Genomic DNA, 71,840 nt, shown 5'->3' with positions numbered 1-71,840 from the left:
TATAGCTATAGCAGTTATTAAGGGACAAGCTCTTGTGCTGGTCACAGGTTTGTTGGTTGCGCTGCTTATCTTTATTTTGCTAAGCTCCAGAAGAAATTGGGAACATCATGGGTGGTTTTATTCTGCAGGCTCCCAAGGTGCTTATTCACCCTTATGTCAGCTCTTTGATACTGTTCATTAATGCTGTTCGCCTATTGTGGGCTGTGTGGAGCTCGTTAGGTTTTTGGTGTAAGAGAAGGCAAATTTTGGGTGAGCCAATACCAAAATGTGCCCTGAGGCGGCCTGTCCCTCGGTGGCAGGGGGAGTGGAAGGATTTGGGCAGATTCCTAGGACGGTTATCACCTCCTGTAGCCTGGGATCTTACCCCTGAACAGGCAAGCAACCCCGCAAAACTGACACAACACCTGATAGAAGGGTGCCTTGTCTATCCCAGTGAACATCAGCAACTCCCAGCGCTGTACTGGGGCCTGGCCTGTGCTTATCGAGCTGCAGTTCAGTGCTCTCAAAGGACTGTGGTGGAGATGGGAACTCAAACAACAACAACAGCAGAGATTAAAAAAGAAGCAGTGGACAAGGAGAACAACAGGCCCATACCCTCGATTAATAAGGGAGGAGAAAGAAGAGGAAAACCTTGATCAAGAAGCTGTGTGGCAGAGAGGCAAGTCGACATCGGCCTGTCAGCTCTGCGCAGCCTCTGGGAAGCAGCCAGGCTTTGATGAGAAACAGGCCTTGGGAGAAAGGTAAGAAACTGCCGAGTTGTGCCAAGGTGGCAGGGAAAAACAACCGACAGCTGCAACACTGATCTGTGGGAAAGCGCTGAACTGTGCGAAGTTACCGCTGCGTGAACGAGAAGGTGATTGGTCTGCACAGCGCGTGTTAGAGCGGTCTGATGCTGATAGGAGAAAAGCTGCCTAATTGCTGATTTGCTAATTATGAAGAGCTTTAACGAGAGCATAAGTATGTACTATTGTATTATTGTAAGAAGCGAGAGAGAATAAAGAAAGAAGATGGCTCCTGCCCTGCAGAAAGAAAGAAGAACACTTTGACTCGGTTTTTTTGGCCGCTACACATATGCACATAACATATTGAATTGTGAGCCTTACATTTCCTAAAGAAAAATATGTATTTTTCTTTCTTTTTTTTTTTTGTATTTTTTTTAAAGGCTCTCTGCAAATAAAGTAATTAAGTTTCTTCTACTTTGCAATTCAGAGAAACTAAGCCAGGTTAAAACTGAAAGGATTGGAAAAATACCATGGCCCTCACCAAGAAAGAGGCAGACTGAAGTGACGTGGAACCAGAAGTTAAGGCGCTGAAATGGATTACAAAGGTGTCCTGGTTTCAGCTGGGACAGAATTAGTTTTCTTCCTAGCAGCTGGTGCAGTGCTGCGTTCTGGATCCAGTGTGGGAATAACGTTCATAACACTCCAATGTTTTAGTTGTTGCTAAGTAGTGCTTATCCTACGTTAAGGATTTTTCAGTCTTCCATGCTCCACCAGCGAGCAGGTGCACAAGAAACTGGGAGGGAGCACGGCCAGGACAGCTGTCCTGAACTAGCCCAAGGGCTATTCCATACCATAGGATGTCAGCTCAGTATATAAACTGGGGGGGGTTGGCCGGGAGGGGCGGACCGCCGCTCAGACATCAGTCAGCGGGTGCTGAGCAATTGCATTGGGCATCACTTGTCTTTTCTTGGGTTGTATTTCACTCTGTTATATTCCTTTACTATTATTATTATATTTTAGTTATGAAACCTGTTCTTATCTCAACCCATGAGTTGGGGTTTTGTTCTGATTCTCCTCCCCATCCCACAGGGAGGGTGGAGGAGTGAGTGAGCAGCTGCATGGTGCTTAATTGCTGGTGGTAATGGCTGGTGTACATCTACTTCCTCCTGTCCATACAGATACACTTCTCATTTACGTTTCGAGAGGCTGACTGATCCTTTTCGTAACTCTAAGCTTTTCTGGTCCATTAAGACTTACACATTAGCTAACACCACATGGGTTTATTTCTTCAAGTAAAGCAAATTTATACTCAAGAGGTATAAAATCACAAGCAACCTTCAACATAATATGCTGTATGTTACAAGCAAATAAAACACTTGTTTGGCTCCTCTAGTCAATCTTATCAATACTGTCAGGTTGCAAACATGCACAGAAAATGCCTCGTTTTTGTGAGGGGTAGATATACTTGGAACTGTAACAGAAAATCAATCAGATGGTTTCAACTTCCAGAGTTGACGAAAGCAGATGTCAGCCTCTCTGCACACAGTGACTTGCAGCAGTACAGTTTTCAATTAATTTTTTTCTACAACTGCCCTGCTGGTTGCAGGCCCAAGAAATAAGCGCCCAGCTGTAAGAACAGAGATTGCTCCCCAACCCCAAGTTCCCATATTCTCCAGTGACAAGACAGCAAGTCAGATTCAGCCTGCAGGTAACCCGGACTACACCGCTGTAAGCAGCAACTGGTTTGTTGGTACTCAGCCTTGATGAGCATGACATGCTCTGCTGCCAGTGTGCCTCCGCCTGTTCGACACCGGAGAACGACTACGGCTCCTTCGACGACGGTATTCTGGCGTGTACGATCTGCTTCGAGAACATCTCCTACAGGAATGGGAATGGGATCTGGAACGAGCCTAACGTCTGTGCCAACGTCTTCTGGACCTGGATCTTCAACGGAGAGAAAGCTTTTAGTTAGGTCATATGCACATAACGTATTGAACTGTAAGCCTTACATTTCCTAAAGAAAAATATGTATTTCTTTTTAAAAGACTCTCTGCAAATAAAGTAGTTAAGTTTCTTCTACTTTGCACATCTAAAGATTGCACGGATCTCTAACAACATACTCGGTAGCACCGTTTTTAACTTTGCAGGAGCAGTTCTGGCATACAATGAGGATTATATTCACAGCAGTTTTGGGGAAATTCAACTAACACTTGCACAATGATACAGAAAGCAGATACACCACACTAAAATACTGTCTTGGCTGAAGAAGGGAAAGATCTACCAGCACTACGGTGCTGCAGAATCTACAAATGAAGTTCACCCAGGCTTGAAAATTATTAAAGGCGAAGACAAAACCCAAACCTGCTTAACTCCTCAAGCACTTCTTTGCAGATGTGTAGCCAATGATAAGCTCAGTTTTAAACAGACATCATCCCATCCCATCCCATCTGGGCATTATATCCTAAGGACAGGTAGTTAGTCTGACTAAACGCTGCAAGAAGAGAAGCTACAACATTAGGCTGAACTTTGGGAATTCAGAGCACAGTAACTCTTTTTTGGCTGCCCTGGTACGAAGTGTATAAATAGGGAAGATGGATTATTGATCTCTCCCAAGAACTGCGGAGGAACAACAACATAATACTATGCAATTCCTCTTCCCCCTCCAGAGCTACAAATGCTGTTTTCTGGTTTCTCTCTCATTGGTGCAAGAAGGATTCAGTAGCTCTCCCGATTTTCACCAGTATGATGGTGCAAGGGAAGAGGAAAAAAGGCAGACATTCCTCCTCTGTTCTGAGCAAGCTCTCTCAGAACCAAGAACTATAAAACTTTGCCTCTGCACACACACAGTGGGGGTAAGGGACAGAGGAGGACATGTGTAGCATCAAAAAATTAATTTAAATCTTAAAGCTCCCATAAATCAAGAAGCTATCTGCACCCCTTTTAAGCCATAGTTTTCAGATTTTGTTTTAAAGCCTCCAATGAAAGAATGTCAAGAACTTCCCCAAGTAGCATCTTCCAACATTTCTTACAGTTACAGAGCTTACTCCTTTTGTCTAACCCAGACTACCTTTGCTGCAGTTCTCACTTGATTTTTCTTTTTTTCCCTAAAGGAGAAGTCTACACAAGAGTTCCCCACCAAAAGATTTTGGTGGAAGGAGACAGGAGCTTTTAGAGAACTGAGATGCAATCCCTTCTCTCTCTTCCGGAAGAGATAAACCTACAAATCTGAGTTGTGAATTCTACATTGCTTCCATTTATATTACCTTCTCTATTCATACCCATGCTTTATTACTCAGAGAATCTTTCTCCAACTTTTTCCACCTGTATAACCCCTGACATGCAAATTAATATAGCCCTGTTAATACACCACAGAAGGTTTGTAACTTTTACAGGTGGAAAAGAAATCTCATCTAGGTACCAAAAGAACAGGCATATGTGATAACACTGGATTAACATGACTAACTTCCCGGACATACCTTGATTTTGATCTTCACCTAGAATGCGATTCAGAGTGTTTGGAAGCCCTCGATGGACTGCGAGATCCTGACCTGCTCTCTGATTTTACACAAGCAGGACTCCCAGCTGGAGATTCTGTCTGGGTGCGAGACTCCTAACAAAAAAGACAGTATTAAAAATGGTATTGGTTCTATAAATGCCTAACTCCTAACATTTAAAGTACAGTAATCCTCTCATATTGATTGCTCCTGAAAAACAAATGGCTAGGCAATACCCTCCAAAACAAATCTCATTTTGCTAACCCTCTGTTAATACTCTATGCTTTCCTCAAATAGGTCCCTGCTTGAACCAGACCACCAATTCTCTATTAACTAAGTAATTACGCAAATTCATCTACAACTTGATCATACAGACACTGGAACATAAACAAAACATTTACTTAACTTAGGACCCATTCATTCTTCCAGATTCTTTTAATTCTACTTCACTCTTGCTTTCTACTTTTCTTCATTCTTCACTGAGTTTTTCATTTTTCATACTTCCTGTATTCTTCCCCAATTCAAACAATTCCTTATAGCCTTAAAAAAATATTCAAGTGCTTCTATCTGACCAATCTTGTGTTCAATTTTTTCCCCCATTCAAGTTTAATTTTCTGATCTTTAATACTTCGCACTAGCCTTCTTTTATCTTGATTTATCTTCCACATTGTTGGAAAAAACTCTTCAATTTCTTCACTAACATTAGCCTTAATGGAAAAAGAACATTTAGTATATTTAAGCACATGGAGATTATAAAACTCCGCTGGAGTTCAGATGTTAGCTACCAAATTCAAAAGCCAGCAGGTAAAGTGCAAGAAACTTTTATAAAACAACTTTTTTTTAAAAAAAAAAAATCTTTAAAACTGTAGAAGAGTCTACATTCTAACAACGAGCTTACTGAGTTCTCAGTGTTTTACTGTATTTTCAAAACTACCCTCCTCCCCTTTCAGATTTTAAGATACATACACTGAAAACTAATTAGCGCAAATATATTAAAGTATTGGTATCAATAACTGTGCCTTCCCCCCTAAAATAATAACTATGTACTCCTCAGTATCCAATATCCCCATTTCTACTCCTGCACATTATTACTAAGACACTCTCAGCTGAACAGAATGGCCAAAGATTTCCAGCCCAAACCTATCTATGCACATACTTACTCACACAACACATGCACATAGATATATGCAACAAGTCATTTTTCTTCCTACTTTTTCTTCCTCGCTGTTACCCTGTTTTCCTTGCATACAACTTAATCCATATAAAAGAAGAAGAACAATAGTACAGTTCAAAGCAATCCAGTAAGAGACAAGACAGGAGGGGTTTTTCTTGCATGGTAATGCACACAAGAGAAAAACTAGGAAAACAAGCAAAGAGCAGGTTAGGATTTCCTCACGTTTTATAGCAATACAGCATTTCTAGGGAGCTCAGCTATAAAAAACCCCTACAGAATAGTATGTTATATACGTATGTAACCACCAAAAATGTGCAAAATTCTTAATGAAAAAAATGCACAGCAAGCTCCCCTCCCATAAGCGTTACATTTCATGTTTATTTGCATCATTTCTCCTTCTGCCTGTTCTCATGTGTTTTTCTCAATTTATTTCTTACTCTGCCTACATTCAGATTTGCATTTTCATTTGCTGTTGAAATTCTTCAGTACTTTGCACTGAAGTTCTTCTCAAAGGATGCTGTCCTCAGATTTCAAGACAATAAATCCACCAGAAACAGAGCCCGGGGACTCCTTACCAACAGATATTACAGCTACCCTACCTGTCTGCTTTACCTCAAAAAAAGGGACCAGGGACACATGGAGAATGTCACCTACTGGGATAACAGGCCCGCCAAACTTATCAATGAAGGCCAAATTCGAAGCTTGGCTGTGATGCATGGACCATAATCAGGTCTGCATTACAGGTCACTCTTATCAAAGCTGGCTATCTGCTGGTCTAGCTACAGGACTTTCACTGAAATAAAAAGATGTATGTGCACTTAAATATTAGCAAATTTTATCTGCTGTTTTTATTTTTACATTTGAAATCCACTGTTCACTATAAAAAATACATTTCCTTTTATAATCACTAACATGGTTTTTAATCTATTTTTATACTCTTCACTGCTTGAGAGCCTCCTTAATTCTTCCCCTTACACTTCATCTCCTGCAACAATTCCCAGTTCCTCTGGGAATTATTTCCACTTGCCTCCCTAGTAAGTGATCAGCAATACAGGAAAACATTTAATGTGGCATCATTCAGATTTAGAAAACATCCTTCAACAAAGACACCCTCCTCAGTCACTCCTTCATGAGGATACTGTGTTGTCCATACTTTTTACATTGGGAATATCAATTCTTGAACACCAAGAACTCTGGAAACTTGAACAAAACAAACAAACAAACCCCAGATACTGCTCGACTGAAAAGTTTTGGGAGGTGCCCAAAAATACCAAGGACCCAGTGACTCCCATACAGTGTAAAAATTAGCTTAGTGTCCTTACCTATTCAACTGAAGCATCTTACGACACCACCCACGGAGTTTCTAATAGTATCAGTTATGACAACGAACCTGTATTAAGTTGCCAAAAGCAAACGTTACATCATTTCATGGAGGTCAAGTCCTTCTGGAAATATCTGTTTAAGACCTTTAGGAGCTGCACTCACAAACATACTGCTTTAAATTGGAGTAACAAAGGTGACAGCATAAGCTCTTACACGTTTCAAACTTCCTCAGACACAGTGAGTGTAGATGTAAACTACAGCTAAAGAGAGACTACCTGTTAGCAGTTGCATGCTGTATCTGTCATCGGCAGGCAACTACGTCTCATCTTCTGATGCAACGTAGATCACTTAGTTTTATCTCCCACAGTGCTTCGAAAGGGCAGACTAAGGGAACCACAATAATCTGCAAGAGTTTAAGGATTTAAGGCTGATGATGAAAAAGTACCTAATAAGATTTATATCAGCAAGACTACAGGCAGGGATTAAGAGATTCAGAGTTTCAAGGAGTCACAGAGGGAAATTTTAAAGAATTCTCCTCCTCTACTTCCTACTAGAAGGAAATAATTGGGAAGCTCTATCTTAGTCTATATCACAGACCAACCCAATTGTTCTGCATAAACAGTTTATATCCATTCTACAATCTGAATGAGAAAATTAAATAATTCACACTTTCTCAGTACATCATCTTTAATGAGAGAAAATAGACACCTATTACCCAAAGCATTAAAAATCTCTCAATTCTGTAGCAGTCTTCAAGCAATCTGTGCACTGTGATCTTAGTTTCATTGTTAGCACAGAAATTAAATACTGCCCAAGAGAGAAAAGACTACAATTTCACTCTGGATCCTCAACATTTTCTTATCTGTCTCTTCTAAAGATTCTCAGTCATTTAAGGGCCACAGATAAGACTGCATTTCTTAAATTCAGCTTCTCATCTGTCACGTCCCGCTCAGAGAGGGAGACAAGTGACTCAGATTCGCAAATCCCCAACGGAGCGGACAACAAGTCTCCAAGTCCAAACATTTATGAACTACCCACAATGTACTAACTGAACACACGATAGTTGGCTAGGTACATAGCGAGTTGTGGCAAGCAATACAATATGCCTTGCATGTCTTAATGGGAAAGGGAAAAGAGGGAGACAGAGGGAATGGGGAAATACAGATCACCCATCCGGGTTCCTGCGCTGATCCCGCCGGCAAGGGTTCCAGAAGGCACAGGAGGCAGCCGTCTTCTTCGCTTCCCTGCACTCTCCAGGGCCCCCCCTTCCTTCCCCCCCTTGATTTATACCCGCTTTCCTTGGGTCCGTCCCCCAGGTCGACCCACACACCTACGTATCCCATGTGTGGGAGGGGTAAGGTGTTTCATGGGATGATGTAATTAGCATGATCATGTTAGCCCTCGTTAGCATATTGAGGGGTGCTAACTTTAATATGCATTTCGTGGATAATGAAGCAAAGGTCATTCACCGGACAGATGGCCCTTGAAAATTTGGCCGGGTGCCCCAGAGCAGAGCCGTCCTGTCTCCACAGGGTTCCCTCATCCAGCTGCATCTTGTGTTGTTGGAGCAGCCTTATCAGCTTCGGCCTCCACACCATCCACCCCGTCACTCAGAGTTTTGTCTTGCGAGTGTTTGAGGCATTTCTTCGATCAGCCTCAACTTCTGCTTTCTCAGGCTGCTTTTCTTAGTTCCTCGCAGGCCTGGTTTCTCATCTCTCACATCATCCCACAACTATCTTACAAAACAGTATGTATTTTAATGCCTTCGGCTTCATTATGCTGCTGTCCAATCACTATTTTCACCCTTACAAACTCACAGGCAGATACTCACTGTGACCATGTCAAACTGTCTACATTTGCTGTCACTACAGTCTGTGGGAAGAGCCAGTCCTCCTAATACTTCCTAATATTCTTCAGATCAGTCTTCCCTTTCAAAACAAATGCTTTATCTGTCAATTACACTTTTCCCAGGACAAAATTAAAAAAAAAAAACCAAAACGTAAAACACTTGCAAACAAAAAACACACCAAAAACCCCACCTAAAATAATAATAATTAAAAAATCTCAATCATAACAGCGTGCTTCCTCACAATAAGATGGGGCAGCTTCCTCAAGTGCATACCAGGAAATGGGATTAATGATTCACCGAGAAGTGGAACTTAAGAGCCAAAGAAATCGGTAAACACAAAATCTAAAGACTGCAGCTTCAGTTACTGATTCACTGGATAAGAAGATGCGCAGCTAGAAGCATTTAAAGGGAGCACTGAAGAGTATTTTTTACCTTTTCTACCTTCGCTCTCCCACAAAACAAAGTGGTATGGAAAGGACACCCCCCGCCCCCCCTCAATGGTCACATAAACCCAGTCGCTGAACAGCTGTCAGCAACTTTAGATGATCCAGCTGAGCAAGACGTCAGTCACGTCAGTGCATTTCATCCGCACTGGTACAGCTGTTTAAACCATGGAATTGATGCAAGTTGTATCTGCCATTTACCTTCCTCACATCCTTCAAAAGAAACGCTACTTTCCAATACAATTACTATTTTAAAACCATTCAAAACATTTCTATGCAAAATAGAATTGCAAGAGTCTTTAAGAAGTATTCTTTCAGTTTTCCACCTATCATGAGAGGGTATGATAAAGACCATGAGGGGAAGGGGAAAAAAAACCAGATAAAATTGTTCTCTCTTTTAGACCATTCTGTCCTGAACTTCGGTCACGCCTTACCTCACCTCACACCTTACCAATTCGGAGTATGACAGAAAGGCTATCAAAATTTAAAGTCAATCAATTAAAATCAATAAAAAGAACTGAATAAGCTTAAATTAGGCTTTCTAGAGCAAAACATGGGAAGGGAACTGGGAAGAAAAAGAAAAATCATTAAATCACACAGAAATTTCAGTTGAAATTCATTTAACCTTGTTAAGAAAAAACACACATGGGGTGAAAAAAAGGACAGGACAAGTAGCATAGCAATACCATTAAGCCAGCAAAATGACAGCTCAGACTTTACAAAAATCCTGCTAAAATCTCCTGCCCAAACTCAAAGGTTAAATGAAGTCCAACTTTATAAGGGGACAGAAAAATATAAGCAGTCAGAAAAGAAACAGAAATTTAGCAGCAGCCTACATTCACTGGATAAAACTGTCAATTTAGTTACATCTCATTTATGAGAAAGAACAAGATTACATTTTAACCATTTTTTGACAAGTATTTACCAACTTGCCCTGAAACTCACAGGAGAAGTTAAATAATTTTTGCTTCATACTATGTTCTATCACTCACACTTAAAAATAAAATGGCATATTTGGAATAAAATGGGATATATGGAATAAGCTTCTGTATAAAAAGCAACTCATAAGTTGTGCTATCTTGAAGACAGGTATATTTTTAAAAGTTACCAACATCAGCAAACTTTATACATTTCTCAGTGCTACTCACTGATACTGATTAAAAGAAAAAAAAAAGAAAAAAGGAAGTTTCAGCAATAAACTTTTTCAAATTACAAATTAATCTTCTCACTAAAGCTGGAAAATATGGCTCTACAGGGAGGGTTTTGTAGTCACTTAGTCACAGATAGGAGACAGAATTTGTTTTCAAAAAGAGCAGTCTTCCGAGTCGACATGGCCCAAAACTATCTAGAATTTACTAAGCTTAATTTAAAAAAAAATAAAAATATTGGCTTCCAGAAAAAATCTCCTTTCCCAGCCAGGTCATTGGAAAGCCCAGGGTGATCACAGCACTCTCGGAGCAAATGCTAACTCCCGAGCAGAAGCCTGTATTTCCAAAGGTACGGAAAGCAACGTGCCTCCCTTTCCCCGGAGACAGCAGATTGCCACTACAGGAGAGGTTGAATGCAATAGCTGAACAGACTCCCACCCCCCACTCCCCCTTCTTTTTTGGCCAAAGAAACGATCTCAAAGCTGATCAGCTTTAGGTAACTAACATTAGAACACATATGAAATCAAGTATTTTGCATACAAGCTTCATGAAGCAAATACAAGACACATTCGCAGTTAAGCTAATCCAAAAGCTGCTTGCATACGTGTGAGCTGCGCACACGTCCTTCCACAAGACGGCTCACACGCAAACCCACGTATTCCTTCAAGTGCTTTGTTAGCCTGAGAGCGTTGTGAGAGTGCTCAGAGCAGGAAGAGGTGTCTCCTTAGAATGAAGGAAGACAACCAATGTGGAGTTCTAAAATGGAGTTCTTTGTTCTGCTGAAAAGTTGTATCTATTTAGACAAACAGTTCATTAATATTGGTAGAAAACTGCTAAACTTTACAGCTGCAGAAACCAAACATTCTCAGAAGCTCAAAGAAGTAACCAATCCAAGTTTCAAGTGGAGCCTCTGAAGTGCAGGTTTGTTCAGACTCCAACTCGTTCACTGTTCTGGGAAACATCATAAAGTTGCATCACAAAGTGTGCATCAGATGAACGTGTTATTGAAAATAACAACGAATATGAAAGCAAATAAGAGTTGCCTGTCATCTGACAGCAATAAAAGATCAAAAAGCCTCATTTGCCCAAGCTGCTCACAAAGAACATTCAATGGCGATAAAATCCTATGACTTTTCCAAAAGTCAATCACTGATAAGAAGCATGACTTAAAAACTGCTTTTTTCTTCTTAATGTCCACAAACTTAGCTCTAGCACATCCACTATATTTCTAACTCTTCTGCCAATTTCTTTCCATTAAATCAACGTGCTTGCTGGGGGCGGGGGGGTGTGGGTGTGTGATTTCTTCTGTTCAACCAGCAACATTCTTAATACTGAACTTGCGTAAGTTGAAACACAACGATACAAAAACAGAGCAGACATTTATTAGTCTGAACATATTTGATTAACACTTGCTTAAAAAAAGTCAATAAAGAGTGAGCCCAAGGATAAAATAAAAATATCTAGAGTGATTTTACCCAACTATTTAGAAATGCAAGTTTTTAAACAGTGCAAATTACACATTCTCATTGAAAAGTTATTTCCACAATCATTCTAAATTTCCTGTTCAGATTAACTTTATGATTTTAAAATCATGAACTAGAGGCAAAGCATATACATGGCAAGTATCTTAATGCTGCTAAAAGTAAGGGTTTTTTTAAAAAAGTAGAATTCCTGATAATATTGTGGGTAAATTAAAAAATATTTACTGATTTATACAGGAACGTTTTTTCTTCACACAGTAGCAAAACAGGAAAACACTTTCTAATTAATCTCTAAGATAGAACTTCCTACATATCAATAAGCACCTTCACCTTGGTATCAGTTTCATCGCAATTTGCAAGAACTTTCACTTAAGTGCTTTTGGGACAATATGCATCTACACGGACAGAACATAAAAGGACTTAAACTCCCTTACTCCTGTGGCATTTAGTTTTTTAAAAGCACATCAGACTATTTAGTATTTAAACTGAAGGGGTGTGTGTGTGTGTGTGTGTGTGTCAGAGAAGGCAGCTGGGCTGCCGACAACCTGATTGAAGAAGAGTTTGATCTTGGCAAGATTCCGGTGTACCCTTGAGAAAAGGAAGCTTTGCTTAAAGCAAATAACTTTCCAGGAGCTGGGGACTACACAGCAGGATGAAGCAAGCAGGGAGGAAACTGATAAAGGTTATCCAACCAGAATGTTAAAACGAACTTTTTGACCAGTTATATTGTAACACTCTGGCACCTGAAATAGATAAAACTGCCTGCTTTTAGTAATAACAAAACTAGCCGCTTGTTCACCCGTGTGAGTGCGTGTGTGTCGCTTTGGCCGTCTGTGCAGCGACAGTTCAGGACAACTGCAAACGTGTTGTGAAACCAAAAGGTGAGCGCTGACACGTTGCACGAGGGGAGTCGGACGAGCGCGTTCGAGGGGCACGTCGAGTCCAGCAGAGAGGGTATGGCCAGCGCGGCGGCCTCCCCGCTGCCGCTTCCTTCCCCCGTCAAAACCGGGATCAGCGTGCGCTGATCGCCACCTGCCCGCGTGGTGAGGGATGCGCCGGGCAGCGGGCCTGGGCGGGGAGGAGCAGCCCGGCCCCCGCAAGCTTTAAGAGCACCGGCCTTGCCGCGGCTGGGCCAGGGGTTGCCCACAGGCGGGACCGGCGGTCGTTCCTCTGCGCGGGTGCCGCCGCTGATGCGGCCGCCGATGCCGCCGCCGCCGATGCGGCCGCCGCCGATGCCGCCGTCGATGCCGCCGCTGATGCCGCCGCCGATGCCGCCGCTGATGCTTCCGTCGATGCGGCCGCTGATGCTGCCGCCGATGCCGCCGCTGATGCTGCCGATGCGGCCGCTGCCGATACGGCCGCTGTCGATACGGCTGTCGCCGATGCGGCCGCCGATGCCGCCGATGTTGCCGTCGATGCCGCCGCCGATGCCGCCGCCGATGCCGCCGCTGATGCTGCCGTCGATGCTGCTGATGCTGCCGCCGATGCCGCCGCCGTCGATGCCGCCGCCGCTGATGCAGCCGCCGATGCCGCCGCTGATGCTGCCGTCGATGCTGCTGATGCTGCCGTCGATGCTGCCACCACGGCCGCAGCGGCCTGTGCCGCCGCCGCCGCCCGCCGGTGCTGCCGGTGGTGCCGCCGCCGCCGCCTCACGGCCGCCGCTGAGGGAGGGGAGGCAGCGCCCGGGTGAGCAGCCGCGGGCCGGGGCCGGGGCCGGGGCGCGTACGGCTGTGGCGGGACCGCTCGCGCGGGGAGGAGGCGGCCCCGCTGTCCTGGCGGTGCTCGCGGCCGTGCCAGCCTTAGGGCGCTTCCTTGCGCAAACGCGCGTTTTCCACTACAGGAAGGGGTGCTCTTTCGCTAGAGAAAGGGGTGTCTCCCCGCTGGCGGGGAGCCGGGCGGAGGGGAGAGGCGGCGGGGAGCCGGGCGGAGGGCAGGAGCCCCCGGGGCAGCGAGCCCGCGGCGCGTTCAGGGCAGGGACAAGCGGCGCGGGCGTGCGAGGCGGGTGGGTGCACCCCCCTGCTCCACGGGCCTCTGGAAGAACAGCTTAATTTCCCTTTTAACTGTAGATATCTTGTAATGTTTCAGAATCTGTCGTCACGGATGGAGACACAGAGCACAGCAAAGGAAACGTGGGGCAGTTTTTAAAACAAATAAACGTGATCTTACACTTGAGAATAATTTAATTCTTTTCTTTCTTTCCCCTCCCTCAAGTTGAAGATGTTGTGGGCTGCCACACTGAAGATGCTGTAACGTTTTGGGCACAGGTAAATTCAGAGAATTGTTTTATTTTAACTGAGGTGTTTGATTTTATCACCCTGCCAACCCCCAGCAAGTTTCTGTGGCAGTGAGAATAGATGTTGGCGTTTGATGTTGGGGAAAAATAAAAGTTGATTTAGATTTCAGAATTGCAGGTATTATTGTTCCCTTTTAAACTAAAGTCGGTTACTACTTTCTGAAATGTCAAGAAGAATTGTCCATCCATCCATCTGAATTGTAGTTGGGTTTTCTTGAATATTTGGTAGGCCAAAAAAATAAATAGATGGAGGGTTAAAGTATTTGCTGTTGGCTGCAGAACACTGTAGGAGGCAGTCGGAGTCCTGCTGGGGGCGAACCCCCTGCTCTAGGTGAGCGTTTGGGGCAGCTTCGGTGACGCTTGACATGGTTCCAAGGTGCTGGTAGGTCCTTTCAAGTCTTGTGTAGCCGGGCAGGAGGATGTTGGATGGGGGGAGTGAGAAAAAGTAAAAAAACCCCGAACAATGAGTAGTTTTCATGAATGGGGGGGGGCAGCAGGGAGAGGGAAAAATCCGGGAGTACCAGAGTTTGCCTTTTGTATTTGGTCTGCTGGCAGCTTGGTGTGGGCATATTAGTCAACACCTGTGTAACTGGGAGCCCGTTGGAGGAGGTAATGCTGCTTGTCATCTCCCTAGGGGGAATTTGGGGAGGGGGACCAAACTTACTCATTATGGAATAGCTTCTTCTAATAAAGGGATTTTTGGATGTAACGGGAACAGGTAATTCTCCTTTAGGATCTTACCCTGGCATTCTGCAACTCAGTCACAATGTTTTATTTCATATTGTAAGGTACAAACGTTAGGAGTGTACGTCTAAGGTTAACTAAATGTTTAGTTGTACTAGTGTTTTCTTGCCTGCTCTGAGCTCTGGATCCTTTCCTTTGACTTACAAAGCAGAAAGTTGTCTGATATAATGTCGTGTTACTGGAATTGACCCAGTGTTACAGTGGTTCAGATCCCGAGTTGTAACTGGAAAGACACGGCTTCTCTCAGCCAAACCAAAACCCAAGTCCTGCATGTGAAAAGAGCAAGGGGTGTGCCAGAGCTGTTGCCTCCTTGTATTAAGGAGAGAAAGAAAAAGAACACCAAATGCATACTAAAATTTGTGAGGAATGATTGATAAGAAAGATCTGCATGCTGCTCACAGAAGCTGGGAATTAAACTGTTAAAAGTGTCCGTTGCAAACTATTTCTCTGGGGTATGTCACCTGCCCCTGATCCGTTTCATGAATTTTTGGAAGAAAATGAGAGCAGGCTTACCAACGCAACCGAAATCATGAGGATTGAAAGCTTAAGGTGGGGCATTACTTGCCTCAACAGCAGTGCAACTGTTTTGGTTTAATTTTTGGATGTTACAAGCCATCATCTATTAAAAGTGACAGTTAATAACTTGTACCTTCTCTCCACACTTCTTAGAATGTCAGTAGACGTGAGGACCTCTTGGAAATGAGTCGTGTGCTGGCAGAAGCTTGTCCTCGGGCTGATGCAGTTTCTAGCAGACCTGATCTTTGTCAGGTAAGTAGGTGGTGTGTAAATGGGGATTGTTTTTACCTGGATGTAAAAGCCTTAATTCTATGCAACCGTGTTCTTAGGTGTTTTCTTGATGTTTGATTATGCTGTGGGTTGTATTCTCTTAAGATCTCTTTAAAAACTGCTGGCTTTCCTAAAGAAAACGCTTATTTTGTGTGAGCAAGTTTAAATCTTTCTGCACTTCAGACTTCAGTTAAATTATGCAGCCATAGGGGTTTTTTAACACTCGGGGAAATACTACAGGAAGGTAATACACAGAATGCTGAATTCTCTGTCGTTGTCCAGTGCACATTATGAGTTATCTTTAACAAGAGAGCACTGCTTTTTCTGAGAAGTGATTCTTTGCTCCATCTCAAGAAGTGCAGAAGATCTTACAAAGACCTGTCCTGTTCAATGCGCTGCACAGAGTGCTCTTAGGAAGATAACAAGGGCATATTTAATGGCAGTTCGATGACAGGCATACAGAGAGGGATGGCAGCTTTTGGTTTTGCGTGTGAACTACTGATGGCTTATTGCAAAGTAAGGTTGACCTAAAGTGATTGTCTGAACCGTTTGTGTGTGCAGGTAAATGACCTTCTGTGTTCTGCTTGAAAAAGAAGAAAACGCACCAACAGCAAACCCAGCGTGTTTGTGGTGTGACTGGCTTGTTCCTTTGTCAGGCTTAATAAGCCGTCAGTGTCAATAAAATGTTGTGGCAGCACATTAACAGAAAAGCCATGGAAAAAGCTGTGTAAGATGGTGGTGGTTTTCTACTTGCAAAATTTTCTTTGAGCTATTGTTGTTGGAGTAGAGGATTATGTTTCTGAGGCATTAGCATATATTGTTAGGAGATGAGGTATCAAATGCATTACTTTGTTTTTATACTGCTGTTGGGATAATTGTAGGAGAGTGTGAAAATAAGATTTGTAATGTATTACAAATACCATTTTGAGGTGTGCTTATATTTTCAAAATGCTATTTTTATCTCTTTTTCCTGATTTCCAGATTTATGGTGGCCATTCTGAAGGTGGATGTTGGTACAGATGTGTGGCACAGGAAGTGATCAGCGAGGAAGAGGCAGGAAACATTTTTTAAAGTCTTTAATCATCTATCAGTTCTACATGTAGGATGACAGGAATAAATGCAACTCCTCTTTTTGAAACTTGCTGTGTGAATGTGTTTAGGAACGGTGAATATATACGTGGGACACAAATTCAAGTGACCTAGAATTTTGGAAAATGCTGATGAAAAGACTGGCAAACCATGACATACTTGCAAAATGCTGTTTGTATCTCTTTATCAGGAGATTCACGAGTGAGTGGTAGTTAATGTTGTTAAGTAGTGTAATTTAACTTCAAAACTTCGGAGTGGTGAAAATAGCAGCCTTTGTGTGACATGTTAGCACTGGTGGGGATGACCTGAAAGAGTTGTTAATCAGCATTAGGTGACTGATACAGGAGGCTGGTAGTTCCTACTGAAAATGCTGGTTTCTAGACAGGTTGGTTGGCATGCAAACATTAGATCACATATCTGTCCATTACAGAAAGTCTTCTATCTTGCTTCTTGATTGTAGCCCTTGGAGAAAGAAAAAATTGCCAGCAAAGATCTGTTTTGTTACTTAAAGTTTTGTCGCTAAGCTTTTAGACAGGTGCCAACACAAGAGATTTCTCTGACTTGGTTCCTCCCTTGGAAGGGTGTCTAGGCTTAGTAGAGAAGACTCTGATCTCTGCACATGCCTGTGTGTTAAAATGCTTCTATTCTAGTAGCTGTCAGTGCATATTCCTGTGTGAGGTTTGTGTAACCTCTGCTGACTTATATTTTATATTATTGTTGCAGTGTGAAGTATTGTACATTGACTATGGAAATTCTGAGGTTCTGAATACATCAGACATAGTTGAAATTCCACCCGACTTGCAGTGTCCGAGTGTTGCCGAGGAGTACAGACTCTGGGGACGGCAGATACCAAATGATCAGAACTTCAACATATTTAACTGGGTGAGTAACAGATTTTGAAACATCTAGATGATGGGATCTGATGCTGCCAAATATCAGCAGTTTCACCAGGAGGAGCCTCCTAAGAGCTGGATGTTTCACTGTGAAGGCAGGGCATGCTGGGAAGAACTGTCTGACCTCTTGTCCTGAACATATGTATTAAATAGTATTAAGTTGCATTAAACTGTAATAAGTTGTAGCAGCCAAAATAACTCACACGTCACAATGTTCTTCTTTCTTTCTTCAGGGCAGGGGCTGTTTATTTTCTTTATTCTCTCTTTTTCTTCTTACATTAATACATACTCATGCAATAACACATACTTATACTCTCATCCCAGCTCTTACTTCATAATAAGCAAATCAGCGACTAGAGAGTCATCAACCCTCTCTCCCAGAAACAGTTCCACACTTTCCCTGAGCTGATTTATCTTTCTTCCAAGGCCTGCTTCTCCTCCAAACCTTGCTGCTTCTCCAGGCCTGTGCAGAGCAGAGCTGGCGCTTCTCCAAGTCACCGCAGGACTAACCAGCGCTTCTCCAAGCCTGAGCAAAACAGAGCTCACTGAGCAGAGCTCCCCACCTTCGCCGAGCTCCCCAAACAGAGCTCCTTTGCTGATGTCCATTTGGCTCTTAAGTATTGAATCTCCCACAGCTGTGCAGGGCTGGCAGGCCAATGCTGACTTGCCTCTTAACCATTTACCAGTAACACATGATTTGACTCTTAACATACTGACTCTCCCACAGCTGTGCAGAGCTGACACTCCCACATCTCCCCCTTCTTTGTTTTACAACTGCACCTGCAAAGGCTTTATCAATTAAGGTTTAGACAAACTTCAGACACAATATACATAGAATAATTACAAAATAAGGAAGATAACTCCTTGAGGGGCTCATTACTCCAGTCATACAAGCAGTCTCCCTGCTGATTACACACTTTATTGACATCACTCCAGTCACACAAGCCTTAAGCTTAACAAATACTCCAATCTACACTATTTTTAACTTAATACTACAATCTGCATTATCTTATTATTTTTCTTAAGCTTAACAAATACTACAATCTACATTATTTTTAACTTAATACTACAATCTGCTACATTATTTCCTTAAACTTAACAAATACTACAATCTACATTATCAATCTGCATTATTTTTAACTTAACTTCCTTAAGCTTCAAGACTTTTAAACATCAAAACACCATTAAAAATACACAAAGCCATTGCTTGTTGACCATGTGGTGTATCCAGAGAATTCCCCCTTCTTTGTTTTTAAATCAAGGCCTTTAGTATACAAATTAGTCCTTTTAGAATAGACAAGGGACACTGCATCACAGTGTCAACACCTTCTGTAAAATCCAGTATACTTGTTGTGAGTTCTTAAGTCCATCCGCATTACTACTTTTCTCTGTAGTTCTTCCCTCATTACTGCTTTTCTCTGTAGTTCTTCCCTCATTACTGCTTTTCTCTGTAGTTCTTCAATAACAGAAAAATAAAGTCCTTCCCAATGTGGCTGACGTCCTAGTTCATCCATTACAGCAGCAACTTCTGGGGGTGTCTCAACCACAACTATAGGATCCATTGGAGACTTGGATCCATGAGGTGACCTGGCCTCTGTTGCAACTACCGCAACAGCCCAATCATGTTTTTCTCTCTCTCTGACCTGCGCAGCAGCCCGATCACTATTTAACTGTTTCAGGGAATCGTTTACCAGTTGCCATGTAGTTAAGGATGATGCAGTAGGGACCCCATTCCTTTTGCACCAAATAATCAAGGTACATATCACCTTTTCCTCATATTTGATTCTCAGCTTCTCCAGAGTCTTATCAAAATATATGAAGTAGGCTTTTTCTCTGCAGAAATTTTTGCCCCCATCTTTAGTTCCCAGCTGCTCACCTTCTCTCCAGGTGCCTTCAGTTACTTTTCCGGACTAGTCGGCTCACCTCCACTGATCGCCAAGTTCAGCTGGGCTCCACTACCACCGCTTGGCTTCCGTGGTCCTCGCTCTGTCCCAAACCAAGATGGGATTCGCACATCGGGGTCACCAGTTGTATTAAATTTTAATAAATTATACTAAGTTGTACTAAATTGTACTAGGTTGTAGTAAGGTGTAATTAATTGTATTAAGTTGTAAGTTGTATTAAATTGTACTAAGTTGTAATCAAGTTGTATTAAATTGTAGTAAGTTGTAGCAGCCAAAATAACTCACACATCACAATGTTCTTCTTTCTTTCCACAGGGGCTGTTTATTTTCTTTATTCTCTCTTTTTCTTCTTACATTAATACGTACTCATGCAATAACACATACTTATACTCTCATCCCAGCTCTTACTTCATAATAAGCAAATCAGCGACTAGAGAGTCATCAACCCTCTCTCCCAGAAACAGTTCCATGCTTTTCCTGAGCTGATTTATCTTTCTTCCAAGGCCTGCTTCTCCTCCAAACCTTGCTGCTTCTCCAGGCCTGTGCAGAGCAGAGCTGGCGCTTCTCCAAGTCACCGCAGGACTAACCAGCGCTTCTCCAAGCCTGAGCAAAACAGAGCTTCTGACCAGAGCGCTCCACGTTCGTCGAGCTCCCCAAACAGAGCTCCTTTGCTGATGTCCATTTGGCTCTTAAGTATTGAATCTCCCACAGCTGTGCAGGGCTGACGCTCCCACAAACATACTCTAGAAACTAAAATGGCTTTGTCAAAAATGGTTCAGGTCGTGCAGGGGGGTGTTTTTTAGAGCACGCTTTTGCCATCTTCAGAGCCTAAGGTCTATTTCTGACTGACCCAAGTTCTTTCTGGTGGTGAGGAACCAAAGTGCCTCTGTTTCTTCCCCTTCAGAGGGAAAAATACCTCCCTTGGCCACAGAACCTGACATAAATTCACAGCTGGAGTGCTGCTCGAATGAGCAGCTTGAATGCTGTGTGCCTGGTACCGTACAGACTTTTGGTTAGAATAGCAGGTGAATGTGAGTGGCGGTAGGAACTCTGTCGCTCCTGGCCAGCAGCGAACGTGAAAGGCTCAGGAGCTGATGCCAACAGGACTGGTAAAAGCTTTGAGCCCCTCTGAGTGGCACTGGTGACCCTTGGTCGAGATTTCCCAGTGGCAGTCTCCCTTTCCGGGACACCATTTACAGCCTTAGTGGCTGCAGGGCTCTCACTGGCACTGCCCGTCCTTCACCAGCCGGCTGCTTGGGAGCAGCAGTTGCGGGAGGAGGAGGAGGAGGCAGGAGGCGGCTGCCCCGGCTGCCTAGTGTACCCCTCTGCCCTTTGGAGGAGATCCCGAGACCCCCTGTGTATGCTCTCACCCCTGTGGTCCTATTGACACTGCTTGGTGTGAGCACTTGAGACAGGTGAAAATCTCAGTTCTCAACTCCCTGGGGTTTGTTTTGTTTGTGCGATGGTGGTGTGTCTTTTGGTTTTTGTTGGTGGGTTTTTTTTGTTTTTTAAACAGTTCTTGTTGCTTGAGCTAAAACTTTATTTGCTTGCTCCGTGTAGCTTTCCTGCCCCCACTGCTATCCTTCTTAATTCTCAGCAAAACCAGCTTGTTTTCAGAAGTGGTGGGGCAAAAAGAAAAACAACCTCGTTAATAAAAGATAACTTTCTCCCAGATGTCTTGTGAAGGTCTGGAGTGTATTCCCCAGTCTTTCAAAGCTGTTTTTCTTTGATAGTACAGATGAAGCTGATTGCTGCCAATTCTGGTATTTTCCAAGTTCCAAGTGAGTAGTTTCAGTAAGGTAGATACACATAAGAATTCATTTGTTGCTATGTTCTATTTCAGCTTCTAGACCACATACTGAAAGGCTGTTAATGTAATAATTCAAATATTTTTTCATATTATTTTGATTAATACTGTTAAACAGTTGGTCTAGTATCCTCTAAAAGAATTGGATAATCTGGTTGCCAACTTCCATTGAGAGTTGATGGGACTTTGGACTTCTGTCACTTATAAATGATACTGAATTCACAGAATCACAGAATCATCTCAGTTGGAAAAGCCCTTGAAGATCACCTAGTCCAACCCTTAACCTAACATTGACCGTTCCCAACTCCACCAGATCCCTCAGCGCTGGGTCAACCTGACTCTTCAACCCCTCCAGGGATGGGGACTCCCCCCCTGCCCTGGGCAGCCCATTCCAACGCCCAACAACCCCTTCTGCAAAGAAATCCTTCCTAAGAGCCAGTCTGACCCTGCCCTGGCGCAGCTTGAGGCCATTCCCTCTTGGCCTGGCGCTGGTTAATTCTTCAAAGCTGAACACTGAGGGAGAGCTACTGGTGTTGAAGCCCAGTCTGGCATTGACAGTGATTAGATCAGGTACAGTTGTAGTTGTACAGATACAGCATTGTTTCAGAAAAAAATGTTTTAAACATAAGCTTTACCTGTGCAGCTCTCTGGGTTTTGGTCTTAAATGTGTCCTCTCTTTCTTAGAAGAAAGACGGCTGATTTCAGCTAAAAGCATTCAGAGTATCCAGTGCACAACTTCACTGTATTTTTATTTTACAGGGGAGGAAGTTCTTGAGCAGCCTAGTTCTTGAAAACCAAATTAAAATACGTCACAAAGCCAAGCATGAAGATAGTACCATTATTGCCCAGGCAGTATATGAAAAAATAGGTATTGGACAAGAGGTGGCCAGGGCAGGGTTTGCTGAAAAATGCACATCTGCAGGGAACACTAGAGATGCAGAAGAGAGAAAAGTATATGTCACGCAACACCAACATCAGGAGATAAAACTTTCAGTTCCACTGTGGATAAAGAGATCTGATCAGATGCTGAACGGCACCCCAGGAGGGTTCTTTGACCAAGTAGTTGCCAGTGCAAGGAATCGGAATTTTACTGGAAAAATGTTTGCATCAAAGTAAGGCAGTGGGATGTCACAGAAAACTTTGTATGAGTGATCTGGTTAGCTCAGTTGCTGGGATTTGTCCATATGAGAAGATGGAGAGGGAAGTGGGCACCTAAAATACAATTTCTGCCTTTCCAGTGTCAAGTAATACTGGTACTCCGTGGAAGGGAGTTTGTGTGTGTGCGCATGCTGCGGTGGTGGGAATTAGGGCACTGATCTGTACAAAGCTGTTCATCAGTGTTGTTGCTGGTTGGATAGCTTCCTCATCTGATTTGCAGAGACAGGCTGTTCTTACCTATCAATGCAAGATTTTGAAAAAGGAGGAAGGGGTAGCAGCTAGTAAGAAGAGGAGAAGATACTGGACAGCTTAGTTGAAAGTGCAGGTTGCAGGACATCAGGCCTCCAGCACATTTTGCAGTGATCAGCAATGCAATGAATGATACTTGTTTTAGCATCTGTGTAATTTCTATAAGCTTGTCCTTGAGACTTTTGGTATCTATCCCCTATTTATTTACCTCAAGAAAAACTCACTGGACACAAATGTGGAATGTGAAAGTACGCTCACCTAGCAGGACAAATGTGTTTTGGTGATTTATTTGTGTAGGAATGTTGAAACAAAGAGCTTCACTCCACAGGCAGGAGTGAGTACAACTGGTCACAGGGATTGTTTATTTGCAGCGCTGGGCATCGCTCCACCACAAGTGTGGCGCTTACTGACAAAACTCTCTGACTAATATACACAAAAAACAACCTCTGCATTAGATTGCTTAGAAAAGGCAGTCTTATGCTAATGGGTTCTTAGAACTCATTTACATAGTCTGAGCGTGCATAGTAACAATAGAGTGAGGGTCTTCTCCCCTCCGGAGGGGTCCCCACAGCCTTTCTCACACTGTCCCCCAGGGCACTGGAGGGCTCTCGTGTCCCTCTCTGCTCACAGAGTCACTGCATCCGTCCTTCACCCCTCTTTGTTCCAGCTCTCAGGCACTTCTCTCCACACCGGCGTCTTCTCGGGCCCTTGTTTCCTTCAGGTTCCTGCTCTCAGGGCTGGACTCGGGGAGTTCTTCAGAGTGTCCCAGCTCTGTCGGACCTTTCCTAGGCGAGGAGTTCAAGGTTCTCAAGCCTCTCGCAAGTGGGCAACTGGGTAATGACTCCAGAGGGTAGTCAGGGAAAAGCAGAAATGAAATTATATACATTACAGCAAAATACAGGAAAAATACAGGAAAAAAAGCTGGTAAAATACCAGTGATGTCTAACGTTAAAACTAAATGTCTTATATTACAGGTCCCTGTACATTAGCAATTTCAAGTACACTTGTAGCAGCTTCCCTTCAATGTAACAATGTGTGCTTCTAAGAAATAAAGCCAGCAATCACAGTTTGAAGCAAGCTTTTTGGGGATAACCATGTCTCTGCAACTTGTAGTTACATTGACAGGAGGTGGTGGTAAGTTGGCAGTTACAGTTGTTGTCAGAAATCTTTTTAAACAGACTTATCCTACAGTTGCCATGGCAACAGGCTGCTGAGACAAATGTTTGTGGGTGGGAAGGATGGTACTTGGCATTTAGAAAGTTCAGACAGCGTAGGAAGTAATGTTCTTCAAAAAAACTTGTTTAGAATTCACTAATGTTCCATAATTTGAGTTTCTAGAAAGTTTTAATGAACCGCCCGAGGGCACACCCTTCCACATACCAGAAAAGTATCCAAATCTTTTTTACAATTAGACCATTTAGGCAAGTCTATGCTGTTAACAAACACGAATATGAAACGAGGTGCTCTTCAGAAAGTCTACATGTATAGTGAAGTGCCTCATCCTGAGTTATTTTGATTGATCTACCCTGTTCTCTGAGTAATGGATATGCTCTGAATCTGATTTTAAAAAAGAAATAGCTTTTTTTTTTTGGCATGCAGTGTTGAGATGGCTTTGTAGACAGAAGTATGCTGACTGGCCTGAGCAGCTGACAGCCAGCAGGTTCTCTGTTCCATTTCTGTATGCTCTGGTGTCCTTTAAGTTTTTGCATGTCGCAGGCATTTTTGAGATGGTATGCCTGCGAAGGAAATTGAGAAAGAAAGAAGCTAGGATGTAACCAAAGCCATGCGGGTGAGGATGAAGTGGATGCGGGGTCTAGTAGAGCTTTGGGACTTTGTCACAGTACTCTGAGACAGATGGCTTCACATCACTCTTCTTCGTTATAAAAATGGCTTTTAGGGTACAGATCCAAACCACTAACCTTAAAGTACTTTGGCTTCCTTAGTAGAGAGAAGATTTGAATTACAATGGACCTTGACTTTTCTGGATCTGCAGTGTGGTATTGTATGATGTTTTTTGGATGGGAAAGACTTTTGAGCCAGTGACTGTGAAAACATATGAAGGGTTGTCTTCAAATGATGTATTTTTTTCTGTGACGGTGTGTAACAGTCTTTGTAAGGACTGGTGTGGAGAGGAATAGAAATTCTGGAGAAGTAAAGCACAATTGTGCAGGTGCTTCTGTCGTCTTTTTGATGTGGTGTTCTGTAGTCATTATTGAAATTACAATAGCACAAAAGAATGCACTTTTGTTTGTTTTTTGTTTGTTTTGTTGTGGGTTTTTTTTTCTTTTAATTGAATTCCTCTTAATTCACTTTTAAAAGGGCAAAAATGCCAGCTTTTACCTCAGCGTCAGACACCAGCTTGGCACAAAAAAGTCTAGATCAGAAGCTGTCCGGAGAGAAAGAAGTTCTCAGAGGGCAGATTGTAAATCTCTTGCAGAGGCAGAAGGAACTAGAACTGACGGTTCAAGAGCTGAAATGTGAACTTCAGGTGTGTGGGAATGCAAGGAGGATGCTTCTCTCCTCGCTGCCAGTGTGTCTGGCAATGCTTCTGTCTTATGCTTTCATTGTAGTGCAGTTCAGCTCTTTCCTTTTTCCTCTTTGTGGAATAAAACTACTCATAACCAGCTGTACTTGGTTACCTCTACCTAGAACACCTGTGTTTCTGCATATACTGACCTGTCATTGCACAGATCCTCCATCCGCCGAAGATACGATGTTTGTGCGCTTCTGTGCAAACTAAATTAACAAGCAACAGAATTACATGTCTTCAGCTAAGAAAAAATACTTGAATGCAAGGACTTCTTAGAAGCATTTCTTCTATATAGTCTGATGATTTTTTTAAAAACCCCCTGTTTTCTGCAAATTTTTATTACTATTTTGTGTTGAGTGCAAGGAAACAGTTTTAAAAGAAAAGGTTGTGGATAGTTCTTCTAAATAGGAAAATACTTGCTCCCTGCTAAAAACACTATGGTAGGCAGTGATTGTTTTAGAAGGGTGATGTGTGGTGGTGGCTTTGAGGGGTACTTAAAAAACCCACCCTGAGTCATGAGACTTTGGATGCCCATCTGCAAATACGAGACTATATCAATCCTTCTATGTTTGTGCTTTTTTTGTTGGTGGTTTTGGGTCTTTTAATATAATATGTAGTGAGTCTGAAAGGCTAACAGTGTTTAAAGACTCTGTTTCATTTCTTCAAGTGGAGTTTATAAAAGCATCTCTGTGAGCAAGAACTTTTAAATTTAGGTTGTCCCTTGAGGAATATAGCCTGGTGTGGTGTGTGGACTGTTTTTGGGTTAAGAATATTCCTTATTTCGTCTTAAGAATATTCCTTGTAGGAAGGTCAGGATGGTTGTACATACAGCAGAAGTTCTTGTTTTGCTGCACCAATCTGAGGTGTGGTAGTGATGGGAGTAAGGAGTTTAATGAGGTCCTGGACTTGAGTTCCCTGAAATGGGAATTTTGGGTGGGAATTTTTCAGCAAGGGAAGAAAAAATTCCACGTTGACGGAAGAGTTGCTAGCAAATGGGGAGTAATTGAAGAAATACACTTGAACACATCACTGCTGAAATGAGAGGAAGGAAATGAACCGTTAACCTTGAAGGAGCTATTAAGGAAAATAAAACTACTCTCATTGGTGTGTACGTCTTTCTAGGCATTTTGTTAGTGTTTTGCAGAGGGGCAGTTCTGTGTGTATGTGTGTGTTGCTCTTGTTTTCAAAAGTCTGAATTGTGCTCTGCATGTCAGTAATCCTGACTGACTGCCGTGACTGTTGATCTATCTTCACCTGTCTTTGCTGAAACACTGCCCCGAAAATGATAAATAATTCAGAGAGAGAAGGAAGCATCCAGGAAGTCTTCTGCAAGTTTTGAGGAAACCCTACGTACATACATTGGATGACAGTGGGAAGTTTGGCTGCTAAGGTGAAGGCATCGAAAGAAATGAGGTATGTGGGTGTTTTCTGAAATAGTAGTATTTATCATTGCCCTGCTTATCTCTTGAAGTCATACGTGCTTTTTTGTTTCCCAGAAGTTTTGTTAACTTTCTAAGAAAAAATTGTTGCGTATGGAGGGGAATATTTCCCAAAAGCAAGGCTGAAACCTGAGGTTTTTGGAAGCTCACATTGCAATTTGTGTTGCCTTCTTCTCGATCTTTGTCAGATGACTTTTGTCCACTTCTGCTCCTTTACCATAGCTGTTGCAAGAAGAGCTTTCCATTCTGTCTTCAAAGAAAATGCTGATTAGTAAATGCAGCTAATTGTTAAAAGTATCTGGGTAGTCAGAGTTCCTTGGGTATCTGTACTGCTGTGAGAGGTGTATCTTTGGGTAGCCCAGATTACCCTTCTGGCTTTAAAAGAAGGGACAAAACTGCAGTGAGAAGGCTTGAAATAGAAATGACCATCAGCTCTTTTAAGAAGGTGTGTGTATATATATTGGTGTATGTGTTCGTGGAAGATGAGTGGGGAAAAAAAATACCAAGAGAGGAAATGGGACAAAGGGGAAATTAAGGGCAGGAGAGAATTTCCACATACAGCATTATGAATGCTGAGGTATAATGAATGTCTTCTTGGTCCTTCCTCAGAAGAAGATTAACAGCTGAATGAGATTGCTGCTGCTGCCTTTTGAAAGAAAGTAGGTTATTAACATGGCAGGTGCTATCTCAAAATTCGTATGGTCGAGGGGTCTGACTAGCATTGATTTTTAAACTGCTTGAGTTCCGGAAGAAAAAAGTCCTGGTAAAACCTTGCTGCCTCCTTACAACTTAGGCACACAAGTGGGAGGAGTCGCTTTGAGGATCAGCTCTCACAAGCCTTAGAAGTTGTTACAGAAGGATGTCTCACTGTTCCGTGTTCCTTGGAAGAATTGCAGAAGATCTGGACAGAGCATGACTTGGCTCAAGAGAGGATTCAGTTATGCAGAAACGTGGTAGGTTGGAGTTATTTTTTTCTCAAGAGCTATAATTTAACAGCTATGGACAGAGTATTTTAGTCTTATGAGTGTAGCTGGCTAGCATGAGCACAGCATGGAAACATCTTGCTTTGCTAGGTAACACTGGGGGCTCTGCTGCCGTAGCCACAACTGGTGTATTTGTGGAGTGGGGTTTTTCTGTGTGTTAAACCCAGACTTTTTGACACCCTTGATTTTTGTAGTGAAATACAAGGAAATCAGAACATGGCAGCTAAAGGGTTTCTGTTCTGTACTAGTTCGAGCCTCTTCGGCTGTGCAGCTGCAGTGTCTGTCTTCAAAACCTTCTGTTGAAGCCGCGGGGCGCTGCCCAGTACACGCTTCCCTCCTGCGGGGAGAGCGGTGCGCAAATGCGGGTGTCCGAGGAGAGGGACTCGCGTGGGGGAAAGCTGCCACCCAGGGCAACTTCTCTGCAACCAGGGGTCTGCAGGAGCCTGCCGGGGTGTGCGGGCACGGCTGTGCTGCTCGGGATGCTCCTGGGCTGCGGCCGGCGTGCGGCGCTGCTCTGGGAACGGGGAGGTTCCCCGCTCTGGGGCCGGCGGGGAGGGGGTGGCGGTTGTGCGCCTGGGGGAACCACAGCAAATGGGATGTGACTGGCTTGAGTAGAACCGAAGACGTTGGCGATGGGTGTGCTTAAGAAGTGGGGCTGTATTACCCTGCATTTAATGGCTCGTGGAACGGACTAGAAAATAATGAGCCGTGAGGAGAACCCGAGTAAGTTCTGGTTTTGCTGCTTGTGCTGGGAAGAGTATTAACACACCTATAGCATGGCATACATTTAATTGGTTTAATAAACAACATTTCAACCTACAGCAAAGTCAAATGTTTAAATTTGACAACACTAAGTGTTAATAAGCAGATGACATTTTGGTGTTGCATCTTGCGTAGGGGAGTAATACGTAGAAGAACAGCTAGGTTGTGAGGTACCCAGGAGCCAGGGCTGCTTAGGGATTCACTTGCACAAGCTTTCCCTGGGTGAATTCCTGACCCCTTGTGAAAGAGTAGAAGTTACAGTTTTCTGGAGATGACATGGGAGGGTTGAGCTCAAGTGTGCTGGTAAACCTTGCTGAGCAACAGCAGACAAGTAAAGCAAGGCTGTCTTAGAACTTGTTTTTGCCCCGTTGTCCAGTTTTGCTTTGACATGGTCGGGCTGGGGATAGGGGGAAAGAAAACTCCTAACGCGGACAGGAGTTAGGACAGGTGCAGGGGCAGACTCTGGGGAGCCTCAAAGCGTTTGATCAACAGAGGAGATGGTTGCTTTGGTGCCATTCAGGTGGCAGGGCAGTGTGTCTGAGGTTTTTGGGAGGGGGGGGGGTTGACTTGCGAACCCCAGCAAGCAGTATTCTTCCACGACAAACATCATGAAAAGAAGTTTCATTCTTGAAGAGTGCTTGAGGTTTTTCTGATGGGCTAATTTGTTGGAATATGTTAGACAATCTGGACATCGTCACCCGTTTCAGTTGTGAATGGCTAACACTGAAGTCACGTCTGCATGATGCAGTGTAGTGTGTTACACTGCCAAAATAGTTGAAATAGTGCTGAAATGAGCTTAGAGCACTGTCTGTGTGTCTGTCTCCGTGCCCGTGTGTGTCCGTGTGTGTGTGTGTGCCCCCTCTTTTGCGTTGGCAAGGGGTGGCCTCACACATGGCTTGAAAACTCCTTTTGTTCAGAAATCAACAACACTGCCTGGGGGTGGGGGGGTGGGGGGTGGGGTGTCTGCGTGTGTGTGTGTCTGTGTGTGTGTGTGTGTGTGTGTGTGTCTGTGTCTCTGTGTGTGTGTGTGTGTGTGTGTGTCTCTCTGTGTGTCTGTGTCTGTGTGTGTCTGTGGTGTGTGTGTGTGTCTGTGTGTGTGTCTGTGTGTGTGTCTGTGTGTGTCTGTGTGTGTGTGTGTGTGTCTGTGTCTCTGTGTGTGTGTGTGTCTGTGTCTGTGTGTGTGTGTGTGTCTGTGTCTGTGTCTCCCTGCCGAGGACATTGTTCCTGATTGCCTAAACCAGGATGTACATGAAAGCTGGCATGGAATCTTGTGACTTGCAAGAGTACGCAGCTGTAAAAAAAATCCTGCTATCTGAAGAGAGGAACTTGTCATAGTAGTGTCACAAATGCTTGAAATGGGGGAAAAATGAAAAAGACGGAAGCTCTGTGAGATGTTGGGTATCCCCCAGAGTGCCTGGATGCTGCAAAGGGTGTGCACGTGGAAACGTGTGTGGAAGTGTAGAGCTCCCTGAAGACTTAATTTAGTTTTCAAGATGAGCTGGTAGCAGCTGGAAGCAGGACATGGCAAAGCTCTTGTGGAATTTGGCTTGAGTATCTTGAAGACTGTGGTAGGTCGGTGAAGGGAACAGAACAAGAGCTTTGGTGGCATCATGCTAGAGCCATGGTACTGCAAAGGTTGTCCTGTTTTAATGTGCAGTGTAGTGACTTAACGTTTTTTCCCTGGTAATAATTTAGATTTTTTTGAAGATCTATTTTATGTGCTGTAACATGCCACAGAATCTTGGCTACTTGTTTTCAAATATAAGAAGTGTCCAGGATGCACACAGTAAACGGGCGTGCTTGCCCTTATTCTGCCTGTTATCCCTACTAAAATGATACTGACTGTAGATGGGCTAACAAGTATTTTTGATGGTGCAACCGAGTATGTTAACGTCACTAACTTTGTTTCCTGCTCAGTTAAAATGAGGTACATGTCAGTGCAGGGTACAGGAAGCCCAGTGGACCCCAACGCATGAAATAGCTGGCTGTTATACCATAGCAGGCTGTTGAACTCTGTTTGCTTAAGCTGTCGGCCGAGCTGCCAAGATTGGTTTTACTGAGTTAATTCTTGTCCAAGCAATGTGCTTTAACCTCCCTGGAGTGCTAATGCCCTCTTTCACTGGTACAAGCCTCATTTGTTTGTAAGCTCTTGGGAGTGAACATCTTGTCTTGCTTTGGGGGAAACCTCATGCATCTTAAATGTCACAGGTGTGAGTAAACCCAGTGAAGTTTGAGTAAATGGCATTATTTCAGCTTTCATTGTCTGTGCTTTCTTAGTTGGTTTATGCTGGTTTAACTGGATCTCTCCTGGATAGTGTCCCAAAAATGAAGATGGGTGACTGGAGCGTTTGCTCTTAATAAGGTATTTATGTTCTACATGTCTTAGTGTCCTGGTTTAACCAGGATAGGGTTAAGTTTCCCCAGCAGTGGGGGGGGGAGCTCTAGCCGGGTTATTCAGATACCATGCGGAAGTCACATCCTGGCAGGTCACATTTTTCCTGGCGCGGAGCGCGGTGCACGCGTGGTTTTGTACATCGTGCTTCAAACTGCTGTATTTGGTAGCTATTTTGCTCTGTTCATTGCTATCACTATTACTGTTATTGTTATTGTTGTTGTTGGTTGTGTTGCTATTGCATTGTTGTATTAAACCTTTCCTTATTTCAGTCTTGGGGCTTTGTATTTCACTCCCTTTGTGGGGGAGGGGTAGCGGCCACGTGGTCTCAGACCCCGGCAGGGGCTAAACCACTACACTTAGAAACATGTTTTGCTGATTAGGGATACCAGTTACACTCAGACACCAGAGTGAAAAGAGCAGGCGTATTTTACTGGGGATAACGAAATAATGTAACAGAGTAATACAGACAGCGTGCAGTAAGAAAAGGCAGAACAGTGCCCTCAAACAGGAAAACACAGGGTAACGCATCAAACCATTACTACAGGAGAGAGAACAGTGATTAAGGAAGATCCGTCCCCACTCGCACCCGTTCCCATCACCCAGACCCGCAGGCGCTGGGCAGCCCCGGGTGCAGCGAGGATTTGGGGAGCCTGTCCCGGCGAGTGGGAAATCCTACACGGGGCGTCCACCCGTAGCTGAGGCACCCAAAGTGGCTGTGAGCGGGTCCGGCCTTATGTACCCAAAAACCAGCAAGGCACAATAGCTGGCACCTCTGTTTTGAGTGGAAACATCTGGTTTCAGTCTCACATTAGGTTCCCCCAGAGCCTGGCCAGGGCTCAGGGGAGAAGCTCAGGGAGTTTCCCTGCTGGTCTAGTTAATTTATGAGCAAGGTCACAAGGCCAGACAACTGTTTCTGTGGCCTTGTTGTCTTGCTCACACATAAAGAAAGATAAGGATACATTCAAGATAGACATGTCTTATGATGTTTAAGCTACATCTATGCATATTTCACTAATGACTAAATACTGAGTTAGCAGTTTCAGTTCAGGGCCTGTGGCTCAGGCTTCAACACTCCCACCTTTTCCAGCAGAATAGTTGGTTTGTTATAACTCAGTGTAATACCAGTTAGCACAATGGTTATCAGTTATAAAATGTACAGGATTCATCTACAGGCCAGCTCTGGCTTGGGCCTGTTGTCCAAGCCTTAGCACTTCAAAACATAAGAAGATAATCAGTGAACTGACGTGGTACTGGGGCATGGTGTGCATGAAAATAACAAAGCTGGTTCTTCTGGAGTGGAAATGCTTAAAAATGTATTCAAAACAAAACACAGAATTTGATGTAAATTCTGTACCCAGATAGGAAGGTAGTGGTGCTGGTCACTTAACCAGCTCTCTGATGAAACGTTACTGAGAGGATGCCGGCTCTACAGGTGAAAAAACCAGGGATGGGTAGAAGTTCCCATGATGGCAATGTAGACAGATACTCATAGCAATACAGTGTAATACAACTGACTTGTCAGACATTGTAGATAGCGTTTTATGGATGTGTTGTTTAATTTATGATTTTGATTTAGAAACATATTCAAGATTTACTTTATTGGAGACTGTAGTGTACATACTCAGCATTTTTTTGTGGGAAGGATGAAATAAAAATCATGCTGATTGTTTAAAAAAGGGGGACCATTCAGTTGCTCATTTAAAAAAAAAAAGAAGTGGGGGAGGGTGGATAAATAGAGTTGTTTAATGAGGACGTTGATGCTAGAGTTAGTTTTAGCTATTCCATGCGCTGCAAAGTAGTAACTTGCACTAAAGGGACTCAAAAACTGGGGCCAAAAGTAGAAGTAGGCTCTACAAATGGATTAGAATTTACACATGGAGGGGGATTAATTTCTTTTTTTTTTTTTCCCTCTTACTTATGAGGTCACTAAATCACAGTTAAGCAAGAATGCATTGATGGGGTGATTGCATTATCCTGCTCTGATGGACTTTCCTAAGCATTGCTATAGTTATCAGAAACAAGATAGTAAGCGAGCTTGGTGTTTGGTATGACTGAGTCTGGTGGTTGTTCGTGTGGGCTTGTTTGGGGGGTGGTTTGTTTCTTGGTTTTTTGTTTGTTTCTTTCTTTCTTTCTTTGGGAGGTATAAGGTAGACCAGACACAAAATAAACCAACTTTTGTAGTTTGGGAAGCCTTTAGCCCATTTTAAAGGAATGGAATTCTGCTGTTTGCTTTTGTGATGAGCTTACATCTTTGTAAAGCAGGCTATTAAAATACTGCCTGTGTACTTAGTGCTCTCTGAAGTGGTTGTGGTTTAACAGGCATTGTCTGAGCCGTGAACTGTCCATGTACCCAGTTAAATGGCAGACGCTGGAAGGAGACTTGTTCTGTGGCTCTGTAGTGGTTTAGCCTCTGCCGGGGTCTGAGACCACGCGGCCGCTGCCCCTCCCCCACAAAGGGAGTGAAATACAAAGCCCCAAGACTGAAATAAGGAAAGGTTTAATACAACAATGCAATAGCAACACAACAAACAATAACAATAACAGTAATAGTGATAGCAATGAACAGAGCAAAATAGCTACCAAATACAGCAGTGAGAGGAGCAGATGTACAAAACCACGCGTGCACCGCGCTCCCGCGCCAGGAAAAATGTGACCTGCCAGGATGTGACTTCCGCATGGTATCTGAATAACCCGGCTAGAGCTCCCCCCCCACTGCTGGGGAAACTTAACCCTATCCTGGCTAAACCAGGACAGGCTCCCGAGCTGTCCGAGTTCCTGGGCTGTCATTTAGTCACGTGTAGACTGCTAAACTTACTCTAGTGCTTGAACTGGTGTTAATGGGAGTTTGGTTGCCTGACTGAATCTTCTCCTCCATGAAGTCTCTAATGCTCTAGTTTTTGAAGTAATATTCTGCAGAAATCTCATCTTGAAAAGTGTTCTTTATGACAAGGGGTCCTTACTCCTTTTTATGCCGTGCATTACAGTATTCTCTTACAAACTAGCTCCTGTCTTACACAGGAAAACCAGCAGGAAGTCTGTAAAAATTGTGTGTGCTTTTGGTCACCAGAGGTACCCAACAAGTGCAGAAGTGCCTGTTCAATCTCTTTTTGTGCTGTTGTTTCATGGTTTTCAGTGCTGAAGCACCATGTTGTGTTCAGCTTCTACAGTAGAACTTAATCCACTAATTTTTATTATCCAGCCCACTAATGTCTGGCTGCATTGCAACATCTGTTCAATTGCTAATCGAAGTTTTAAAGCAGTGTGTGCTGCAATGTGGGGTTTTATTTTTAGGTGGAGTTTGTCCATCTCTTTCTGCCGTCTGTTACAGGCAAAAGGTTTCTATTCTGTCTTCCGTGGATGCTTACGCACTCCTGATTAAGTCAACTTCTAAGCTTTCACTGGATAAACTAGATTTAAATACTCTGAGAACCTGTGTTTGTGTGTACATATGAGTTATATTTATATTATAATTGCTTGTTAGTAGGAAGTGTTCATTTGACTTAATGTGAAACTGGCATTATTGCCGTGTTGTTTCCTGTTTCTTTACTAATTGCCTTCCGTGCTAGACTTTCCAAGATTTTTTATTTTTTTTTTTTTCCAGGGAGGGGAAGGGAATGCGTGTCAAGACAGTATGTTATAGCTACTTGAGTCATTTTATTTTTGGAGATGGATGTAGGAGGGAATAGCAAATCTTTACAGCAGGTCTGTAAAACTGTAGCACGGTCTTCCATGTTCATATATATTTTCATATTTTTGTGGGCACGTTGGGTTAAATCACTGAAAAGAACACTGCAAACATGCTTCTGAGTAGCTTTGCTTCATCCATTTCGGAAGGTTTGGTTTTGGCGAGTCTGGTAGGTACCTTGTGTGATATGAATGTGGGGTTTTTCTCTCGCTAGCAGAACCAATCCTGCCAGTCATCCAAGGGAAACTGGTTTTGTTTCTAGAAAATTATCTTTAGTTTAATGATCTTATCACTGATGATCAGCAGGGAGTTTACAGGTCACCTCTCTTTCCTGCTAGAAGGCAAGGAAAAAATTGGTAAAAGGATTTTTTTGATTCTAAAGTATTCTTTTCCAGCAAGAAATGTGTTGCAGTCTGATTTTGTGGATGTGATTTGGCATGTCTATGTGTGGATAATCCAAATTCTAATTTCTGTAATACAGTCAAAAACTGCAGAACCACTATGACACTTTAAATTTACAGTGGCGATAGGACTCCCACCGTTATCAACAGTCATGCAGTGTTTCTTCAGTTGTCTGATAATGTGGGCATATTCTTATACTGTAAAGGGTGCTGTATTTGTGCACGGTGGTCATGTCATAGGAGTAGAGGTTAAAACCAAAATTTGCTTTTTCACTGGTTCCTAGTCAGGCATGTATTGTGCTATTCACACTTTGCAGGGATTAACACTTTTTTGTATCACTTTCCACATTGTGTATGTGGTGTTTTGGTGTGAGCTGCTGTTTTGCTGATTAAGGGATCTGGGAGCGCTCCAACAACAGCCTCTCTTTACTCTAGTGTTGTTTTCTATATGCAGTTAACAAAGTCCATCCTCATTTACTTGAATTTGTAATCTCTTTTCCTTTTCCAATAGGTATCCTTTTCATATAATTTAGAACATCTAATGGTTTGGCTTCTTGCAGCCAGCTCTCCCATTGCTCACACAGTCCTCCGACCTGAGCCCACTGCTGGGCCCAGGAACTACACGGAGGATTTTTCAAACCGGGAGTATCTGGTGGACTTGACAAATTTCCTTTGAACTTAAATAATGGCATTTTTTTTGTCGGATCCCACTTCTGACACCAATTTATCTTTTGCTGATTAAGGATACCAATTAAACTCGGACACCAGAGTGAAAAGAGCAGGCGTGCTTTACTGGTGATAACCAAGTAATGTAACAGCGTAATACAGAGAACGTGCAGTAAGAAGAAGCAGAACAGTGCACTTAAAGCAACAAACAGGAAAATACAGGGTAATCATTAAATCATTACTACACGAGAGAGAGAGAGAATAGTAATTAAGAGCAATACATCACCCCTTGCATGTATAATCATCATCATCCAGATCCGCAGGCGCTGGGCAGCCCCGGTTACAGCAAGGATTTGGAGAGCCAGTCCCGGCAAGTGGGAAATCCTACGCGGGGCGTCCACCCATAGGTGAGGCATCCAAAGTCGCTGTGAGTGGGTCCGGCCTTATATACCAGAGATCGGCAAGCCAGAATAGCTGGCACCTTTGTTTTGAGCGGAAAATATCTGGTTTCATTCTCCTGTTGGATTCCACCCAAAGCCTGGCCAGGGCTCGGGGGGGGAACCAAGGGAGTTTCTAACAAGGCCAAATACTTGGGTTCTCAGCATTGAACAAGGCTGCGAAAGGAAAGTGGGATACATTCTCTCCTCTCTACTGATTATATTTTGTCTTTCACTAATGAATTTACATATTTCACTAATGACTACATGCTAAGTTAGCAGCTCCAGCTTGGGGCCTATTGTTCAGGCTGCAGTATTTCAATGCTTTAGCACTTTTTACACCAGCATAAATAGCTTGTTATAACTTAATACAATACCTACTAACACGATGGTTATCAGTTATAAAATATACAGGATTCATCTATAGGTCAACTCAGGCTTGGGCCTGTTGTCCAAGCCTTAGCACTTCAGCTGCTGACTTGCTTTTCTTTCTGCGTAGGATGAAAGAGATGAGTTGATTATCAAGAGAGAGGAGGTGCAGCAGAACTTGTGTTCGGCAGTGAAAGAATTCATTTTGGAAGTGGATCAACTGCCCCCCTCTGAGCGCTCGAGAACGTCACAAGTAAGGAGGTTGCTTTTATCAGGTTTGCTTCTGGAGCACTGGGAACTTGTGGAGGGTGTTTCTTAAATGTTAAATGTTTTATAGTTGGAGACCTCGACAGCAGCAAATGGAGCTTTAGATAACACTTCTGAGTTAAGTTGTACATCTGACACCTGTAGTTCTCAGTGCTACTTGTGATCTTGGTCTCCTAGATGTTTTGTTACTAGAGGCAAATCATTATCTAGATCCTGGATTTGAGCAGCTGCTTTCTGAGCCCTTTCTGTTAAGGTGGCTGTGTAGTTTGGACTAGAGTAGCAAAGTGTAAAATGTTTAAAACATTTTTTTTTTTAAGGTGAGAGTTAAACACTACAGAAGCATGTGTTTATCCCAAGGGTGTCTTTCCCTCACAGCCAACCCAGTAACAGGAAGTAGGGAAGTAGACAGGGAAACAGGCTCTGTAGAGGCAGTAAGAACTTCTGAAGAGGACTTTACCAATAGAAACACCAAGTTGGTGCTTCTGGGCTTTGCTATTAGAAATAATTTCTTTTCATCTTTTTAGCTTTAGAAGTATTACTTCCTTTTATTTTGTCTGTGCAAGTGTGTGTGGAGAGGGGAAGAAGGTTGACAATAGTTTGGCAGCTTGTCTGCGCCAATTCCAGAGATGTATTTGTCCACAAGTGTATGAGATTGGGTTTGTAGGAAAAGTCACCACGACTACAGGCTGCACTTACATTTGTATCAGGTTGGAGCAACATTAATAAATGGAAGCATTCAAATTTTTATGGAATTACTTACTCCATTTCTAATGGAATTATTTTTCAAAAAATGTTTTGATACACTTATATTTTGATTCTAGTCTGATATACAGATTGGTGTCTAATTGGAAAAGATACTGGATGGCTAGCATTTCGTGGCTCTCTGTCACTGGAGGCCCTGTGTGGATCCTGTTCCTCCTGACAGAGGAAAGCTGTACTGTATCGTACGGGGTTTTTCTGTTTTGTGGTTGTGGGGTTTTTTGGTATGTGTTTAAAGGTTAGGCCGTGCTAATCCACTAGGTGGTAGGCATTAAGCATCTTCTAGATAATCATACTGCAGGGATATTTTAATAGTTTTTTGAAAATACTTGAAGGAGTACTGGAATGCTCCTAGGTGTGTTGCGTGAATGTTGTGCTTTAGCTTAACTGTGTTGATGATTGTCTCTTGTATCAGCAGCTAGAAGATCAAAATAGTTTTCCCAAGTAGGGAAATAAACAAGTTTTTACCAAGTATCAGTGAGAACCTTGACTGCAATTTCATAGAGCTGAAAAGGTCACACTGTGCTGTCCTAGAGAAACAAGAGTTTTTCCCAATATCTCTCAGAAGAGTGGGAGCTTAGACGCTAATGGCCGTCTCACTGAGGCTGTGTGTTGCAAACCTCTCTTCTGCATCACACATCTCTTCTGACTTACATCTTATACCTTCCAGTGAGAACGGTTGTTGGCCTGAGCTACAAATTCCAACAGCTTCAGCTGCAGCTGTTTAGCTGGTTAGGACCAAAGTAAACAGATGGTGAACTCCGTGCTTTCCAAGTGATAGTACTGCATTGGTCAAGAGGAAGGCTGAGAGTGTGGTCATACGCATCAGTTACTCTGAGGCAAGCTAGGGTGGGAGCTGAGCGGCTGTCAGTGGGTCTGTCTTAGCTGTCTGTGAGCATGTTCCCTCTGCCCCATGGGTAGCGTGTTCTGCTCCTTTTGACTTACTGCGCTTACAGATAGCGTCTGGGACGAGTGCATGTGGGCCACTGAGCTGTCCTCAGATGGTCACTTGTTACCCTTCTGGAGCCGACTTCTGTATCCGTGCGCTGGTGAAGTTGCTAATGCTCTAGGGAAGTGTGTTTATAGTAAGAAAAATAAATGGGAAGAAATGGGATGTAACTTACAGGATTCTTTCCTTGAGGACAGCCTGATGGAATGCATGCAGATACTCTTCTGGTGTGACTAGTGCTATTATTTTTGTAAACGAGGTGTGATACTGGATGTGAACCTGCTGCTGAGCACTTTTCTCAGTTCTGTTACCCACCTCTGGCGGCTGTTTAATGGGCTGATTGATTGTTTTTTTTTTTTCTCCCGCCTTCAGACTCTTCTTTTGAACCTGGCTTCTCCCTTGCTGTGCCGTTTTCTATCCATGTGTATTAATATCCAGCTGTTCAGAAAAGAATGTGAGAAAAATCTGTTGTGGGCTTGAATGATTTAAATAGCCTCCATAAATTTAGCACAAACCTCCTCCTCGTATTAGCTTATAGCCAAGTGTATTTGTACAAAGCTCATGTCACCTGGTGCAGTTGGAAACTGATGTTTTAAAGGATTGATTGTACTGAATATGCTGTTCAGTGTAGTACCTATTGCCTTGAAGGTGGTTTTATAATTTTTATAAAATACTGTTTGGTGGTGGTTGTTTGGTTTTCTGGGTTTTTTTGTCACCGTAGTTAGTTAGTCACAATGCCCGGAAATTTTTATGCTTTTGGCCCCAATCTGAACCTTCGCTGTGCTGTATCTGTAGAGCTGGGGCCTGGCTGTGGCATCATCACATGTAGTTCTACAGAAGTGGTCAAGGCTCGCTTCCTGACCTCCGCAGTACCTGCAGTCCTCAGCGAGGGGAGGGCGTTGCTGCTACGTTCTGGCCTGTGGTGGTAGCGTCAGCCTGTTCTGCTTCAAGTTATATTTGGTTGCTCATCTGTGTTTCAAGTGCCTAAAAGGCTCCTGACAGGTGACTTTAAGTTCTGTCATACTGCTTTTTCCACAGCATTGGCGGTTGAGTCTGAACGGATGCACAGATGAAAACCTCTCTTGAGAGGAGAGAGGTGTTTTGGTGTTTTCCTTCATTTGCATGACCTAGGTGTTTTTTGGAAAGGTCTGTGGTATTTAGCTCATATTTTAGGATCTGAGAGAAGGAAAAAAAAAAAAGTGAAGCGCTCTATATAAGTAAACTGTCAGCAGCCTTTCTCAGGGTTTCTTCAGTCACCTTGTTGGGAATGATGTGGGCAAGGAAAATGATGGATTTTTGAAAGCTCAAGTATGCTATTTATTACAAAAGCACAGGTTCCTCCTGTCAAATGAAGGGGGAAGGGGATACCAACAGGATTGTAGTACCTAAGCCAAGTGTTGGCATGGTGTTGCCCGGGGGTGGCAGTCCTCATGAGAACATTTACACCGCTCCCGGGAGCGTATCTGAAATGCTTGTACACCAGTATACACAGTATGAGAAGCAAACAGGGTGAACTGGAAGTGTTGGTCAGCTCCCAGAGCTACGGTCTCATTGGTGTTAGTGAGACTTGGTAGAATGAGTTCCATGCTGGGAGTGCTGGAATGGAGGGCTGCAGGCTGTTCAGGGGGGTTAGAGCAGGCAGGCGAGGTGGAGGTGTCACACTAACGTAAGGGAGAGGTTTGATTGCACAGGGCTTGCGGTTTGTGATGATGTGGTTGAGAGCTTCTGGGTAAGGGTTAGGGGGATGGAAAACAAAGGAGGTGTTGGAGTGGGTGTCTACTACCGATCACCCAGCCAGGATGTAAGCACTGCTGAGTTATTCTATAGGCAATTAGGAGAAATTTCTGGATCGGTAGCCCTTGTCCTTATGGGAGATTTCAACTTCCCAGAGATCATCTGGGAATATCATACTGCTGTGATGAGCAGCTCTTGGAAATTATTGAAGTTTGTAGGTGATAACATCTTGTCACAGGTACTCAGTGAGCCAGCTAGGAAAGATGCCCTCTTAGACTTGCTGTTAGTGAATAGAGAAGGACTCGTGGGTGATGTGATGGTAGGTGGCTGTCTTGGCCACAGTGATCATGAAATGTTTCTGTTTAAAATTTTCAGTGTAAGGAGAAAAAAGGACAGCAGAGTTGCTACCCTGCACTTCAGGAGAGCAAACTAAGCTATTCGGGGACCTACCTGGCAGAGTACCCTGGGAATCTGCTTTTGAGGGCTTAGTCTGTGAGTGTTAGTTTTTAAGAACAACCTTTTAGAAGCACAGGAGCAGGCGATTCCACTGTGTCCTAAGTTGAGCAAGCGGGGCAGAAGACCAGCTTGGCTGAACAGGGAACTCTCCCTGGAGCTCAGGAGGAAAAAGAAACTTTTTTATGATCTCTGGAAGCGAGGTCAGGCTTCACAAGGAAGAGTACAGAGCTGTGGTTCCTTTATGCAGGGAGAACACAAAAGGCCAAAGCTCAATTAGAGTCGGGACTGGCCAGGGTTGTTCCAGACTTTCCATTTGTGGACACTGAAACTGTAAGGGACCAGCTGTATCAGCTGAATGTTCCCAGGTCCATGGGACCTGATGGGATTCATCCCAGAGCACTGAAGGAGGTAGCGGATGTTATGGCAGGACCCTTCTTGATCATCTGCCAAAAGGTCTGTCCGGTGAATGTGGGGGAGTCCCTGCTGGCTGGAAGCTGGCCAGTGTTACTCCAATCTATAAAAAGGGCGTGAGGGAACTACAGCCTAACTACAGCCCTGTTAGTCTAACTTCAGTCCCTGGAAAAATTATGGAGAAGATTATACTGGGTACTACTGAAAGGCATTTAAAGAGTAATGCAATCAGGCACAGTCAGGGAAAGTCCTGTTTAACTAATTTGATACCCTTCTATGATGGGGTCACCCACCTAGTGGATGAAAGGGATGTGGTGGATGTAATTTTTTTCTGGATTTGAGCAAGGCTTTTGATACTGTCCCTCACAGTATCCTTCTGGACAAGTCCAGCCGTTGGATGAGCGGGTTGATGGTGCACTGGGTGAAGAACTGGCTGAAGGGCGGAGCTCAAAGGGTTGTAGTGAATGGCTGGCAACTGGTCAGCAGCAGTGCTCCACAGGGTTTAATTCTAGGACCAGTTCTGTTCAGTATATTTCTTAATGATCTGGATGCAGGAGTTCAATGCACCCATTAGCAAGTTTGCTGTTGACTCCTGAGGGACAGGAGGCCTTGCAGAGGGATCTAGATAGGTTGCTGCATTGGGCTGTGGTTAACGGGAGGAAATTTAACAAGTCAAAATGCTGGGTTCTGCACCAGAGTAATGGAGTAACAGCAGGCAGAAGTACAGATTGGGAAAGGAGTGGCTGGAGAGCAGCCCTGCAAGGGGACCCGGGTGCCGGCTGACAGCAGGCTCAACATGAGTCAGCAGTGCCCCGGCAGCCAGCAGGGCAAACCCCGTCCCGGGGTGCATCGGACACAGCATAACCAGCTAGTCAAAAGAGGGGATTATCCCCCTGCATTCAGCGTTGCTGCAGCCTCACCCTGGGTACTATGTGCAGTGCTGGGCCCCACAGTTTCAGAAGGATGTGAAGGTACTAGAGTGCATCCAGAGGAGGGAAACAAAGCTGGTGACAGGGCTGGAAGGAATGTCCTGAGAGGAATGTCTAAGGACTTGGGGCTTGTCTAGTTTGAAGAAAAGGAGGCTGAGGGGTGACCTCACTGCTCTCTACAGCTTCCTGAGGAGGGGAAGTGGAGGGGGAGGTGCTGAGCTCTTCTCCCTGGAATCCAGCGATCAGATGCATGGGAATGGTTCAGAGCTGCACCAGGGAAGGTTTAGACTGGACATCAGGAAGCATTTCTTTACTGAGAGGGTGGTTGAACATTGGAACAGGCTTCCTAGAGGGTCAGTTGGTGCCTTTCAGTGTTTGAGGCATTTGGACATGCCTCAATGCCCTTAATAACATGCTTTGACTTTTGGTGAGCCCTGAACTGGTCAGGCAGTTGGGCTCATATGATTGTTGTAGGTCCCTTTCAACTGAAATAGTCTAGTCTATTCTAAATCCCACTGTTTAGGGAGAATTTTCTCTTTCAAACTACAGCAAATTGCAGGCAAAGACCAATGTAGTGCTCAAGTATTTTTCAGCATGTGACTTTCCACCCAGGCGCAAGGAAGGCAGCTTTCTGTCAGGACACTGTCTCCACTGGTAACTGATAGATTCTTCCCTGAGCTCGCTTGTTCTTCAGGTCGTTTGACAGACTGCCCTTTGTTTAAAAGTGATTTCTGTTTGCCCTGAGCTTTAGCCTCGATGCCTTTCCCTTATGTGTAGCATTTCAGTTTCTTCTCCAATACAAGTCAAAAGGAGGTGGACCCTTTGCTTCATACACCTGCGGAATAATTAGCTTTTAGACGGAAATACAAGTTTGCAGACTGTAAAACTTGTTTGAAAGGGCCTTCAGGTGTCAGAGACGTAGGTAATTGTTTCATCTAGGGATCAGCGTGATGATGAGGTGCACCAGAAGAGATTTGACTTCTGAAGGGAGGGATCAGTCCAGAAGCATTTCTTGGGTGTCTGGCTGCTCACCTTGTTTCTTAGTACAAGTTCACTTTGTTTTCTGAATTTGAGCAGTTCTATGAGGAGCATTATAAATTGAACCCCATTTTGCTCTTTGTCCTGATGGGTATGACTTTGAAGTCCAATCCATAGGGAACAAGAAACTAGAATACAAATGACTTCTTATGAGCTGTTAAACTTTTAGTGGTGTCTTTTCCTTCCGTTTTCAGTTTTCTGATTTCTGTGTGAGATCCTTTTCGGCGTTGTGTTTTCTGGTAGCTATACTGCAACTAGATCTGAGAGGGAAGTGGACTATAGAAGGAGGCTTTTGTAGTAGAAATAATTTTATGCTAACAGGTAGTGCTAACTTTTTCTGTGTTAAATGTCTTGTTTTTTATAGCTAGTATACTGTCACAAATTTATTCCGGTTTGCAAACTTGTTTTTGTTTGATTCACTTGACACACAGGAACTGTCTGCTTCTCTGGAGGCTGTGTGTGGTCAAGTTTCTGAAGCAGATGACTCCGAGGAGGCATTTCAACAGTTCTTGAAGAGCAAGAGCGTTAAAATGAAGAAATTAATTTATGTCAGAAATGCTACAGACACAGCTCTGCAAGTTCTCGCTGACTGGTTCAGCGGTATCTTAAAGGTAAGGCAAACAGTCAGTCTTTCCTGTTGGTGTAGAAGATGAAGTATGACACTGTCTAACTGAGCTTGTGAGGAGTAGGCGTCAGTAGGGACAACTACCTATGGCAGCAGGGAGATTGTGTAGATGAGCTGTGGCACTAAATGACAGTGGCTCAATACAGAGGGAAAGGTAATGTGTTGCAGAACAGAGTGTAATTTACCTTTATCCTTAGTGTACCTTTGCAGTGAGCCAGGGCTTACGCTTTCTTAGGAAAGGACATCTTCTGTATAAAGATCAGGACTTATGCAAGTGTAACTTTTGTATGGGTGTGCCATATCTCTTCATTGTGTGACTGAAATGCTTTAATTAGTCCTTTCAAGTGGCCTTTGGATACAAAGACTTCAGATTTTAAAAGTTTCTAGTTCATAAACACTGCTGAAAGAGGTGATGAAAGATCACTACAAAGAAGCTGCCAATCTGACTTGACGTGATCTAGGTACAGGCTGCAGAGAAATACATAATAGATTTTCCTTTTCCTCATTGAAATACCGAGTGTGGAGAATTTATTGTCCCCTTCTATTTGCATGTCCTGCAGTATTTTCTGGAATACCATTCTGATGCTGTGTCTCTTCAGTCGTGAGTTGAGTGCATGTTACTTGTCTTAAAAGGAGATGGATGGTGGAAGTGGCTTACCATCCATTGAGTTCTGCTTGTAAAGAAAGTGTAAAGCAGGGAGGTAACTTTGTGGCTTTCCTGTCTCTGTGCTTAACATCTATGTTCTCTCTCAGTTTGGGACTCTTGATCTTCCTGGGAAGACTGGGAGCTGCTCTCCCTCCATTCCTGCAGGCCCAGCTTCCTTGATCTCCTTGTTGCACTTGGGTATAAATGTTCTCAGTTTGTGTCAGCGTAACCTTCCTGCCCATGTGAACTGTACATAATCCACAAGGGTCGTGCCCTTTCACAGCGAATAGTTTCTCTGCCCTTGCATTTCACTGTACCCAGCGCATTTACTGTGGCCAGACGCTGTCATGAGTGACTGTTCCTTGACCTGATGATGAATGCTGCTCGGCAGCAGTGTAGCCTTGTGCATGTCATGTGCAGTATCGTGTTAATGAATATAATTACTTGCAAATGTTTATAATCATGTCAGTTATTAGAGAGAGTGAGCAAACCTGCAGATGGGTTTCTGTGACTGCTGGGTGCAATTCAGCATGCTATTCTGCAGGTGTGAAAGTGAGTAAAGGTGGTTAGTGTGGTGATGAACTTGGCTTTACCTGTTTCAAATCTGAACTTCTCCACAGAGAGCTCAGAGACACAGGAAATGTGCAGACTTTTGGCATGGGTTGGTAAAGCACTGCTAGGTAGACCAAGGAAGACATTTTCATTTTTGTATCTTAATAATTTCAGCTTTTGATATTCAATTATTCTGTTGCAATTTAACTTCTAGCTCCTTTTTAAAAAAGTGTGAGCAGTCATGTAGAGGAAATGCTTCTTTGAGAGTTTCCCCTCCATGTGTTTTAAATAGATACTCCTCTTCCTCTCTTTCTGAATCCAGATTAGTCTCACATAGGATCAGTCAGAACCTACAATATGAAGTGGGTCAATGACAGACAAGGAAGTTTTTGGACACTGGATGGCTCCTTTCCAGTCTGCAACTCCAGGCTTTGGGGAGCAACATACTGTTTGAACTTGCACTGTTAAAGTTTTTATTTTTAGTTCCTTTAAGGTTAAGGCAATAAAATATTTTCACAATTTTCAGTGGAATACACGTGCTTGATAGGTAAATGAACAAGGTGGAGTTTGCAGGTTTCTGTTATGACTGTGTATCTTGCATGTTAAATACAGGACCGTGTTTTCATTTCAGTTCTGGTTGCCAGTGTAACATCTCTTCTGCAGATATGAGTAACAGAACTGCTGGCAACATTCAGTGTAATTATAATATCATCTTACTGATTTTTCTGTGGCACCCTCTGTATCTTGTATCTTGAAGCTAAAGTTGCTTCTGACTTCTATGAAAACACAGAGGGTTTCCTGGTGAAATCTTTAACCTTGTTTCACAGTTGATAAACTGTGAAATAGATCCCAGGATATGTCTTTATCTCAGGTAGTACTACACGGGAATGGAAAGCCCACTCGCTAGTGAAACTGCCATCTTGTGTGTCACTGTATGGACAGCACGCATGTTGATTTTTGACATGAAACTCAATAGGACAAGGATTGGGATTCTTCTACTGTTTCGTTTTTGGTAAAAATCAAAATGAGACTAGGAGAATAAAACCTGATCAAGGCAAGAATTGACTTTCTTCCTGCCTGGTAGACTAACTCTGTTCTAGAAGTCGTCACTCAAGTGTGAGGCAGTTAAAAGTGAGATCTGACACAAATCCTGGCTAGCTTCCCAGTAGTGCTGACTCTTTGTATTTCTTGCTTGGTTTTGATGTCTGCTTGCTAACTTCTTCCTTTCAATTGCAAGGCTGGGTTGTTTGGTTTGGTTTGGTTGGTTGTTTTTGTTCTTTTTTTTTTTAATCTATTTGAAGTGTTTTGATCTGATGTCAGAAGCATCTTCAAATTCAGAGGAACTGATTGGCAGTGCGGATGAAATTCTCAGAAAGGTTGAGTTGGCTATTTGTGAAGAACTGAATACCGACTTAAATGTAAGTTCTAATCATGCCTGCTGTGTCGTGACTTCTATATATTTTATACATCTTTGATTTCAGTTTAAAGCTTTTCTTAATGTATCGGGTGAGTTTATTTCACAGAATCACAGAATCATCTAGGTTGGAAAGGACCTTGAAGATCATCTAGTCCAACCTTTAACCTAGCATTGGCAGTTTCCAACTACACCACATCCCTCAGCGCTATGTCGACCCTACTCTTAAACCCCTTCAGGGATGGGGACTCCACCACCTCCCTGGGCAGCCCATTCCAACGCCCAACAACCCGTTCTGTGAAGAAATGCTTCCTAATATCTAGTCTAAACCTTCCCTGGCACAACTTGAGGCCATTCCCTCTTGTCCTATCAGTCATTACTTGGTTAAAGAGGCTCATCCCCCCTCTCTGCACCCTCCTTTCAGGGAGTTGTAGAGGGCTATGAGGTCTCCCCTCAGCCTCCTCTTCTCCAGACTAAACCCCCCCAGTTCCCTCAGCTGCTCCCCATCAGACCTGTGCTCCAGACCCTGCACCAGCTTCGCCTTATTCGCTACAAGGCGGCATCTTTTTTTGTGGCAATGTGATAGAAACTCACTCAGGCTGCTCCCCAGAGAGAAGAGAATGTGGCAGCAAAGAGCTTTGGGTTACAGGAACTTAGCTGTATGTATGACTTAACTAAGCTGTATGTATGGCTTAGCTAAGAAACTGGGGAAACTCGTTCTTCCCTTTCTATGTGCAGAGAAGCTTTCTTTGAACTGTACTGAGTTTGGTATTTGTGTTGAAAACACACGTGATGAAAAGTAAGTTTCTATTTAAAATAATGGGATTGCTTCTCTGGGTGAATGTGTATGGATAATTTTTTTTTTTTCCCCAGTCCTGTGAGATGAATGGTTTTTAACTGCTTTCATTTCACATGGGACAAGTGTTCTTGCCTTACTGATGGTAATTTTCTATGCTTCTGTTAGTCTTTTTCCCAGTTATTTACCTTTTCTGATAAGCATTTCCTCCGTTTTCTTTTGCTAACTCTGAGATACTTCCATTGTCTCTGCAGTGAGAGTCCCTGCTGTGCCAGAGAATAGCCACGTCAGCAGAAGTTGAACTTGTCCTTTGATGTAGCATCATACTAACAGCAAACCATTAGTTTAGTCTGCTTGTGACTGCTTTCTGTGATAGAACCAGTGACTCTCACTTAGAAGAATGGTTGCATGCTTTAATATTTCATATCTATTTAACTGTGCTATCCTAAAAAAAAATCTGTCACAGCATGTGGAGTAAGAAATTGGACTTCTGCATGGAAGTGCCAATCAGTTTTATTCTGTTGAAACCATTGGATGACCTCTTAGACTTGCGAACTTCCCTTTTAGGATCTCTTTAAGAAGAGAGAGAAAAATCTGGTAACTGATTTTTTTTTCCATTAACAATGGAATTTCTCAGTAAAGGTTTTACATCATAAATGTTGGTGTGTATGAATGAAGAACAACTCTCATTCTTTAATTTCTCTCTGCGTAATTAAATCCAGGAGCATGATGAAGCAGAGAAGGGAATAATTATGAGCGCTTACAATAAAGTTATACGTAAAGTTCATCAGGAGCAAAATATGATCACTGTCATACAGAACAGATACTTGGCCAGCGTTGAGGTGAGTTTATGCCTTATTTCTGCCACACTAATCTATACCAGTAACCATTTCTGACATAATTTATTTTTGAAAGATGTTCTCTTATCTCTTTAGAAGGAAATTCTAGGAGTACGTTGGTGATGAGAGATTGGTTGGGTTAAACCTTAACAATTGCAGTTGTGCATTACCTCAGCCAATGCTTCATTTGATTGAAATCCAAAGATACTTTTTTAAAAAATAAAGCAGTAGAAGCTGGAGTCTCTGGATTCATTACAAATCAGTACAATGTAATTTAAGGGGATTGAGCTTTAAGTAGAATGTTGGTTTTCCAGAAGATTGTTAATGTAATTAAAATGAAACACAATAAAACCCCTCTTCTGCGGGGAAGGGCCCTGGAAAGCTGAATTCAGGTAGGCTTCAGGCAGTTTCTCTAACGCATTGGACTAAAGCATATTAAAATAGAATGCTTGAACACTTTCTGATGTATTTTTTTTTTTTAAATTTTCCTCCTAGTTCAAAAAACATGCTGAGGAATGGCTGAATAGAAAACCCGATATTAAAAACTTATTATCAATTAAGGAAACTGTGAAGAGCTTAAAGTCCCAGTTAAGGCGGAAGCTGTTTGAAAAGAACAACTTTGAGGAAGTGTGAAAATGTTACAGTGTTGGTGGCTTTGTCTGTTGTTTTTTAAATTGGTTTGGAAACTTTAATTTTGTCTATTCCGTGTAAGTGGTAATTATATAGAACAGTTTGTGTTTTCTGGCCTGAATTTTGCCTTTAACTGTGGAGGTTTTACAGGCCCCTGAGACGAAGCCTGAATGGCTTAAAAAGGAAAAAAAAAGGTCAGTACATAGCCACTTTTCAGTCCCCAGTCACGGCACTGTGCTTTTAACCAAGTCCCTGTGGTGACGGTTGAACAGTTTTGTCCATCTCTCTTTACTGTGCTGGTTGTGTGATTACTTTTAAGTTTTTACTTTGTTGACAATGCGTGTACCTCCACTTTGATGACAGAAGTCAGTGTCTGTTCTAGTTTCCAGGGTTCTCCACTACCCTTCAGAGAAGTCCAAAGAATGTAAATATTACCCCTGCTTCAGTGCTGTTTGTTTGATTGCACATTAATCAGTCTGGTCATGCTTAAGGAAAAAAAGAACCTGCATCTGTCTCTCTGTAAGCATTGTAAAGGGGCAGTAAACTTCCAGGAGGAATTTGAAATGGGACATGCTAATGAAACCCCTTGAGAAAAGGGTTCTTGAATAATGAGGTGACATGAGGAAAAGGCCTGCTTATGGGAGAAAAAAGTGAATGAATTATGGAACCTGGCATTGCTGGCAGATGAATGATGTTGCTGTTACTATATGTGATCAGCTAATTAAAAAAAAAAAAAAGCTCTGTGACTTAGGAAACAAGCAGGCAAATGGCTAGAACATTTGGTGTGTCACATAAATAAAGAGAACAACTTTCTCAGAGATTAGGTTTTAAGAGAATCTCTTGGGTTTCCAGGAAGGAGACTGAGTAAAATACGCATCTGAGAATATGTTCAACTCCAGAACTGTGATGTGGAAGCTGTTTTTTAATCCTGATGTAGTAGGTTACTGTTTGGTATGATAGCAGAATGAGAGTTATACACTGTAACTTTGTTATTCCTAATGCAGTCTGATGATTACAATGAGTTTGAAATGAAAAGAATGAAAGAGGAAATTGCTGATCTGCAAAATAGGGTTCTTCAGGAAATATCCAAGGAATAAGAAGAATATGTAAGTATTAAACTACTTAGGCAACTAAAAGAAACCTGTATGAAGCACATCTGCATTTCAATTGTTTTAATGTGCACTCTGGGTAAAACAAAAAATGTGATTTTTATGTTGTTGAATGTTAATATGGCCCTTTTTTTGGTGAAACCTATGGGAGAAGGCATGGAGGTCAATCACTTTTATCTCTGTGTGAACATGGTTTCTTAAACCTTTCCGCCCTTCCCTACGACGTAAGGGGGTGAGGTGAGAAAAAAGATGTGAGCTGTAGTTCTCAAGCCAGAAGAGCTACAGATAAAATTGTAAGCTCAGTTGCTGAAGAAAGACTGTATTTCTTGCAGGAAGGGGAACGTTTCCTTATGACTAGGTTAAAACAGGCTTTTATCCTGAAGTGAAGGAGATCACCCTTCCTTTAAGTCCTTTATATGGAGGGAAGAATTGGAAACCATTGCCTTGTGAGCGAGCAGAAGGGCGCCAGAATTTGTGGTGGCGATATGTCTATCTCCGCAGAGACAACATTTGTGTGTCATAGTTCCCTTGCAGCATTACAGCTCTGTGAGGTCTGGAGATGCATGAGATGCTGGCCTGGTCTGTGTTACTACTTGATTTCTATCTTTCCCCACTTACCCGTGATGAAGTTGTTTTCCTTTGCTTAGGTCTAGTAAAGCCTCTTCTAGAAAAGATGAAATCTTTTCCATGATAGTGCATGAGCTGTTTGGGGCCTTAAGACTACTCACCTTCGAGAGATTTCAAAAATCTGTCTGTATTGAACTGCTGTATTCTTGTTGTGTGTTGGTTTTTTTTTTTTTTTTTGTTACTTTGAATAATGTTGTTGAAGGAGGTACAGTCATGGTCAATGTACATTTGAATGTCCTGGGTATACATTGCAAATGTCAGTGTAAGTTTATATATGTCAGAAACTAGTGACCTGAAGCTGTGGGCCTTGTTTCCTTCATTTAGGAGAAGCTTACGTATTTGGTACAGAACTGGTTGCCTGAGTTACCGCTTCTTTATCCAGAAGTAGGAATTCTAAACTCTATGGTAAGCAGCGACTGTTTGAGTGCAGTCGGTTATTATTCGGGACACTCTCAAGGCTCTGCACCAGCGATGCTCTGCACAGTCTCTGTTCATTTGGGGGACAAACACCCTGAACATTGTTTGCTGTGTCTTCCTCCTTCTCCCCTTCTTCTGGGAGATGTTCGAGGAATGTATTTCATTAGCTGCCTCATCATGGCCAGCCTCTTGGCAACAGATGCTTTTTAACATGTGCCTGCTGGTTTTGTGCTTTGCTAAGTTGATTGAGGAAGAGGAGAGGTAGTCAAGGCCTCTGAATCTTACCTGCTGTTACATGCCCCGTGCTTACCCTGGATCTGTGTGTGCATGTGCTTCAGGGTTCTGGTGGACTGCTGACATGCAGCCTGGAGCGAGACCTCTTGGGTCTTGAGCCCATGAAGGAACTGAGCACGAAGCGACCTTTAATGTGTTCAGAAATTCAGGGCCAGAAGGTTCTTTTAAAGGTAATGCTGGTGCTGGTTTCAGTTGGCGCTGCAGGTGAGGCCTTGGCTTATTAACGTGCTGGTTCCGAATGAACTCTGCTGTTCCTTTCGTATCCCTGTATTTAACAGCCCTTTTCTGATGGCAGAGTTTTTTGTCGGGGCCTGTAGAACATGAAGCATTGTTTTCCTTCTGAATTGCTTCCAGATGTTTTTTTTAACTTCTTTTGAGGACTGTTGTAGTGAACAGTGCTTCCCCTCTACTGTCTGTTCTTTCTGGTACCTGGTGGATGTTTAATCCTGTTCCTTACTCCTGTCTCTTTGGAGAGGCTGGTTTGTCTTCCTGATGATTTCACTGAGATATTTCAGGAACTGCTGCTTTTCCCTTGCTCTGCTTTTCTACCAATCTGCTAGCAATTGGGAAGCCAGGGGATTTAGTATTATGGGAAGCATAGTTGTAAATATTCTTCTTCTTGCTTTTGACTTGTTTCATTTAAATCTCAGATTAGAGACATGCTCCCTGTTTTGTTGGTACAGACTTTCTAAGAGTTAATAAGAAAATATGGGAACAGTCTATGACCGTTAGAATTGAGTTCTGTGTTCAGAGAAAGTTATTTGATGGCACCTAACAATATGCATTTCTTTAAAAACAGAAAAAGTTCAGTAATGTTACAGGCATTAGGAGTAATAGCTTGGGTCTCTGTTTTGTTTTTAAGGGCTACTTTATATGTGTAAGCTCAGAAGCCAGAGTGATAGAGGGAGTTACCAAGTATCACAGAGCTTGGAATCAGCAGGAGAAATCTAGACTATTGCAAGTGTTGTTCCTTCTTTTCTGCAAGGCAAGATTCAAACTGATGATCTTGATTTCTGGTTTAAGCTGAAAGACTTGCAGTTGGACCTTAAAGCTTTAACATATTTCAAGGTGGAGCATTGAATCGGAAAAATATTTCCTTTCTGAGTAAAACTTAGTAAACATAATGAATTGGTTTATTGCACTAGTGCATGTTAAACTTCCCAGTATTCCTGATATTTGAAACATTTATCCTTTTTTTCTGGTTTGGTTTTTTTTTTGTTGTTAAAGTCTGGTCCTTTGGTGTATATATAATGGTCCCATACTACCCAGGAGCAAGTCTGAGAGCTTTACAAGCTGATACACCGTTAACTTTAGAAGTAAGTATAACAACTCAAACTATCAACATTTTATTTTGTATGTTTGTGAACTGAACTCTTACTGTTTTGCTTTATCTTATGGTGCTGGTGCTGTTCCAGAAGTGTATTTCCTGTGGTGGCTGACAGTGACTGACAAAGTTGCACAGGATAGCTTGACTGGCATTCTTAGCATCTGGTCAGGCAGTAGTTTATAACTTCCTAAAAGAGATTTTGCTTGGATACACTTTTTTTTTAATTGAAATTAATGCCTCAGCTGTATTTCTAGTACATCTTACAAGTACTGAAGTTGAACATGTCAGATGTTCAGGGACAGGCATTCTGTATTGAAGTTTTAGAGCATGCTGTGTGTGCAAATTTTTATTTTTTTTCCCTCTCCTCCCTCACTTGCTCCCCCTCCTTTTCCTTTCCCTCTTCCCCACACAGTGTAGGCAGTTTGGGTAGTCATCCCTTCTCAAAGAAGCAGTAGCTAGAAGTCTTTTCTCTAGTTCTGTTTGACTTGGGCCTACTTGTAAAAGTCCAAGTTGTGTGTGGAGAGATGTGGGGGTTTTTTTGTTTGTTTTCCCCCCCTATTTTTTCAAGTTAGTGATATGTTAATCACTGACTGCATTTTTTTTTTTCCCTGCCTGACTGTGCAAGTCATCATCTTACTGGGAATGAATCCATACTTCATAAAACAGAATTGGCATGAACTTTGAATGTGTACAGACCTTAAAAAAAAAAAAAAAAGTTTTAGTTCTGGGTAGAAACTTACTTGATACTGTGCTTTGTTTTTTCCATGTCAATCTTTTAATAAACATACAAATTAAATCATGAGGAGGCATTAAAAGTGATGAAAGGAGTGGCGCGAGGTCTGCAAAGGTTGCATGGAGCTAATGTAGTACATGGATCTTTGCATGACAATAATGTTTTTGCTGTGAATCGAAAACGAGGAGTCCTCGGAGACTTTGATTTCACAAAATCAGAGGTAAAAAACCCCCATCCTTTAGTGACTTTTTAGTCAGAGCTACGTATCAAAACAGACAACTGTGCGATTCAAAGGGTTTATTGATAAACATTGTGCTTAGCAGGGAGACTCCTGTTTCATGTTTCGGGTAGGGTTGGGCAGTTTGAGTCTTGTTGAAGTTTTTGTAAACTTAATCTAATCTTGGAGGGGAAGAAAAGAATTACTGAGTGTGGGCTCTGGTTAAGCAAACCAGTGGAACAAAAAAGAGAAGCTGCAGTAGTTGTTTGCTGGCTGTCTGTCTTGTGGATTTAACGGTAATCAGCATCATCAGAGGCGAGAGTCAGAACTCGTGTTTGAAGAAGGGCTGGCCGAGCTCGTATGAAGTCTTTGCCTCTCTGTTTCATAGGTAATGGGGTTCTCGTCTGTGTTTTAATCTGTTGCGGTATTTGGGAAATTAACAGGATTTTACATGTTGCCTCCATATACCTGTATTTATATGTGCTTCTGATTTAGTCCTCAGTTTCTGTAGTAAAGACTTTCATAGTTGTTCTTGGGAAAAATCTAATATTCTTTAAGAACACAAGCTATTTTCTTGCTATTCATTGTGTTTACATAGCAAAGTCTCCAATAATGGTGTCTGCTGTAGTCACCTTTTTGACTTTCTAAACTCAAGTTGTTTGAGCTAAACCATTTTTGTGTTAGAGGTCTGCTTCATGACTATTTAATTTTTAAAATATTAATATGTATTATGTCCTATTAATATAATAAACCTAATAGACATTAATTTTCATTGAGAACCCTTATTTCTGCTTTGGAAATGCATTATCTGTTAATCTCATGAAGAGTGTCAAATGTTTGGACAGCAAAGTGTGCTTCCCTTGAAATAAATTTCAGTTTTTTGACAGAGACATGCTTTAAAAATTTTTGACAGCTGAATTTTCTGAAAGGTCGTGTTCAGTACAGATGGTGTCATTGTGAAAATTGCAAGAGTCTCTCTCTTTACTCCTCCCTGCAGGTATGGGCTGTGCTGAAGTGAGCAGCTCATGTGTGATAGAGCAGGAAAGTTCCACCAGTGGTTCACAGCCTGGATCCAGTTTGTGCCTTGGCTATAGGGGTGTCAGTACTGCTCAGTGCTTGTACTTTCTGCGTGATCACAAATGCATGAGTGGAGCTGGTAACTGGTGTGTTACCAAGTACTCTTGGCAGTCTGGAGACTAGTCTTCTTCGGTCTGGCTATAGCTGGTACTGGCTGCTGTCATGGAAGAGGATAGAAACTCAGGGTCTAGCTTTTATTTTGACAGTAGGCAGTCCTAAAATATGCTGGAAACCAGGAGGGAGGAAGCAGCTAGTTTCAGGTAAAGACCGGAAAGGCAGAGAAGAAAAAATAGGAAAGCTGACAGAACTGAACTTTAGAGCTGAAGTTCTCTAAAATAGTGCTAAATGTCTTTTAATACCTTTTTTTTTTTTTTTCTAATTTGAGAAGTTTTGCAATCTATACCACCTTATGAGCTTAAATAGTTCTACTAAGGAATAGGATCTGCCGTCCCTATTCTTCTGTTACTGTTACAGATGGTAGATGTGTGACGTTACCTCTTTTTTTCCTTTACACACCACTTTTTTGTGATCAGTAAAGGAGGATTTTACATTTCAGTCTGGGTCAGCACAGAACTCTATGGTAAAGTTGACGCATGTGCTGTTGGTCTTGCTTGAAATCACGGGTACAATTTTTCTCCCCATAGAAAGAACGTGCTGCTGCAAACACTCTGGTTGTCGGTACCCTGAGCTTAGTTTCTCCTGAGCTGAAAATGGGACAGCCAGCTTCTCCAGCCTCTGACACGTACGCTTACGGCTGCCTTCTGTTTTGGGTATGTCATGGCTTGTGCGAGAGTTTCTAGAAATACTACGGAACTGTAGCAGGCTTATAAAGAGCAACAAATGTTATCTCCAACTTCTGCTTTGAACTATTTTGGCTAAATAAGTGTTCATATTTCCAACTGAGAGGTAAGTGTGGAATGAATGGGAGTTACCATTGTGGGCAGAAGACAGTGCATTTTTTCTGTAAATTTTCCTCAAGAGAGGAAAGATGAAAGCAGGGATGGGACCGTCACGTGTTTTGTTGCTGGCAGCAGTGCTTAGACGGGTGTTTTGTTTCTTAGTGTGTGTTATGCTGGGGAGGAGAAAGCAATCTCCTTTCCTGTGTTTGATGGCATGTTGCACAGCATCTCTTCCATCTCCTTTTTGTCTTCTGGCACTCTATGGCTGCCTCCACAAACCAGGGTGTCAGTGCCCCGTGTTCTGAATGGGAAAACTTGAAATCTCCCAGACATGAAAAGCCACAGGCTGCCCGGCAAGTGCTGACGTTCCCAGGCAGTGATTTCACACGAGCGCTTGATATACGGGAGCAGCTTTGCTGGGTACTGGTTGGAGCTCCAGGTACATGGGGGTCTTCCTGGGAAACACTGGTGGTTCTGCCAGCTGCACAGTGATGGCTTCAGTAATCCCTTCTGTGCCACAGCATCTTGGAAACGCTTCGTAACAGAGGTGTCAACTGCAAGTTGATAGGGAGCTGCTGTCAGTTACCGTGCTGAGAACATGAAGCCAGTTCATATAAAAGTCATTCTTCATTATGTTTTATTCCCAATTTAGGAAGCAGTTGCTTCAAATCAAGTAATTTTTCTACTGAAATAGATGAACTAAAGTGTAGCTTAATATCACAGATCCTTATAATTTATTAACGTGGTATGGTTCAGTCAGAACACTTCCAGTACCACTATCCAGATCTTCATCTGTTCTAGAAAAAAGGTTTTTACGAGCAGAAGAGAGGTTAAAAAAAAAAAAAAGTAAAAAACCCCAAAAAACAAAGGCAGTTTTACAAATGGCTGGCTCTTCTTGAAGAGAATATCTGGGATGTGACAAGATCGGCATTATTCTGAAACCTCATCCCAGTTTGCCAGCTGAATTTCAGGTTAATCCACGTGTGACTCATCTGCAGCGTGGACTTGGTGTTGTATTGATCATTTGACAGAAAACTTTAGCTCAAGTGTTAGTATCATGTTCAACAGTTGCCAGTTTCATGTTGGGCAGCTGAAATTATGTTCTCCCTCATTAAACAACAGTGCCACTTCTAAAATCGAGACAGTGGTTTTCCAAGTTCTCTGCTGCTCTGTCACAAGCGCCCAGCACTGACTAAACACGTTTCCTTGTGCTGTCTCTGTAATTGTTCAGAATAGAGGCATTTTCAGATTAACCTGCAGGCCGGGTTTTGAAAAATGCTGTACTTGGGCATGGTTCTAGGCTATAGTAAAGACTGGGGAAATTTTACTTTGTACGGGTACAGGGTTCACATTTGTCTGTCAGAGTGCGCTTACTCCTCAGCATTTCTTAAAGAGGATTATATAATTAAAGGTACAGCTTGGGCATGGACTTTGAGTCATATTTTTAAAAGTCTATTTCTTTTGACCTCAAAGTTTCTTCTGATGCTAACTTTTTTCCCCATTGTTTCTGTGTAAGGGGAACTTGAGCCCCTTGCATGTTTTACCCTACTGTGAAATTGGGGAAGAAAGCATTTCCCTGCCATTTGCCTATAACAATCCATTTTCACTTGAAACCTGGAATCTCCTTGACTGATGTTTGGCTTTGTTAAACTAAAGGGGAAAAACCCCACCAGTGTTATGCATTATGTATCTTTTCATTTACAGCTTTGTGTTCAAAACCCGGAGTTTGGCATAAAAGGAGATGGAACGCCTGAGGTCGATGTGGTTGTCATGGTATGTTAATTGTCAGATGAGGAAGATTAGAGTGCTCTTGGTGGTTAATTGATTATTTTTTTTTAAAGTCAAACATTGCATTGGAAGTGCTGGGTTGATAAAATGTTCTTAATTGACTGCTTGGATAATTCTAAATAGCATGCACAAATAAAATGATGTTTGAGAAGGTAGAAAACCCCCGACTTTTCTTAATATTTAACTCCAGTCTCAGGAGGAGCAGCTTCCTCACAGATAACTATTAATTGAATGACACCCAAGTTATAGACTCAAAGGAGGTATTTGAATTAGGAACCTGTCTCTTCAGAAGTCAGGGAATTTGATTTCGTACTTGCAACTAGTAAAATTTTTGTTGTCTTCAGCAAATGTAAAATTGCCCCAGGAAAATAACATTAAGCTTTAAAATGGGGATATTAATGTTAGGTAACTGTTGAGGAAAAGGAAAGTTTAGAGACAAGCTCTTGTAGCCACTCATTTTGCCATGCCAAGCTTCAGTGTTCAGTGTGTTTCAGCATCCAGTTTTACAGATTTTTATTTTTAAAAAAAAGTAAGAGCAAGCACAACGGAATGGAGTAGACACGGTGAAATGTTGTCCTACAGCAGTATTCCTTGTGAAATCAATCTTCAGTTTCCTTAGTGCAAAAAGATGGTGAGAAGGGGATATTTGTTGTTGACAGACATTTGATAATATAATGAAATGCAAATACACAAGTACAAAGCTTATCAAGCTCTTTAAATGCTCAGGCTTTCTTTACTTTTTGCAGAGGAAGTGTGTAGTCGTGGTTCACTCCTGTATTTCATTGCACATGTTTGGATCTTCTTAACTAGAGATTTTCCTTTAAGTATTTTAGATGTTTTCTAAACATTTAACAATCTCTTATGTCTGTAACAGCAACAGTTTTCAGATCTCATCTTTTCAGCTAGATTTCAGATTGTTTGGGGAGTGGCTGATTCTCCAGAGTCACTCTGATAATTAGTGGAAGAGTTGGAAATTGTCTGCTTGTTTCTGTCTTCCAGTTTTGACTACATGTGTGCATTTCTTCGCATCACAGTGATTCTTCGGTCTGGGTGAAATGGGGATAGGTGAGAGGTGTACAGGTATCTTGTGCTTGGCTGGTTTATTGACCCTGGGCAGAGGTGTTGCTGTGTTGGGAGACCCTGAACAAGCCAGACTTCCTATGGAAGGATTTTGGTCCCATTGAGTTTTGGTAGTCTACATCTTGAGATCAGTCTTGGAGATTGTGTCTCTTGCAGTCCCCTGCTCCAAATCCAGTGTGTGCTCTTCCTCCCTCAACAGGTGATGTTTATGCATAAGCGTAGCAGCCGTGGTTTTATGTTCTGTGTATGGAGTCTGGCACTGTTCATGCACTAAGCATTTAGGTATGTAATCCCTTCTGATAAATCCAAAGAGCCTAAGCATAAGTGATGGGTGAACAGCAAAACAGCTGCTGTTGATTTAGGGCCCATTACTTTAGTTTGTTTTCCTTTCTTGTGCTCTTGTAGAGAGATAAAGCAATATGACAGAACTTAAAAGATGAAGTTGTAGAAGGTGAATGATACCTGTTCTGTTCCTTCTCAGTAGAAAGACCAGCGTCAGTATTTCTATAACTCATGGTATTTCAGTGAATTGATATTTTAAAACATAACAACTCACGCTCTTCTGTGAAGTCTGCTGGCGCCAGGTTGACAGACCTGGTGCTGAACACTTGCTTTTATTTTGTTGTTAATGAGCAAAGTGTCAAGTGTTGCTGACCATTGGGAATACTGTGGTACAACCTTTTGTGAGGGCTTTGGGCCCTAAGCACTTACAAGATGTGTTCATCAAATAGTTAGTTGTTATTTGTAGTTGAGCTTGGTTTACTTACTGATGAAATCCTTCTCCCTCTGTTTGCAGGATGATAAAGTTAAATCTCTTCTCCTGGATTTGTTCTGCCGTAACAAACCGATGGCTGAGCAGGTGCTGAGGGATGATTGCTTCCTTGAGGTGGATACGATTCCAGTTTCACCACAACCAGGTGAAGAACCGGAGCCGTGTAAAGACCATGATTCTGAGAAGACAGATGGGGAAAAAAAAGTGATTAACTGAGGAGAATGGAGCAAACCCTACTCAATAGATGTGAAACTTTTTCATCAGTTGTTTGATGGAGACTTCTATTTTTGTTTGGTTGTGAAATCGTTGTCCTGATCTGAAATTTCAAAATATAAAAGGTTTGGTAGGTGCAGTCATGTTTTGTGATTACACAGTCTTCACTGCATTTTCTTTTAAATGCATTCTATTCTAAGTAAGTGTTCAAGGGTATAAGTGTGGTGTTACTGATTGTGTTCTTAGTTTGTCAGCCTTTTTCTTTGTCCGTTATATAGGCTTTAAATTTACAGAGAACAGTCTTGTTAGATGCCAGAGATCTTAAAGATGAACCTTTAGTAACTTGTTTTTGTATCCAGTTTTCTACCCTTCATGCTGTGATTCCAGATATGTTCCTCTTAAAGATGCTCTAGGTGCACCTTTTTGCTGGAGTATTTTTGTTATGGCATAGTCAAGATGTTCCTACAGCAGCTGCCTTCAAGATTTAAGGAAAAAAAGTAGTACTGCTTTGAGAACTGGTAAAGGAAGGAGAGGGCGGCCTGCCCCTTCTCTGTTCTTCTGCATTTGAAAAATGCAGTTGGCTTTATAGAGAGCAGACATCCTTCTAGTTGCTCCTTTGCAGTGCTGCTGCCAGCCAAAATATTGTACGCACGCATTTGTAAAAATGCTCATTTGCTTTACATAAGTGTGTGTACATATCATCTGTTCTTAAACATTGTTCACAACAGCTGCAAAGGTGTGCTTTTCATGAGCGTGTTTGTTTGCCTGAAACACTTTGCTGTTAATGTTACCATTGAAAGAGTTTTGTCAGCTCTTTATTTTTGCAGGAAATTGTTGCTTATCTTTATGAAGGTTTTCCTTTCTTAGAAAGAAACAGGTCAAAATGTGCAGAGTTGCTGCAGCAGTACATTTAGCCTCTGGGTGTTGCTCTTGGACAGCGCTGTTGACAGACTAGTATGTTGTAGAGGAATTACTGAAGCTGCGTGCTGTTGGATGAAGAATGTGGAAATGTAGCGTGTAAAGGTCAAGAAGCAGCACCAGGGGAATTGGGGAGCCCTCAGGAACAATAATACAGTCCCCAGGGGTTGAAGACACCACCTTGGCAGGTTTGTCTCTGATACTAGACTTTGTTTTCCATCCTTAAACCAGTTAGATTTTTTTTTTTTGAATAGCATGTAAGATGCTTTGTTCTATTTTTCATTAAATAATAATGATTTTTTAATTTCTCTAATGTGTATGTAACCAATGATAGCAAAACCTTTGTTAAAAATATTTTTTGATGTAGAATTCTTGGTTAATGTGATAAATATTTTCATTACAGAAATCACAGAAGAATAGCTTGGGTTTTGTTTAACAATTTTGTGGGATGCTTTCCAAACACTGATTGCAGTCTTTCACTGTTATAAAAGGCTAACTTTAATTTTAATGTTAAACACTGAAAATAGAGGTTAGACTAACCTGATGGTTTGTGTTGTGCTGCATCATGTATATCAGAATAAATTTTTGCCCAGTTTTTCTGCTTCAGAGTCCATGCAACCTAACACGTACTTCTTAAATCCCCAAACTGCTCATTTTCTTGGTTTTCTGAAACCAGAAGTCTCTTCATATGCTTGACTTAAAAAACTGAAGTCTCTTCAAAATCTCTTAGCCAGCTGTAAGTAATATGATTTTTCTTCACATGGAACCTAGCACCTGAGATGGATTTTTCTGAAAAAAAACCAAACAAAAAAACCCCACAACCCCGCAATAAAACTTTTGAAACCTTTTGGTATATATGAGTGTCAGGGTACGAGACAGCCTGTTGATTACTGTTGATTACAGTCTTAGGGTCACCGGTTGTGTTTGTTTCTACTTCAGCCTTTTCTAAGGTAATTTCGGAGCTGTGGTTTCCTTTTCATTTCTTACTTACCAGAGGCCTTAACAGATTAGGTTGGTTCAGAGTCATGTTGCTTGGCTACCCTGCCAAAGCTGAATACTAATCCATGGTAATGGACTGTGTGCTCTTTTGTTTGAGATGTGCCTTTTTCAACTGCACCTCTTCTGGCTAGAAGATGGGTACTCGGGGGATAGAGAAGGGAGGTGGAAATGATCCCGTAGGAACAGTCTGCCTCCTTACTCACTTGCTGCTGCTTCTAAGAAGCCCAAATAAAACTTAGCTCACTCTTCCTTGGTAGCAGCATTCTGCAGTTTTGAGCAGTGTCCTTGCACAGACCGGGTCGGGGAGACCTTCAGAGGCTGAGAATTGCTTCGCCGGGAAGTAAGGAGTTCAGTTTCTGTCATGGGCCCAAGACATTCATATCTTCTTATGGCCTCTAACAGCGAGCCTGCGGTTCCAGGTCTTGGTGCTGACAACTTTTGCAAGGACTGTTACCTTTTGTTACTTGCTCACATTTGTGTGTTCTCTGCTCTTCTCACCTTGGTGTCTGCCAGTCTTGTGTTGGCATCAGTCTTGGCTTTTGCTCAGAACACCGTCCCCAAGTCAGCTACTACAGTCACCTTCTAGGCTGTAGATCTGGAAAGTCACGTAAGAGTAAATGCTTTCTTCAGGCACCTGCAAACAGCCACTTCCTCTGGCTCTACCTAACCGAGCCTGCAGACCTGGAGAAGGGCTGCTTTGATTTGGGAAGAGGAGTACTTTCAGCAGACTGGGAGAACATCAGCATTTCTGATCTCCATGGTTTGGGTGGAGCTGTTGGCCTCCAGTCACTTCTGGAGACTCTTGCTGTTCTGTTCACTGCCTCTTAATCTTCACACCCACCCTAACTTCCATAGTAATGTTACTACATATTTCCACATAGTTTGCTGCTCACTCCATTAGTATTTAACGCTTCTGCCTGGGTAGTTTATGCACCATGCCACACTTCACTGGCAGCTCCTGCAGCAGTCTGGAAACATGCGCTTTTCACAGCAGGTACACCAAAAACAATTGTCACATTGTCCTGTCCTTTAGAGCTGTGGACAGATCTGCTGTTACGACATGGAATCCTGTTCTGTTAGTGCCAACCTGCGCTGTGGTGGGGGCACATGGGCTCAGGTGTTGGAATTGGATTTTGGCAGCTTTAGATTCAGGGGCTGAAAAACACCAAGATCACACCATGTAGAAGCATCTTCGTAAGTTAAAACCATTTGAATTGGATTTTTTTTAAAAAAATGTTTTATTATCCATTTTGTCTGGCATCTGTGTGTTACAGCTGAGGCTATGTTACCAGTAGGTGGGGAGAAACAAGATTTGCCCTGCTGTGTGAAGGCATGATGTCGGTTTGTATTTGCTACCCCGCTGCATTGCCAGTAGTTGGTTAGCTGCCTGAGGCCTGTGGCTGGGACCCGCTTCCACTTGCTGTACAGCGGAGCTGGGAGAGCTTGCTAAAACTCCTTGATGAGCATTTCGTCACTTGGGAGCTTCCAGCTATTCAACTTTCCTGCAATCTTAACCACTGGTAGCATGGTCAAGCAAGCTGGATCCGTTCTGTCTCATCTCAGCAGTCCCAGTGTGGACCAGAAGTTTTTGGGATCCTGAGTACGGTATTATGAGTTTAACCGGTCAGTTTAGCAGCTGTCTGGCTTCTTTATGATCTCCTTTTTCAACAGTATGGCCTGGTGTTTCAGCAGAGCCAAGAGCTGTACCACCTGGCATCAGTATACTGGATGGTGGCAGACTTGACAGCTTTGGAGGAAGAGTCCTTCTTTGAAGTGGAAGAAGATGGTGCATGTGAGCCTTGGGGCTTAGAGATGCAAGATACTACTCCTGTAGATGATTCAACAGCAGGTTTTGACCTTACCAGGCGTGTCTTGAATTTTCTGTTCTCCCAGGTGTGGCCTAGGATGCCTGTGCTGTTAAAATGCACATTATGGCTTTGCAATCAGTACACGGTTGCATGTAGTTGGTTTTGATGGAACATCTATAATGTCCTCTCCATCACTTACCAAGTCCTCCACGCATTGCTGCAGCTGCTCTATCTAACCAGCTTCTTGAGAACTCTTCTTCTGTTCCCTGTCCTCATTCTAGTTAGTAATAAGGCTTCTCTGTTGCTCTCAGAGATGGTCTGTTGTGGTATTACTGGAACCTGAAAAATCTGTGAAGTGCAAATTTTTAATAGCGTTGCTTTATGTACCCTGTGGGGGGTTAAGTTATTGCCTGCTCCCTCACCTTGCCCTGTCAAGGCAGGAGCAGAGTAGACATCAGGGCAAGTCTTGCAGGAGAATATAAGAGTTATGTACCCAGTAGACAGTCTTTTGAGTGTCTTGAGGTTCAGTAGAAGGATTTTAAGTGGTAATTAGCACACTTCAAACTTCTATGCTGTGTTTGCATGAACTGTGGTAAATTGCAAGCCGTGCAAGTCCTACCACATGAAAAATTGAACAAACATGCAAGAAGCCTTATGCGGTGTAAAAGTCACGTACAACGTAACTCTGTATAGCCAGCAAGACTCAGAGGATTTCTTTGTGTACAGGTATCTCACTTTCAGTTGACAGAGTTGATTCAGTCTCCCCCAGGAGAGAAACCAGGAGAATTTGTTTGGAGCAAATAGATTGAAGATGCTTTGGTCCAGCTACTGTGACGAAAGCTGGATAAATATTCCAAAATAAAAGCCTGCTGACCTTGATAGCAGGAGATGCAGGTGGAGGCTGCTGGAATTAGAAGTGGTTTTAGTTGAAAAAAGTATTTTTTTTTTTTTCCCTCATAAGACTTTGTTTAAAGTTGAAGTCTGCTGTTGGGAAATGCAAATCTGTTCCACAGCAATTTTTCTTCCTTCTCGTATTTAACTGTCAAAATGATGATTCCGCAAAAGCAATGGCAACCTCTTCCTGAAGGCTGGTTGTTGCCATTGTTCATGATGCAGGTGTGCAGTTCGTGTAAACTCATCAATCTGCCTGTAACTTTTATCCTTCCCAGCAAGAGGTGGAGCTGCTGTTCATTTGTTCTTCCAGCTGTCACCTTTCATCTGTAGAGTTGTTTTTTTCTTTCCTTCAAACCTAGTTGGAACCTTTTGTTTGTCTGTTTTTAACTTCTCCATTGGCCCAAGGATCGGCTACTGTGCCTGCCTCTTTTCTCTGCACCTTTGTGTAAATTTTTTGGTGAAATGATCAATTCTTGTACTTGCGTATTGAATTTGGAAACAGATCCATATGCTACACGTTATCACAGAATCACAGACTGGTTTGGGTTGGAAGGGACCTTAAAAGATCATCCAGTTCCAACCCCCCTGCCCCGGGCAGGGACACCTTCCACTAGCCCAGGTTGCCCAAAGCCCCGTCCAACCTGGCCTTGAACCCTTCCAGGGAGGGGGCAGCCACAGCTTCTCTGGGCAACCTGTGCCAGGGCCTCACCACCTGCACAGGGAAGAATTTCTTCCTTAGATCTCATCTAAGTCTCCCCTCTGTCAGTTTAAAACTGTTACCCCTTGCCCTATCCCTATACCCCCTGATAGCCCCTCCCCCCTTTCCTGTAGCCCCTTTCAGTCCTGGGAGGCTGCTCTGAGGTCTCCCTGGAGCCTTCTCTTCTCCAGCTGAACCCCCCAACTCTCTCAGCCTGTCATAAGGGAGATGCTCCAGCCCCCCGAGCATCTTCAAGGTTCTTCTCTGGACCTGCTCCAACAGGCCCATATTTCTCCTATACTGAGAAGTCTGGGACTGGACCCATCACTCCAAGGGGTGTCTCTCGAGAGCAGAGCAGAGGGGGAGAATCCCCTCCCTCACCCTGCTGCCCACACTGCTCTGGATGCAGCCCAGGGTACAGTGGGCTTTCTGGGCTGCAAGTGCACGTTGCTGGCTCATGTCCAGTTTTTCATCCACTAGTACCCCATGTACCTGGTCATGTAGGATGCTCAAGGAGCAGGAGAAAATGTGCACATGACTTGCAGGCACAGCGGGGGCTGCAGTTTCCAACACATCATGTGAAAGAAAGAAACATCTCAAAGTTGTTGTTTTTGGACAACAGTATGTTTACATCAGTGGCCTTTTCCTAATACTCTTTTGAAATATTTTGTTAAGCAGAGCTTGACTTTGTTGTATTTCAGTGATGTACCTGCAAAGTTGTTAAATTGCTGGGACATCTTTTGCTCTCAGGGACTCACAGTTCAGTCACTATGACTAGACAGCCTTTGTGTTTCAGTACTTAATCACTGTTGTAGAGGGTGGGAATGGTTTTGGTGCTGGTGTTGGAGACACTGTTACTTCATGGTGCCATTTGCGAGTAACGTGATTGCTAATGTGCATAAACTGTGAGACTGATCATTTGGGTATGCTGTAGCGATTTGTCACGGAGCAGCCTTTTTCTTCCGGCTTAATAATAGGCTTCCAGCCTTGTCTGGATGTGTGCTGCATCTTGTCCTGCTGTTTTACTAGGGAAGCAGCTAATCTTTAAAGATAGGCTCAAAAATCTCACTCTTACAGTCATTTGCTCCCACTGCTTGAGACAGAAATGCTGAGGGGAACTCAGGGAGAACTGGATACCAATGACTTGGTTTTTGAACACCACTTTTTCCTTCCTGGGTATTTCTGTTTCTGTGAAAGTCTCTCTAAAGAAAGACAGGTTTTGATAGGAAGCCTAAGAAATGTGCACTGAAACTTGTTCTAAGCAGTAGATCTGAAGAGTACGAGTGTCTCTACATACCACCCGTGTGCTGTTTCAAAGCACAGGTGACAGTATTATTTCCTGCTGGTCCTGACTGTACAAGAAGTTACAGTGTTAGTCCTTTGCAAGAACACAGTGGCAGGAAACAGCCTGTTAGTGCTGTTAGACGGGCCAAAATGCTGAACGTGGTTTATGGGAAACGTAGAACACTTTCTGGTCAGAGCATACTGACAGACCAGCATGGTGTGTTAATAGCTCAATACTATGCCTCAGGGCATTTATAAAGTTATTCTTTTGACATTTTTATTTGCTTTTTGTCTCAACATCACGATTCATTTTTTATCTTTTAGAAGTTCCTGTCATTCATTGATGGTAACTACGAATTATACTAGTTGTAAAGGAATAAATAAAAGAAATGTGAGTAGTATAATTTGGAACATGGTAATCTTAGTCACCTGAGTCAGGAGTTTTATCATCTGCTGCAGTCAGTATCATTTTATCATTCATAGCTCTATTCATTTCTTTTTTTAGTGTGTCGTCAGATAAATATCTCAACAGGAAGGTGGCAGATTTGTCTTGTCTCACCCTAGTCATAGGAGAGAATGCAGGCTTGGTGGTTCCTGTGTATACATAGTAAATCTGTCCCTCTGGCCTCTTAAATCTGTGGAATAACTTCCTGTGATTCACTGGAGCACTTACTGATTAAGCCATTCAGATTATCAAATGAGCGCTACCTCAACCTCAAATTTAACCTTTGTTCAAATTGTTTTGAAATGCATTTGTTCATTTGCTGAAGGTGACCTACCACCATAGATCAGTGCACAGATACTTACAGAGTGATCCTGGGCTGACTTAAGCAGGAAGCAGTCAGGATTTACTTAATGTTAAGTCAGTGATACCGCAGAAGTACTGTCAGGCCCCTGAATGGTTGATGTCTCTAATTTTATTAGAGACAAGGTAATCTTTTCATTACTGTCTGTGGGTTCATTTTCAGTTTAAAATCCTGAAGCAGTGTGATTTGTTTTGGAATGTCCCCTCTTTTTAGGTTTCATGCCAACAACAGTACCTGCCACTTCTGAGCTTCACTGTGAAGTTTGAAAAGCTCTACAGAAAGGATCGGTCTTTATATATATCTATAGGCAAGTAGAGATACATTACTAAATCAGAACTTGTGTTATTCAAGAGAATGAATTTGCTCTAGCAATGCTTATTGCTTTTTCAGGAACCAGTGTGGTGAGGAGAAACAAGGTATGGGCATATAAATATATGCCCAGCATCTCTGTACCCATGATCGTTCGTTATAAAATCAGTATCCTCAGTTCTTGTTAAGCTTCCAAGCTTATGCTAAGGCAAATGTCATATAAGCTTAAAGTGCTGGGGTATTGACTCTATGCACAGGCTTGTCAAAGTAACAATATAATCGTAGCGTGACACTAAGAGGTGGCACTTTTCACTGGAACAAACCTTGTTTTCATACAGTGCTTGCAGGCTCCCCTTCTGCCACATGTCTGTCCAGTGTTCAGGACAGATGAAACTGTCCTGTACACGTGTACTGGGTCTGGCTGAGACGGAACTGGTTTTCCCCTGTAGCAGCCCTCCATGGTGCTGTGTTTGATGTTGGGAGCTGGCAGGGTGTTGATAGCACACTGGTGCTGTGGCTACTGCTGAGTGGTGCTCACACAGCACCAAGGCTCTTTCCGACATTTCCCCCCAGTGGGACGGGGTGGGCAAGACCTTGGGAGGGGACACAACCAGGACAGCTGACCCCAACTGACCAAAGGGATATTCCAGACCATCTGACGTCTGCTCGAGGATAAAGCTGGGAGAGAGGAGGAAGGGGGTGGGGTCACCCTTGGTCCTCCGAGGCAACCCCTACGCGTATGGGAGCCCTGCTTCCTGAGAAGGCCCGACATCGCCTGTTCATGGGAAGTAGAGAATAAATCTGTCTTCTTTTTTTTGCTTCCACGCGCGGACCTTTGCTTCACTTTGCTTATATTAAACTGCTTTTGTTTTACCCACAAGGGTTGGGGTTTTTTTTCCTATCTTATTTTCTTTCCCCTCTTTGCCCTGTTGAGAAAAAAAGGGGAAGGGGGGGGGGGAAGTGATAGAGCGACTTGGTGGGTACCTGGCATTTAGCCAAGGTCAAACCACCACAACACGTATGCCTCTATTCATTCTGGTGCTTGTATTGAGATTCCTTTAGGACTGCTGCTTCCCAACTTTCGTTTCATCACTCATGTCTCTTTTCTGAGGGGCTCTGTGAATAAGTGGTTCAACTGTGCCGTTAGAAAAGCTGTGTTAATTCTGGCATGGGCCATGAATTGTCAGCCACTGTTTAATATCTCTGCTTTTTCCACTGTTTTGATAAATCTTAGTATGGTGACTCACTTTCATTTACCTAAGTTGCTGTGCAGGATGGGGTCACTTCTAAAGAATATGCAAAATCATGTCTTTTGACCATGCACTGATTATCCTAGTAGCCTCAAAACCAGGTTAAGTTAGCTTTAGCAAGTTAAATGCCAAGCAACTTCAGACTAGATCAGTAGGAGAAGACAGGATTTTTGGAGACTTAAATCTTCAGTGACCTCAATGCGACTATCTGTCTTTTCAGTAAAATAATGGGGAAACCCTTTTTCTTGGCCAAGGTACTTTTTCCAGACTTGGACATCACGTATCAAGGAAGAGTAAAAACTTACCAGAGACACTTCAGGGAGGAGTATGAGAAAGTCAGAGGTCTACAAACCAGAATCTACGAGCTAGAAAAAAGACTTGGGTAAAGAAAGTGTGGGTTTTAAGTCTTCAAAGAGGTGATGAACAAAATGGAGTTTTTACTGCTTCTGCCCTTTGGGGTTAGTGGGTTGATTTTTACAGCAAAGGAAGTTAAGGTTAGAGATTAGGGAAAGAAGCATTCTAATTCAGCATAATTAAGCCCTGGAATGTATGGCTTAGGGAGGCTTGAAGCCTCCAGTACTGTAGTGAGGTAAGGCAACTGTCTGGCAGGAGTGGCATAGGTATGTGTGACTACTATGGGGTGGAAGATGGGGTGGATGACTCTTTCTCTGTTCTGCTTGGCTCTATCTTTTGTAATTTTTTTTTTTAATGTATCACTTTGCCTTAAGCCATCACTATTAGGTAGGCTGGTTTTGTCAAGAAACAATGGAGTACTTTGAAATGGATAAATTAAAAAGTAGAAACCTGGGTCAGAATCTCTCTTTTGCAGATGGTGGGGAAAGGAGACCTAGGTTAACTGCATGCAATCAAGATGTGTCTGCAGTTCCAGCCCTAGGAAGCTTAAAAAGTGGCTGGCCTTTTTATTGGAGCCTGCACACGTGACTTGCTCTGTACCAAAGGCAGCCTGACATTTGCAGGGACCTGCAGCACTCGAAGCAAGAGGTTCTGCCTGCAAGGATGACTTCAGCAAAGGCTCCATCAGTTGTGAAGTGTTGTTCATTACATCTCTAAATCAGTTTTAAAGCATTTTAATTTATTTTATAGAAAGGCCTGTTGTCCTTAGCTAGTTGTCAAATGCATTGCTGCAAGCAGTAGCTGTCTTTTGTGGCCAGAATGTTAGGGGTATATGGTTAGTGAGATACCAAGCTTTGAGTGCAAGGCTGAAAACACCCACGGACGTCTCATCCTGTTGGGAAACATTCTATTTAGAGCATGCTGCCGATATGTCTAATCTGCCACGGGAGAGGAATTGCCAGATAACACACTGCCAGCTGGCAAATTGTCACTGGGCTGGGCAGGAAGCTGCATTTACATCAGTATTCACATGGGAACCCCTGCCTCCCAAAAAAATCTGCTTCAAAGTGGCTTTGTCCCTTGAGAGACGTTACCAAAATCCTATCTGCTGGTTTTATACCTCTTCTTTTTTTACAAATGGTACCTCATGAAGAAGACAAGATCTCTTTCTATATGGGTTGGTTTCCCCATCTGCTGTGCTCGTTTGGCATATCTGCTGCAGAGGTAGTTACGGTGCTCTAGTCACAGTTGCTTTCAGGTGGAGGAATAAGCAGCAGAAGTAGGTGAACTTCTGAGAAATACACCTCCTGCTTTTGTTCAGCTGTCCCTGGTAGGAGTAGTACTAAATAATAATACACTGAGTATGATGCTTGTTTTCTAAAGGGAGCGATGTGCCAAATGTTCCGGAAGAGATTCAATTTGTAGAATGTTTTTGACCATTAGCTCATACTGAACTTTTGCTATTAGCCTCTTTCTCAGGAAGCCTGAAGATCAAAGGTCAAGGGAGAACCCTGAACCAGAGTATAAAGAAACCCACCTCACTCTTTGCACTGATTGAACTGAGTAGATAGAAATCAAAGCGTCCCTTCTCCCACAGGTCGCACAAAATCACCAAATCTGAAGTGCTAACTCTAGGTAGCAAAGTGCAATGCAAATGGTTACTGGAAACCAAATTCTTTCCTTCAGTGTAATTGAGCCTGTTGCTTGTGGAGAACTCCCAAAAACCATAATAAATGACTCCATAGTTTGCCAGTGGAAGGCATTTCCCTATCAGAGTTTGTTAGCTGTGCCAGGGTTTCTGTCCAACAGAAGCTTGTAATGGTGCAGTGGGTAGAAGGGGAAGCACTTGGGGCCCTCCTGTTGCCTCCTTCAGTTGTGTCCTCTTGCTTTCCCCATCCGTGCTGTGTCTTTTTGGGGCTTGCCGATGGCCGTTAGCAAGAGAAGTAGTTAGCTGTTATTTCCCCGGCAGTGTAATTCTACACGGTGTCTTCTGGAAGCTTTTACCTGTTCTGCCATGCCTAAAGATTCTTCCCTTTTGCCTTCCTCTAAAGGTGTTGGAGAGAAGTATGTCTTTCACTAAACTAGCACTGATTAGGACTCTCTGTGACAAATCTGAGTTGTGCTAGAGGCAAGGCATAGATCTGAGCAATAGCTTCAGAAGATACTTACTACCAGTCATATTCAAAGATTCCTATTGCCAAAACAAGACCATAAAGTATTTTGGTGTACTGAACTCTGTATGGTTTTGCTTATTTATTTATTGTTCCAGGAATGTATCTATTTAATGCCAATTTGAGTGATGCCATCTAAAGGACCCTTAAACACACCCAGGGATGGTGACTCCACCCCCTCCCTGGGCAGCCTATTCCACTCTCTGACCACTCTTTCTGTGAAAACTTTTTTCCTAATGTCCAGTCTGAACCTCCCCTGTTGCAGTTTAAAGCCGTTCCCTCTTGTTCTGTCACTATTCACCTGTGAGAAGAGACCGGCCCCAACCTCTCTACAATGTCCTTTCAGGGAGCTGTAGAGAGTGATGAGGTCTCCCCTCAGCCTTCTCTTCCCCAAACTGAACAGTCCCAGCTCCCTCAATCTCTCCTCATAGGATTTGTTCTCCAGGCCCTTCCCCAGCCTCGTTGCCCTCCTCTGCCCTCGCTCCAGCACCTCGAGATCTCTCTCATATTGAGGTGCCCAAAACTGGACACAACGCTCCAGGTGTGGCCTCACCAGTGCAGAGCACAGGGGGACTGTCACCTCCCTGCTTCTGCTGGTCACACTATTTCTAATCCAAGCCAGGATGCCGTTGGCTTTCTTGGCCACCTGGGCACACTGCCGGCTCATGTTCAGCTGCTTGTCAGTTGGAACCCCCAGATCCTTTTCTTCCAGTTTGTGCCCATGCCATCTGGGGGTTAGAAGATAATGAACTTTATTCCTATCAAGACTATTAAAAATATTTTTCTAACACGCTATGGCTAATGTCCATCTTGCACCTGCCTAACTAATTTCCTGTTATGTCTTAGATTTAAACCAAAGCTTTTGTAATGAGAGGTCTTGGGGAGTTAGTTATGAAGATCTTAGCAGCCAGTCCCAGCAGTCGTCGTGAGACAAATCGTATCTCAAAAAGTGACTGTCGTCATCCCAAGAAACATAGAGATGTAAGCAGTGTGAAAACAAAAAGCAAAAAAAGCTCCAAACACTTTTCATGTTTAAAGCAGCCTTTAGAGATAGGGATGTTTTCTTTTACCCTTTGTTTTTCATGCACAGTCAAAGTTTTGGAGCTAAAATCAATTTCTTATTTCTGAAGTGCTGTTTTAGTTCTTGAGCCCGTATATGGAAAAGATGATTGTCAATAGGAAATGTTTGAAATGAGGCACGTGACAAATACCCTGCTGCGAAGACAGGCAGGGCTGGCCTATATGGAATTTGCAGTTAAACTTCACCAATAAAAAAGCAGCGTGTCTTGCCTTTGTGGCCTACTAACAGGACAGTTTGCATGATTTCAGAGCTACGTTACAAGGGAAAAATACCAGAGGGGATGATTAAAATGTGATCGTGATAAAAACCTTCAGGCATTTGTGATACAGTATATTTAATGAATTTTTTTACCACAGCTGCCCCAGTGTTCTCCTGGACCCAGCAGATGATGTGTTTGAAGGAAGTGGTTGCAAAGAAATTTATCTGAATATACCTGCATCTCCTATA

General features: G+C 42.8%; 1 long non-coding RNA gene and 1 pseudogene across 1 annotated transcript; one reads left to right on the top strand and one right to left on the bottom strand.

Annotated features, from left to right (window-relative positions):
* Positions 1 to 2,326: 2,326 nt before the first annotated feature.
* LOC141935950 (uncharacterized) lies at positions 2,327 to 7,472 on the bottom strand. The gene is made up of 3 exons (XR_012626663.1): positions 6,989 to 7,472; positions 4,199 to 4,332; positions 2,327 to 2,666 (listed from the first exon to the last, which is right to left on the bottom strand). It is a non-coding gene; the product is annotated as an uncharacterized LOC141935950 (long non-coding RNA).
* Positions 7,473 to 12,836: 5,364 nt separating this feature from the next.
* Positions 12,837 to 58,900, top strand: LOC141935933 (serine/threonine-protein kinase 31-like; annotated as a pseudogene).
* The last annotated feature ends 12,940 nt before the right edge of the window (positions 58,901 to 71,840 follow it).

Source organism: Strix uralensis, chromosome 30, assembly GCF_047716275.1.
Source record: "Strix uralensis isolate ZFMK-TIS-50842 chromosome 30, bStrUra1, whole genome shotgun sequence".
NCBI classification, from domain to species: domain Eukaryota; kingdom Metazoa; phylum Chordata; class Aves; order Strigiformes; family Strigidae; genus Strix; species Strix uralensis.
This window is presented reverse-complemented; position numbering and strand designations above follow the sequence as displayed.